We start from the raw sequence: 69,148 nt of genomic DNA, 5'->3' as shown, positions 1-69,148 counted from the left end.
GGTGGTTCACAATTTAGCGGAACCACCTGTAACATCGGGGCCCAGTACGGGCCACATGTTCTCCTGCAATGATTTTGCAAATTTTTTTGCAGATAAAATCGCTCAGATTCGGGAAGAAGTAGACTCCACTGTGGGAGCAGGGCCGGGGCGGGAGAGTGCTAGAGTCCTGTCTGGTCAAGTTGTGTGGGATCAATTCCAATCTGTTACCTCCAAGGATGTGGACAGGCTGCTTGGACGAGTGAAGCCAACCACCTGTCTCCTGGATCCTTGCCCATCCTGGCTTATAAAAGCTAGCCGGGAAGGACTGGGCGATGGGCTTCGTGGGGTGGTGAATGCTTCCCTCCGTGAGGGAGCCTTCCCAGACACGCTGAAAGAGGCGGTTATTAAACCGCTTCTTAAAAAACCATCTCTAGATGCGGCCACGATGGCCAATTATCGCCCAGTCTCAAACCTTCCATTCTTGGGCAAGGTGATTGAGCGAGTGGTTGCTGAACAACTCCAGGCACGCCTGGAAGAAGCGGACCATTTGGATCCCTTCCAGTCGGGATTCAGGCCTCATCATGGGACTGAAACTGCCTTGGTCGCACTGGTTGATGATCTCCGGCGGGCTAGGGACAAAGGTGAGAGCTGTTTCCTAGTTCTGCTGGATCTCTCAGCGGCGTTTGATACCATCGACCATGACATCCTTCTGGACCATCTAGAGGGGTTGGGAGCTGGGGGCACTGTTTTACAGTGGTTCCGCTCCTTCCTCCTGGGCCGTGTTCAGAAAGTGGTGGTGGGGGATGAGTGTTCAGACCCCTGGGCTCTCACTTGTGGGGTGCCTCAGGGTTCTGTCCTCTCCCCCATGCTTTTCAACATCTACATGCAGCCGCTGGGAGGGATCATCAGGAGGTTTGGGCTGGGTGTTCATCAGTATGCAGATGATACCCAGCTCTACCTCTCTTTTAAATCAGAACCAGTGAAGGCGGTAAAGGTCCTGTTTGAGTGTCTGGAGGCGGTTGGAGGATGGATGGCGGCTAACAGATTGAGGTTGAATCCTGACAAGACAGAAGTACTGTTTTTGGGGGACAGGAGGCGGGCAGGTGTGGAGGATTCCCTGGTCCTGAATGGGGTAACTGTGCCCCTGAAGGACCAGGTGCGCAGCCTGGGAGTCATTTTGGACTCACAGCTGTCCATGGAGGCACAGGTCAAATCTGTATCCAGGGCAGCTGTTTACCAGCTCCATCTGGTACGTAGGCTGAGACCCTATCTGCCTGCAGACTGTTTCGCCAGAGTGGTACATGCTCTGGTTATCTCCCGCTTGGACTACTGCAATGCACTCTACGTGGGGCTACCTTTGAAGGTGACCCGGAAACTACAACTAATCCAGAATGCGGCAGCTAGACTGGTGACTGGGAGCGGCCGCCGAGACCATATAACACCGGTCTTGAAAGACCTACATTGGCTCCCAGTACGTTTCCGAGCACAATTCAAAGTGTTGGTGCTGATCTTTAAAGCCCTAAATGGCCTCGGTCCAGTATACCTGAAGGAGCGTCTCCTCCCCCATCGGTCTGCCCGGACACTGAGGTCCAGCTCCGAGGGCCTTCTGGCGGTTCCCTCACTACGAGAGGCCAAGTTGCAGGGAACCAGGCAGAGGGCCTTCTCGGTGGTGGCACCTGCCCTGTGGAATGCCCTCCCATCGGATGTCAAGGCGATGGACAACTACCTGACATTCAGAAAACATCTGAAGGCAGCCCTGTTCAGGGAAGTTTTTAATATGTGACATTTATTGTATTTTTCATCTCTGTTGGAAGCCGCCCAGAGTGGCTGGGGAAACCCAGCCAGATGGGCGGGGTACAAATAATAAATTATTATTATTATTATTATTATCTATCATTGCCCACTCCTCCCCTGGGAAAATACTGCTGAGTCATTCATTTCTTACCTTTCTGGTGTGAAATCTTCCCTTGAGGACATGGGATGCAGTCATAGCAGCAAAATGACTTCCCCTCCTTCACTTTCTTGCTAGAGCCAGGATTGCAGCTTTCACTGCACACTGAAATAGGCCTCACCTAATTCATGAAGGATACAGTACAAGAAATATTTTGTGCTGAATCCATAAATCAAAAAGAACAGAGTGAGAATGAAGAGCTTGGAATCCTTATACTGGGGCCTTTTTAAATGTTACTATAGTGATGTTTTCCCACATTTTTCTACACCATCATATTGGTAATGGTTGACTTGTTTCTTGTTTTCTTTTAAATTATCCACTGTTGTTATTTTTTCCACAACAAGGCAGAATTGATTGAAATTCCTCAGTCAATATTATCAAAAAGGCAGAACCTTTGGAAGATAATTTAATATAGTATTTTATATATTTCTGTGGGTTTTTTTAAATCTTCTCAGTTAACACACTCTCTTTTAGAGCAGTCATTCATTGTCCACTAAAAATCATTTTACATATCAGAACACAGTGTCACTGCTCATTCAAACCTGGAAGTCAATCTAAATTCCATACAATTATATTATACCTGGTTAAACCAGTTATGCCATGTCACAGCATCTTCATTGATATTGAATAGTTGGTTGGAAGAACCCTGGGGATGCACTGTGCCAACCTTCATCCCCTGAAAGGATTGGTTGGAGGAAATAATCCAGTTGATAATATCAAATCCAGCAACAAGCACCCCATTCTTGTCAAAAGAAATCATGTCCCCAGCACTGTTGTTAAATGAAATGCTTCTCAGAAAATGATGCAGCTAGAATGGAAAGAAAATAAAAGGCAAGAGTTTAGAACATTGTTTAGTGGGATCATTCAGACTAAATTCAATACCATCAGTTCAATGATGGCATGGGTGGGTTTTGAGTGGAGGAAGACAGATCAACAAAATTGCATCAGCCCTCACAGATAAAGGCAGAAAAAACTAGTTTCCATTTCATGGTAAGAGGAAGGGAGATGTAAATGCCAAGATGAAAAAGGTTCTTTGGGGTCTTTCTTAACACACAGGATATAATACAAGGTCTGATAAAATATCAACCCATTACCTGCCACAAATCTTGAGTCTGAACTGTCCATCTTCCTCTATCCACCATTACCCTCTTTTTAAGTCGAGATGAAGACACAGTTTGTAGAGCATGTGCCATGACATAGACAGCATTATAGATACTGTAGCTGTGGCCAGTCATGCCCATTTCAAAATAAGTTCCAGGAAGGCTCTCCAGCTTTTCATCCCCTATGCAAATGTTCCCTTGCACCTCGTCAACAGTGGTATTTTGGAATATACAGTCAAAGGCCTGTTCCCAGAAGTGCCTGATAAAACCGTCACCTTTCATGCTGGAAGGGCTTCTGCTCTCAAGGAAAGTTTTAAATCCTGATAGATTATTGGAGTGAAATGTGAAGGACAGAGCACCATGCAGCATTTGTGTCTCCCAAGTCCTCTGATAGACAAATGAGACAAGCTCCATCTGGGCTGTCATTATCCATACTTTGCCTTTAGGTTTTTTAGACACATCTAGATTTGACAAATATGGCAACCATCTCAAAAAAACTAAAGTGTAGGATTCTCCAGAAACCACAAATACATTTGTTGCAGTGTACATGATTTTATCATGTACTCTTGCCCCATCTTCCATCATGCTTCCCATTTCAGTGACAAAGGATAACATGGGGCATCTCTCTATGAAGGCAAAACAGATGCCTCTCTGGGACAACATTGGAAGCACACTTTGCAGAAATCTTTCTCCACTGTCATTATCCATCACAATTATCCCAATCCATGTCCACCTGAAATGCAGAAGCAAAGAGAGAATCCCTTCATACTGAAGGGCTTCCTCAGGGACCAGCTGGTAGAACAAAAGGCCTGAGGCTTTGTCATGCCTCACTGGTGCAGGACCATATATTAGCTAAAGAGAGATATGGAATGTAGGGGTGTGTGATGATAATAGTAACAACAATATTGACAAATATGAATGTCCAAAGTTCAGCACATACACTATTCAAGCAGAAATTACAACAACCTGGCAAGCAAGTGAATGTTGTTATTTTCATTCTACAAAGAGGGGCCTTATACTGATCAAATGGTGGCTAGCGTGTTCACCTTGCAGAAGGAAGCTGGGGAGAACTGGCTGAGGGAACAACTGCACTGCGGAGTCCTTGTCTCACACCTTTAACCAAAAACTTGTTTTAAACACAATACAACACAATTGTCAATATAAATTAAGTTTGTTTGCTTATTGCCCATTCATTTCTTGGTTCTATTTAAGGTGCTCAAGCTAATATTTAAAGCCATAAGTGACTTAGACCCTAAATATTATAAAGACTGCTTCCTTCCCTACAGCCCCACTTAGGTATTAAGTTTGGCAGTGTGGTCCATCTTGCTTGTTCTACCATCTCAAAAACCTGGGACTGGTGGCATGGGAAAGGACATTCTCTTTGGTAGCCCCTAAGTTGTGGGGCTCCCTCCCCACAGAGGTGCACCTGGCTAATTCAGTATGTAGTTTACACTGAGAGCTGAAGACACATCATTTACACATGATATGTGTATTTTCACGACCTAGCTTCTTCCCATTACATACCAGATAGGTGGCATCATTGTTATCTGTTTGGCACCTACTGGAAACTTTCCATTTTCAATCAGTCCTTTAAGTGGAGATGTTTATCCCTATCTTTATCCATGTTGGGTTTTAAATTGTTTTTATGCATGTAATTATTTTAGTTTCCTTCTTATATGTGGAACTTACATACATGATTTAATTGTTGAATATTTTTATTGTTAGATGACTTTGAGATGTTTCATAGGAAAAGATTAATAAGTGGAAATAAATAAATAGATAGTAATAAACATAATACTTAAATAATGTATAAGTACTTTGAACAGCACACATTTCTCACCATTAGGAAATGCATATTTTAAATAATTGAATAATGGATGATTGTCAGAGAGGTTGAAGGAAGTCTAAGAGAGAAAGGGAGGCTTTGGCCGTACGCCGAAAGGTCGTCATTGCTCTCCCCCGCGGCGGCGTAACGGGGGCGGCTATCTCTGCTTGAACATATGTTCTCCAGAGCCGGCCCATCCCCCCCCCCACACTGGATAACCCTGATGCTCCCTAGGTCCCCGGCTGGGGACTAGGGAGGGAGAACGCCCAATGCCTGAGCCAAGGTCTACCCACATTTGAAATTTAATAAAGTTGTGGCCAAGTTAATCCCATAGCATGTTGTCTAGAGTCATTATTCCACATGACGGGGGGGACCACTCGGGATCTGGGGACTCTGCCTGTCCACGCAAAGCAGGTATGAAAGATGTTCAAAACTGCATGTTTCACACACACACATTACCTGTGGAATTTTATATTGATCCAAGATTGTTGCCACATGAAGAGAGACTGGAGAGTCCAACCCACCAATAACAGCTATCAGGTCATCCTGATTGCCACATTTGTAGTTGGGGGAAAATCTGTTTGGTGTGGATAACAGGAGCATTGTGGCATGATAGGTCCACTTTCCATTGAAATAGCTGTCATAGATGTGGAAGCCCAAGGTAACATTGGGTAAGAGGTGGAGGTTTTCATTGATCTCCTTGACTGCGAATGCCAAGGCTAGAATGTGTTGGTAATGCTTCGGCACTACACTAGAACAAGAATTACGTTCTGTTAAGCTTTTAAAAAATACCACAACTATGTTACATGTAAGCTTCTTTAAATATTGTTATGTGTTTCAGTATTTACACAACTTCTTTCTTCATGGCACACTCTTCCACTGTCTCCAGAGATGCAGATGTCAACACAATACATTCCTTGATGTAATCTTTGGCATAACATGGTCTACACAAAGGTGAAGCTACCAAAGTGATAATCTTCAGGAAATGATATTGCCTATACCTATGTGTGCAGAGATGACAGAACTAAACAGCATCAGAGTTCATCTTAAGAACTTCATACTAGCTTTTATTGTACAGTTTTATGTTTTATAGCTGTAACCTACTTTGATGTATATTTTAATGACACAGTGGTATATAAACATTTTTATAACTAAAAAAAACCCCCCAAAATGGCACAGCCTGACATTTCTTCGAAATGACATTTCTTGGTAATGACCTTCAAAATTTAAAGTGTTATATAAAAACATATAATCTAAACACAAAAAGAGGTGCTATTTAGTATTTAACTCTAACAAATATACATTTATTCCAGTTATATTCTTATTTTAAATTAAATGCCTTTGGTACAGAGTGCCTTATGAAGATCTTCTGAACAAATCAGAAATGTAGAAAACAATGCAATCACACCAAACAAGGAGAAAATGAGCTTTTTTTTGTTTGCTTGCTTATCATCAGGAATCAGATTTGAAGGAAGATAGTGGCGACTCTCAGGTGAACAATTTCTACATAATACTTTCTTAGTCACATCTGAAAACAAGCAACTGTTCCTTGATATTTTGAAAGATGGCAATTAGGGTACCAAAATTATGAATGAATAAATAAAGATGAGTAAAGTAACACCTGCTGTATTTTTAAAGAAGGAGGGGAGCAGAAATTGGGCTTTAACCCGAGATTTTGCCATCTGTGAGATGGAATCAGAAACATTCATGAAGTATAGGGTGATCAATGACTTTTTATAGTGATAGATATATAATCTTTTTCTGGGAATCATGAGAGGATGTTCCATAAGTATAGCAGGTTAAGAAAAGCAGTTCTGAATGAGACCACAGGTCCATCTTTTCCAGTACCCTGTGCTCACAGGGGCCAGATTGATTCCTACTGTTCTATTGTGCTCACCTCCTACTTATGGTCTTCCAACTGAAATGGTAGTATAATTGGGAATTAGCTTTTAAATAATATACCAGGTGTGCAAGACCATCAGATTCACCTGCATAGATAGCAGGAGACAGAGATAAAAGCTTTGCTGGTTACAGGTGCCTGGTTGAAATAAGACACAAAACATCCCTAGCATATCTAATTAGATCCATAGAGTGTGTGTTTTCTCTCTCTAGAAAACAAGGAGCTTCCTCCCTGCCCCTGGAACAACCTTCCTCAGACCTGAAGCTTTTTCCACAGTCCTAACCCATAAGTCATCATAATGAAATGCAGATCTAAAACTGATTTAAAAAATGAAGGGAAATCCCTTACATAAGTTCTTCAACCAATGCTGGTGGGGGTTCTTCAGTGAAGGATAATTCTTTGGAGACGATGAAATTGTGAGAAGCTATGCCACCAAGAATGAGCTCCCCTGACTGGTGATACTTGTGAAGCGGAGGGTGTGGATCATGAACATAACACTTCACAATGTGAGCCTTGCATATGTGAGGAAGCCGTGCCAGCAGCAATATCACAAAGGTCACCATCCTGATTTTAACGAGAAACCTTCACTAGACTTGCTTTATTATGTTTCTACTGACAACTCCATCATTTCAATGGCTGATCTGAATACTCGTCTGTGTGCAATACATCATAAACCTCAAGCATAAATACTGTTATTCCTGAACAGGACTTTTTTTCAGCCAGAACTCACCATATGGGCGCTGTTGCCATTATAAAAGAACAAGGGAGGTGTTCAGGGTGAGTTCCAGCACCTCTTTTTTAGAATAATAGCAGTGGTCCCAAGACATATTTTTTAACATGGCACATAGATAACATCCTTTGCAGTCTCCAGCACTAATAATTGCAAGTGGTTTTACATGTGTCAGAGTTAATTACAGTCTACTTTACAATAACAAAGGAAAATAATTACAAAGTCAAGGTTGAAGTTTTACCTGTGGAATTACAGAAGATTTCAGAAAATCATGTTTGTCACACCTGGGCAGAAGTTTTCCTTTGTTCAGTTTTCTGCCAAGGATTTCTGATCTTATGAGCAGCTCACAGGATAGTTTTCCATTAGGGTTTGTTTTTTGTTTACTTCCTGAATGGCCGAATGGATTTATCTGCCTTTTAAAAAACTTTTCAAAATACTTTAAAGAATGGGTATTTAGACACACACACACACACACACACACACACACATGTAAATGCTATTTTTGTCTATTTTCCTATCATTTTAATGCAGAAACCAGAGAGCACAGACCCATGGACTGTATGTCCATGGATAAAAAATGAAATGGGCCCCAGAAATATGGAACAATGATCTACATCAGCAAAAGAAAGTGTGTGTGTGTGTGTGTGTGTGTGTGTGTGTGTATCTATCAATATCTATATCTATATCTATTTCACTTAGTTGGATAATGTGGGATACTATGTGACCAGTAGGCAGCAAGAAGGCATGGACAAATATATTAGCAAGGAGGGTAGGGCAAAAATAAAGGGAACATCAAAATGAGCTAGTTGAGAAAAGAGACAACAACACATGGTGTGAGATGAGACCTTACTGTGAGGGTAGGGGTGGAGGAGAAATTTTAATATTAGCCTACCTAATTTGCAGTTCTCAAAGCAATATGTGATCTGAAATTTTGTCATCCTTGGTTAATTTTCATGAAATATAGTTCTCCAACAAAATAACATTTGCAAACGTGCATATGGACCTGGTGTTTACCTCTATGGATGTTGGTGATCTGACACTAAGTAAAGGCGAAACGAAAGAAGTGCCATGGTCAGATCACTTCCTGGTGCAATTTGACTCCTCCGTGACCCTTCCCCTCTCCAGGGAGGTGGGGCCAATTTGGATGGTCCACCCCTGCCACTTAATGGATCCAAATGGTTTCCAGAGAGTGGTAGGGGATGCTTTATCCCATGTTGATGGCCTTTCAGCTGATTCCTCGGTTGCCCACTGCAATGTGGATTTAACCAGGGCTATTGACTGTTTGGCTCCAAAGCGCCCTCTCCGATTGCATGGAGCCCGGACAGCCCCATGGTTTTCCAAGGATCTGAGGGCACTGAAACAATCACTGACATGGCTAGAGCACTGGTGGCAGATAACTCATTCTGTAGCTGACCGGACACAAGTTAGAGCTCAGTGTCGAGCCTACCAAGTGTCGGTAGTGACGGCGAAGAAGACTTTCTTCACCGCCTCTATTGCATCTGCAGAAAACAGCAGCAGGAGACTTTTTCAGGTGGTTCACAGTTTAGCGGAACTACCTGCTACATCAGGGCCCAGTACAGGCCTCATGATCTCCTGCAATGATTTTGCAAAGTTTTTTGCAGATAAAGTCGCTCAGATTCGGGAAGAGGTAGACTCTACTGTGGGAGCAGGGCCGGGGCGGGAGAGTGCTAGAGTCCTGTTTAGTCAAGTTGCGTGGGATCAATTCCAATCTGTTACCTCCGAGGATGTGGACAGGCATGCTTGGACGAGTGAAACCAACCACCTGTCTCCTTGATCCTTGCCCATCCTGGCTTATAAAAGCTAGCCAGGAAGGGCTGGGCGATGGGCTTCACAGGGTGGTGAATGCTTCTCTCTGTGAGGGAGCCTTCCAAGACCCGCTGAAAGAGGCAGTTATCAAACTGCTTCTTAAAAAACCATCTTTAGCTGCTGTCAATATGGCCAACTATCGCCCAGTCTCAAAGCTTCCATTCTTGGGCAAGGGGATTGAGCAAGTGGTTGCTGAACAACTCCAGGCATGCCTGGAAGAAGCAGATCATTTGGATCCCTTCCAGTTGGGATTCAGGCCTCATCATGGGACTGAAACTGCCTTGGTCGCACTGGTTGATGATCTCCGGCGAGCTAGGGACAAAGGTGAGAGCTGTTTCCTAGTTCTGCTGGATCTCTCAGCGGATTTTGACACCATCGACCATAACATCCTTCTGGACCATCTAGAGGGGTTGGGAGCTGGGGGCACTGTTTTACAGTGGTTCCGCTCCTTCCTCCTGGGTCGTGTTCAGAAAGTGGGGGGGGGGATGAGTGTTCAGACCCCTGGGCTCTCACTTGTGGGGTGCCTCAAGGTTCTCCCCCCATGCTTTTCAACATCTACATGCAGCCACTGGGAGAGATCATCAGGGGGTTTGGGCTGGGTGTTCATCAGTATGCGGATGATACCCAGCTCTACCTCTCTTTCAAATCGGAACCAGTGAAGGCGGTGAAGGTCCTGTGTGAGTGTCTGGAGGCGGTTGGAGGATGGATGGCGGCTAACAGATTGAGGTTGAATCCTGACAAGACAGAAGTACTGTTTTTGGGGGACAGGAGGTGGGCGGATGTGGGGGACTCCCTGGTCCTGAATGGGGTAACTGTGCCCCTGAAGGACCAGGTGTGCAGCCTGGGAGTCATTCTGGACTCACAGCTGTCCATGGAGGCACAGGTCAATTCTGCGTCCAGGGCAGCTGTTTATCAGTTCCACCTGGTACGCAGGCTGAGACCCTACCTGCCCTCGGACTGTCTCGCCAGAGTGGTACATGCTCTGGTTATCTCTTGCTTGGACTACTGCAATGCACTCTACGTGGGGCTACCTTTGAAGGTGACCTGGAAACTACAACTAATCTAGAATGCGGCAGCTAGACTGGTGACTGGGAGCAGCCGCCGAGACCCTATAACACTGGTCTTGAAAGACCTACACCGGCTCCCAGTATGTTCCCAAGCACAATTCAAAGTGTTGGTGTTGACCTTTAAAGCCCTAAACGGCCTCAGTCTAGTATACCTGAAGAAGCATCTCCACCTCCACCGTTCTGCCCAGACACTGAAGTCTAGCGCCGAGGGTCTTCTGGTGGTTCCCTTGCTGTGAGAAGCCAAGTTACAGGGAACCAGGCAGAGGGCCTTCTCGGTAGTGGCACCTGCCCTGTGGAATGCCCTCCCACCAGATGTCAAAGTGAAGGAACAGGTTACCCAAACTTGATTGTTCGGTCACCCGAACTGGGCCCCAGAGTTCCCAAATTCCTTCTTCAAGGGTCCATTAGCTAAAATCCATTAGCTTGAGCTATATAACACAACCCCGGCTGTATAAACGAAGCTTTCTCCTTTATCAGTACAGGAAGGCTGAATGGATGGCTTTGGCAGTTCCAACTGGAGATGGGATGGCAGATCTGGGTCTTATCCTGTAGGCTGTAAATATCCTGACCACGCTGACGCACAGACCTTGCAAGACAAGCCTGTCAGCTCTCGGGCCCGGGGATGGTGCCAGAAGTACTCCTATAGTTGGGTGACCTTCTTACCCCAATATAAGAGTACTGGAACAGGAATCTCTGTTCATGCTCAAGGATGTCAACTTACATGTACAAACCCACGAGGCTGGATTCCTGGGGAGGGGAAAAGGGGAACTTGAAGGGGATATAAGCTGTATGTAACTGCTCTTTAAGTGTGCTTGCTGTGAATGATCACACAGTGCCTTTCTGCTCTCTGGAGCACAGAAATAAACTCTTTCTCTGAACGAACCCTCGGTGTCTATTTACTCCTTCCTCCCCTCCCTCCCAGGAGCAACACAGACCCCACCAACGGGAAAGGTCTGAAAGGCTATAAAAGAGAAAAATAACTACCAAACTTTTAGAAAACATCTGAAGACAGCCCTGTTTAGGGAAGCTTTTAATGTTTAATAGGTTATTGTATTTTAGTGTTCTGTTGGAAGCCGCCCAGAGTGGCTGGGGAAACCCAGCCAAATGGGCGGGGTATAAATAATTATTGTTATTATTATTATTATTATTATTATTATTATTATTATTATTAATAATAACAGAAGTGTGTATTAAAATGCATTTATTCATGAAAAATGCACACAGAAATACAATGTATTAGGGAACATTGCAAGGAGTGCTCTGGTCCATGGGGTCACGAAGAGTCGGACACGACTAAACAACTAAACAACAACAACAATAATGTAGGAGCTGCAAGGCAAGCTCAAATAACAGTTCTGTGGTTTTTTTACACATTCAAATATATAACACACAGACTATAGTAAAAACGCAGGTAGGTAAATGCTTCAGTAACCCCTTCTTGTTAGCTGTTCCCTCTTGTTCAGCTCAGGCCTCAACAGAAGAATGTGCATATGTATATTAAAAATGCTATTCTCTGTGTATTTTAAAAATCAAAATAATGTGAAAACAGGACAGAACGAATGCATGGAGTGTATTTCCATCCATAAAAAATGAAAAAAGACCCCAGGAATACAAAACCATGGTCTTCAGCATGAAAAGAAACAGACCTTTCGAATGCTATTTAGTCGGAAAATGTGGGATACTGACCTCCAGGAAAAAAGATGGCTGGCTTGTTCTCGATTGCCAACTCTTCATCGGCAGATTATTATGAGGTGATTAATGATAGCAAAGATGTAAGTTTTGCTTATTATGGTCTTCCTTGAAGATAGGGAGATCAAGAGATTAACCTCAAATATTCCGGGGGGAAAACTTTTCTTCTCAGTGGAAACAAGAAGTTTTGAGATGTGGGGAACATCTTAGTGCAAGCAACCACCTTCATGCTACACACAGGAATTATAAAACTATGACGAAGGGCTATGTAGGAGAACAGTTCCAAATATCCAGCACACAAACTATAGCCAAACATGCAGATACTTAAATGCTTCAATAACCTCTTTTTATTAGTTGTTCCCTCTTGTTCAGCTCAGGCCTCAACAGAAGAATGTAACATTTTGGGGAAAATATGCAACCCAACAAACCAGCACTGGAGGCTAAAATAGAAAAACTCTCCACAGCAACCATGTATTTTCCCTTCGAGCTCAGATAGGCTGGAATAAATGACACCCAAACACTGCAGAAGACCAACATGCTGAAAGTGATGAACTTGGCTTCATTGAAACTGTCAGGTAACTTCCTGGCAAGGAAAGCTACAGTGAAACTGATAGTGGCCAGCAAGCCCATGTAGCCCAAGACACAATAAAACATAGGTACAGATCCTTCGTTACATTCTAGTACAATTTCTTCAGTAAGTGATTTTGTGTCAACGTCTGGGAAAGGGGGAGTAGTAGCCAGCCACACAGTACAAATGGCTGCTTGAATAAAGGAGCAGGAGAAAACAATGGTGCTGGCCAACTTCTTCCCCACCCACTTCTGCATCCTTGATCCTGGTTTGTTGGCCATGAAAGCCAGAACCACAGTGATGGTTTTTGCCAGCACACATGAAACAGCCAATGAGAAGATGATGCCAAAAGCAATCTGTCGAAGACACACCACCTTCTTAGGCTGTCCAATGAATAGCAAAACGCAAAGGAAGCAGAGCAGAAGGGAGGTGAGGAGAGTGTAGGTGAGGTCCCTGTTATTTGCTTTGACAATGGGAGTGTTGTGGTGCTTCATAAATGTCCCTAGCACCAGAGCTGTGGTCAAAGCAAAGGAAAGAGCGCAACAGGCCAAGCCTATTCCCAAAGGTTCTTCATAAGACAAGAAGATGTCAATCTTGTGAAGACAGAAATCCTGTTCTTTGTTTGGATAGCTTTGCTCCATGCATTTGTAGCAATCATTCATATCTGAAATGAAAAGTTATTGACTTTCTCTCACAAAATCTGAACAGTACATATTGCCGAGTAAGAGAGGATGCAAGAATTGGGGGTGAAGTGAGACACCCATGGGAGCAGCTACCTAATATTTTGTGACAAACTCCCTCTCAGTATTGGCTCATGTAGACCAATCTGTCATTGCCCACTCCTCCCCTGGGAATATACTACTGACTCTTCTTTTTTAGGGGAGCCAAGGTGTGGCTATGGTGCCCCCACTGAATTGGGAGTGGTACTGTACCATAAGCAATATAAACAGTATTTTCAATAACAATTATTCGGAACAGTATAAAAGATGGTTTTTATAATTCATTTCTTACCTTTCTGGTCTGAAATCTTCCCTTGAGGACATGGAATGCAGTCATAGCATCAAAATGACTTCCCCTCCTTCACTTTCTTGCTAGAGCCAGGATTGCAGCTTTCACTGCACACAGAAATGGGCCTTACCTAAGACATGAAGGATACAGTATAGCAATAATCAGTACAATAAGAAATATTTTGTGCTGAATGCATAAATCAAAAAGAAAAGAGTGAGAATGAGGACCTTGGAAGCCTTATACTGGGCCCTTTTTAAATGTTACTATAGTGATGTTTTCCCACATTTTTCTACATCATCATATTAGTAATGGTTGACTTGTTTCCTGTTTTCTTTTAAATTATCCACTGTTGTTATTTTTTCATAACAAGGCAGAATTGATTGAAATTCCTCATTCAATAATATCAAAAGAGCGGAACCTTTGGAAGATAATTTAATACAGTACAGTGGTACCTCGGGTTACATATGCTTCAGGTAACATACAGTTCAGGTTACAGACTTCCCTAACCCAGAAATAGTGCTTCAGGTTAAGAACCTTGCTTCAGGATGAGAACAGAAATCGTGCTCCAGCGGCGCGGCAGCAGCAGGAGGCCCCATTAGCTAAAGTGCTTCAGATTAAGAACAGTTTCAAGTTAAGTACGGACCTCTGGAACGAATTAACTACTTAACCCGAGGTACCACTGTATTTTATATATTTCTGTGGGTTTTTTTTAACATTCTCAGTTAACACACTCTCTTTTAGAGCAGTCATTCATTGTCCACTAAAAATCATTTTAGATATCAGAACACAGTGTCAGTGCTCATTCAAACCTGGAAGTCAATCTAAATTCCATACAATTATATTCTACCTGGTTAAACCAGTTATGCCATGTCACAGCATCTTCATTGATATTGAATAGTTGGTCAGAAGAACCCTGGGGATGCACTGTCCCAACCTTCATCCCCTGAAAGGATTGGTTGGAGAAAATAATCCAGTTGATAATATCAAATCCAGCAACAAGCACCCCATTCTTGTCAAAAGAAATCATGTCCCCAGCACTGTTGTTAAATGAAATGCTTCTCAAAAAATGATGCAGCTAGAATGGAAAGAAAATAAAAGGCAAGAGTTTAGAACATTGTTTAGTGGGATCATTCAGACTAAATTCAATACCATCAGTTCAATGATGGCATGGGTGGGTTTTGAGTGGAGGAAGACAGATCAACAAAATTGCATCAGCCCTCACAGATAAAGGCAGAAAAAACTAGTTTCCATTTCATGGTAAGAGGAAGGGAGATGTAAATGCCAAGATGAAAAAGGTTCTTTGGGGTCTTTCTTAACACACAGGATATAATACAAGGTTTGATAAAATATCAACCCATTACCTGCCACAAATCTTGAGTCTGAACTGTCCATCTTCCTCTATCCACCATTGCCCTCTTTTTAAGTCGAGATGAAGACACAGTTTGTAGAGCATGTGCCATGACATAGACAGCATTATAGATACTGTAGCTGTGGCCAGTCATGCCCATTTCAAAATAAGTTCCAGGAAGGCTCTCCAGCCTTTCATCACCTGTGCAAATGTTCCCTTGCACCTCATCAACAGTGGTATTTTGGAATATACAGTCAAAGGCCTGTTCCCAGAAGTGCCTGATAAAACCATCACCTTTCGTTCTGGAAGGGCTTCTGTTGTCAATGAAAGTTTTAAATCCTGATAGATTATTGGAGTGAAATGTGAAGGACAGAGCACCATGCAGCATTTGTGTCTCCCAAGTCCTCTGATAGACAAATGAGACAAGCTCCATCTGGGCTGTCATTATCCATACTTTGCCTTTAGGTTTTTTAGACACATCTAGATTTGACAAATATGGCAACCATCTCAAAAAAACTAAAGTGTAGGATTCTCCAGAAGCCACCAATACATTTGTTTGAGAGTCCATGATTTTATCATGTATTGTTGCGCCATCTTCCATCATGCTTCCCATTTCAGTGACAAAGGATAAGATGGGTAATCTCTCTATGAAGGCAAAACAGATGCCATTCTGGGAGAACACTGGAAGCACACTTTGCAGAAATCTTTCTCCACTGTCATTATCCATCACAATTATCCCAATCCACGTCCACCTGAAATGCAGAAGCAAAGAGAGAATCCCTTCATACTGAAGGGCTTCCTCAGGGACCAGCTGGTAGAACAAAAGGCCTGAGGCTTTGTCATGCCTCACTGGAGCAGGACCATATATTAACTAAAGAGAGATATGGAATGGAGGGATGTGTGATGATAATAGTAACAACAATATTGAGAAATATGAATGTCCAAAGTTCAGCATATACACTATTCAAGCAGAAATTACAACAACCTGGAAAGCAAGTGAATGTTGTTATTTTCATGCTGCAAAAAGGGGCCTTATACTAATCAAATGGTGGCTAGCTTATGTTCACCTTGCAGAAGGATGCTGGGGAGAACTGGCTGAGGGACCATCCTTGTCTCCCAACTTTAACCACAAACTTGTTTTAAACACAATACAACACAATTGTCAATATAAATTAAGTTTGTTTGCTTATTGCCCATTCATTTCTTGGTTCTATTTAAGGTGCTCAAGCTGATATTTAAAGCCATAAATGTCTTAGACCCCAAATATTATAAAAACTGCCTCCTTCCCTACAGACCCACTTGGGTATTAAGATTGGCAGTGTGGTCCATCTTGCTTGTTCTACCATCTCAAAAACCTGGGACTGGTGGCATGGGAAAGGACATTCTCTTTGGCAGCCCCTAAGTTGTGGGTCTCCCTCCCCACAGAGGTGCACCTGACAAATTCAGTATGTAGTTTACACTGAGAGCTGAAGACACATCATTTTACCCTGGCTTTTGACACCTGATATCTGTATTTTCACGACCTAGCTTCTTCCCATTACATATCAGATAGGTGGCATCACTGTTATCTGTTTGGCACCTACTGGAAATTTTCCATTTTCAATCAGTCTTTTAAGTGGAGATGTTTTTCCCTATCTTTATCCATGTTGGGTTTTAAATTGTTTTTATGCATGTAATGATTTTAGTTTCCTTTTTATATGTGGAACTTGTATACATGATTTGATTGTTGAATATTTTTATTGTTAGATGACTTTGAGATGTTTCATAGGAAACGATTAATAAGTGGAAATAAATAAATAGATAGTAATAAACACAATACCTAAATAATGTATAAGTACTTTAAACAGCACACATTTCTCACCACCTAGCCTTACCTGTATTCAAGTTACTCAAGTATGGAGCTTCTTGCTCAGTTCAATGAAAATCAGGATCTACATACTTTTGAAAATGTGTCACCTTCCTACATGTGGTCCAGTCTAGAATAAGAACATACATATATGGCTCCCCTCCTATCCTGGCACAATAATGTGTATAACAGATGGCAAAAAGGAGAATGAATTAAAACACTGAATTTCACTCATCCAAATTTAGCCAGATGATGGAGATCTGTTCTTCTGTTTAATCTGCACAAGTACCCAGAAGAATATTTTCATGAATCTCAGCTCAGCCTTTTATGGATTCCCATTTATGAACAACCAAACAAAAAATGAAGAAACCCTAATGGCTGTTTCTCCTGATCTGGACATGAAAGGTACAGAAAAGATCACGTCTACATCATTACCTTCATTTTACACATTTATGTCAGTAAACAATGAAATGGAATCTGGAAGGATAAAGCAGGTATGAAAGATGTTCAAAACTGCATGTTTCACACACACACATTACCTGTGGAATTTTATATTGATCCAAGATTGTTGCCACATGAAGAGAGACTGGAGAGTCCAACCCGCCAATAACTGCTATCAGGTCATCCTGATTGCCACATTTGTAGTTGGGGGAAAATCTGTTTGGTGTGGATAACAGGAGCATTGTGGCATGATAGGTCCACTTTCCATTGAAATAGCTGTCATAGATGTGGAAGCCCAAGGTAACATTGGGTAAGAGGTGGAGGTTTTCATTGATCTCCTTGACTGCGAATGCCAAGGCTAGAATGTGTTGGTAATGCTTCGGCACTACACTAGAACAAGAATTACATTCTGTTAACCTTTTAAAAAATACCACAACTATGTTACGTGTAAGCTTCTTTAAATGTTGTTATTTATTTTAGTATTTACACAACTTCTTTCTTCATGGCACACTCTTCCACTGTCTCCAGAGATGCAGATGTCAACACAATACATTCCTTGATGTAATCTTTGGCATAACATGGTCTACACAAAGGTGAAGCTACCAAAGTGATAATCTTCAGGAAATGATATTGCCTATACCTATATGTGCAGAGATGACAGAACTAAACAGCATCAGTGTTCATCTTCAGAACTGTATGCTAGCCTTTATTGTACAGTTTTATGTTTTATAGCTGTAACCTACTTTGATGTATATTTTTATGACACAGTGGTATATAAACATTTTTATAACTAAATAAAAAAAAAACCATGGCACAGCCTGACTTTTCTTCGAAATGACATTTTCTTAGTAATGACCTTCAAAATTTAAAGTGTTATATAAAAACATATAATCTAAACACAATAAGAGGTGCTATTTAGTACTTAACTCTAACAAATATACAGTGGTACCTCGGGTTACATATGCTTCAGGTTACATACGCTTCAGGTTACAGACTCCGCTAATCCAGAAATATTACCTCGGATTAGGAACTTTGCTTCAGGATGAGAACAGAAATCATGCAGCAGCGCGGCGGCAGCAGCAGGAGGCCCCAATAGCTAAAGTGGTGCTTCAGGTTAACAACAGTTTCAGGTTAAGAACAGACCTCCAGAACGAATTAAGTACTTAACCCGAGGTACCACTGTACATTTATTCCACTTATATTCTTATTCTAAATTAAATGTCTTTGGTACAGCTGATATAAATATATTCTGAACAAATCACAGATGTAGAAAAGAATGAAATCACCTCAAACAAGGAGAAAACAAGCTTTTTTTGTTTGCTTGCTTATCATCAGGAATCAAATTTGAAGGAAGATAGTGGCGACTCTCAGGTGAACAATTTCTACATAATACTTTCTTAGTCACATCTGAAAACAAGCAACTCTTCCTTGATATTTTGAAAGATGGCCGTTAGGGTACCAAAATTATGAATGAATAAATAAAGTTGAGTAAGGTAACACCTGCTGTATTTTAAAGAAGGAGGGGAGCAGAAATTGGGCTTTAACCCGAGTTTTTGCCATCTGTGAGATGGAATCAGAAACATTCATGAAGTATAGTGTGATCAATGACTTCTTATAATGATAGATATATAACCAGTAGCTGGGAATCATGAGCAGGATGTTCCATAAGTACAGCAGGTTAAGAAAAGCAGTTCTGAATCAGACCACAGGTCCATCTTTTCCAGTACCCTGTGCTCACAGGGGCCAGATTGATTCCTACTGTTCTATTGTGCTCATCTCCTACTTGTGGTCTTCCAATTGAAATGGTAGTATAATTGGGAATTAGCTTTTAAATAATATACCAGGTGTGCAAGACCATCAGATTCACCTGCATAGATAGCAGGAGACAGAGATAAAAGCTTTGCTGGTTACAGGTGCCTGGTTGAAATAAGACACAAAACATCCCTAGCATATCTAATTAGATCCATAGAGTGTGTGTTTTCTCTCTCTAGAAAACAAGGAGCTTCCTCCCTGCCCCTGGAACAACCTTCCTCAGACCTGAAGCTTTTTCCACAGTCCTAACCCATAAGTCATCATAATGAAATGCAGATCTAAGACTGATTTAAAAAATGAAGGGAAATCCCTTACATAAGTTCTTCAACCAATGCTGGTGGGGGTTCTTCAGTGAAGGATAATTCTTTGGAGACGATGAAGTTGTGTGAAGCTATGCCACCAAGAATGAGCTCCCCTGACTGGTGATACTTGTGAAGCGGAGGGTGTGGATCATGGACATGACACTTCACAATGTGAGCCTTGCATATGTGAGGAAGTTGTGCCAGCAGCAACATCACAAAGGTCACCATCCTGATTGTAGGGACAAACTTCACTAGACTTACTTTATCATGTTTTCACTGACAACTCCATCATTTCAATGGCTGATCTGAATACTTGTCTGTCTGCAGTACACCATAAACCTCAAGAATAAATACTGTTATTCCTGAACAGGACTTTTTTTCAGCCAGAACTCACCATATGGGCGCTGTTGCCATTATAAAAGAACAAGGGAGGTGTTCAGGGTAGGTTCCGGCACCTCTTTTTTAGTAAAATAGACTGGTCCCGAGACATATTTTTTAACATGGCACATATATAACATCCTTTGCAGTCTCTAGCACTAATAATTGCAGGTGGTTTAACATGTGTTAGAGTTAATTACAGTCTATTTTATAATAACAAAGGAAAATAATTACAAAGTCATGGTTGAAGTTTTCCCTGTGGAATTACAGAAGATTTCAGAAAATCATGTTTGTCACACCTGGGCAGAAGTTTTCCCTTGTTCAGTTTTCTGCCAAGGATTTCTGATCTTATGAGCAGCTCACAGGATAGTTTTCCATTAGGGTTTGTTTTTTGTTTACTTCCTGAATGGCCGAATGGATTTATCTGCCTTTCAAAATACTTTAAAGAATGGGTATTTGGACACACACACACACACACACACACACACATGTAAATGCTATTTTTGTCTATTTTCCTATCATTTTAATGCAGAAACCCGAGAGAACAGACCCATGGACTGTATGTCATCAACAATAAAAAATGAAATGGGCCCCAGAAATACAGAACAATGATCTACAGCAGCAAAAGAAAGTGTGTGTGTGTGTGTGTGTGTGTGTGTGTGTGTGTGTCTGTGTGTGTGTGTGTGTGTGTGTTTCTATCTATATCTATATCTATATCTATATCTATATCTATATCTATATCTATATCTATATCTATATCTATATCTATATCTATATCTATCTATCTCACTTTGTTGGATAATGTGGGATACTATGTGTACCAGCAGGCAGCAAGAAGGGTTGGACAAATATATTAGCAAGGAGGGGAGGGCAAGAATAAAGGGAACATCAACATGAGCTAGTTGAGAAAAGAGACAACAACACATGGTGTCAGCCCTGACTGTGAGGGTAGGGGTGGAAGAGAAATTTTAATATTAGCCTACATAATTTGCAGTTCTCAAAGCAATATGTGAACTAAAATTTTGTAATCCTTGGAAATTTTCAGGAAATATAGTTATCCGGTAGCAAAGGTTCAGTGAGGACAATTAATCACTTTAACGGGGAATTGTGTAGTCTCCAGTCTTGTATTCAAGGCTGTGGGACTCATTGGCAGTGTGGGTAGCACCTTTGAGGTCAACCCCTCGAGTTGTGGGGCCCTGGAAAGGGGTGAAGCAAGAAGGCCTTAATCCTCACCTGAGAGATAGAGACTTAAGGGAATGGGGAGATGAAACACAACCTAACACCCTTGTCAAACTGGGTACATCCACAATTTGTTACAAGTAGGGTTTTTTTAAATAAACTTTATTGAAAATATTAAAATGATTACCAAGCAAAAAGTGTTGTCTTCCAAGACAAATACTTGTGCAGATGATAAGTTTTCTATGCAATCATCCAAATGGCATCAAAACAAACTGGGGAAATCATTTGCATTACAAATTTAGTTCATGAGTAGTTAACATTCCACACAATTGTCATCTACTGCAGACCTGTTAAATTCAATCAAACAAAAGTAGCCCAGTTTGAGCAAACATGTGCATTGCCTATTTCCTTGCGTGATCACAATATGTTTTATAGTTATAATCCAGAGGGTGATGTTCTGCCATTCATGTATAAACGAACTTCCAAGAGGCGTTGTATATCCGCAGCTAAACCAAATTATAAACATATGAACAGAAGAGTAGCTAAAGGGGAACCAGAGGGCAAAATGAAATACGTTGCAAGTCAGTTTGCTTTTAAACAAAATTTTGTTTCATTCCTCTCCCCTAGAGATCATTCTCTTTTCTTCTAACTAGGCAGCACTTGTAAAACAATAAGGAAGCTCTATGTAGGAGCTGCAAGGGAAGCTCGCATAACAGTTCTGTGGTTTTTTTACACATTCAAATATCCAGCACACAGACTATAGCAAAACACGCAGGTAGGTAAATGTTTCAGCTCTACCTCTCTTTTAAATCAGAACCAGTGAAGGCGGTGAAGGTCCTGTGTGAGTGTCTGGAAGCGGTTGGAGGATGGATGGCGGCTAACAGATTGAGGTTGAATCCTGACAAGACAGAAGTACTGTTTTTGGGGGACAGGAGGCGGGCAGGTGTGGAGGATTCCCTGGTCCTGAATGAGGTAACTGTGCCCCTGAAGGACCAGGTGCGCAGCCTGGGAGTCATTTTGGACTCACAACTGTCCATGGAGGCACAGGTCAAATCTGTATCCAGGGCAGCTGTTTACCAGCTCCATCTGGTACGTAGGCTGAGACCCTATCTGCCTGCAGACTGTCTCGCCAGAGTGGTACATGCTCTGGTTATCTCCTGCTTGGACTACTGCAATGCGCTCTACGTGGGGCTACCTTTGAAGGTGACCCGGAAACTACAACTAATCCAGAATGCGGCAGCTAGACTGGTGACTGGGAGCGGCCGCCGAGACCATATAACACCGGTCTTGAAAGACCTACATTGGCTCCCAGTACATTTCCGAGCACAATTCAAAGTGTTGGTGCTGACCTTTAAAGCTCTAAATGGCCTCGGTCCAGTATACCTGAAGGAGCGTCTCCTGCCCCATTGTTCTGCCCGGACACTGAGGTCCAGCTCCGAGGGCCTTCTGGCGGTTCCCTCACTGCGAGAGGTCAAGTTACAGGGAACCAGGCAGAGGGCCTTCTCGGTAGTGGCGCCCACCCTGTGGAATGCCCTCCCATCAGATGTCAAAGCAATAAACAACTACCTGACATTCAGAAGACATCTGAAGGCAGTCCTGTTCAGGGAAGTTTTTAATATGTGACATTTTAGTGTATTTTTCATCCTTGTTGGAAGCCGCCCAGAGTGGCTGGGAAAACCCAGCCAGATGGGCGGGGTACAAATAATAAATTATTATTATTATTATTATTATTATTATTATTATTATTATTATTATTTCAGTAACCCCTTCTTGTTAGCTGTTCCCTCTTGTTCAGCTCAGGCCTCAACAAAAGAATGTAACATTTTGGGGAAAATATGCAACCCAGCAAACCAGCACTAGAGGCTAAAATAGAAAAACTCTCCACAGCAACCATGTATTTTCCCTTCGAGCTCAGATAGGCTGGAATAAATGACACCCAAACACTGCAGAAGACCAACATGCTGAAAGTGATGAACTTGGCTTCATTGAAACTGTCAGGTAACTTCCTGGCAAGGAAAGCTACAGTGAAACTGATAGTGGCCAGCAAGCCCATGTAGCCCAAGACACAATAAAACATAGGTACAGATCCTTCGTTACATTCTAGTACAATTTCTTCAGTAAGTGATTTTGTGTCAACGTCTGGGAAAGGGGGAGTAGTAGCCAGCCACACAGTACAAATGGCTGCTTGAATAAAGGAGCAGGAGAAAACAATGGTGCTGGCCAACTTCTTCCCCACCAACTTCTGCATCCTTGATCCTGGTTTGTTGGCCATGAAAGCCAGAACCACAGTGATGGTTTTTGCCAGCACACATGAAACAGCCAATGAGAAGATGATGCCAAAAGCAATCTGTCGAAGACACACCACCTTCTTAGGCTGTCCAATGAATAGCAAAACACAAAGGAAGCAGAGCAGAAGGGAGGTGAGGAGAGTGTAGGTGAGGTCCCTGTTATTTGCTTTGACAATGGGAGTGTTGTGGTGCTTCATAAATGTCCCTAGCACCAGAGCTGTGGTCAAAGCAAAGGAAAGAGCGCAACAGGCCAAGCCTATTCCCAAAGGTTCTTCATAAGACAAGAAGATGACAATCTTGTGAAGACAGAAATCCTGTTCTTTGTTTCGATAGCTTTGCTCCATGCATTTGTAGCAATCATTCATATCTGAAACGAAAAGTTATTGACATCCTCTCACAAAATCTGAACAATACATATTGTCGAGGAAGGAAGGATGCAAGAATTGGGGGTGAAGTGAGGCACCCATGGGAACAGCTACCTAATATTTTGTGACAAACTCCCTCTCAGTATTGGCTCATGTAGACCAGTCTGTCATTGCCCACTCCTCCCCTGGGAAAATACTACTGAGTCTTCTTTTTTAGGGGAGCCAAGGTGTGGCTATGGTGCCCCCATTTTTGTTGGGAGTGGTACTGTACCATAAGCAATATAAACAGTATATTCAATAACAACTCTTTGAAGCAATATAAATGATAGTTCTATATAATTCATTTCTTACCTTTCTGGTCTGAAATCTTCCCTTGAGGACATGGGATGCAATCATAGCAGCAAAATGACTTCCCCTCCTTCACTTTCTTGCTAGAGCCAGGACTGCAGCTTTCACTGCACACAGAAATGGGCCTTACCTAAGACATGAAGGATACAGTATAGCAATAATCAGTATAATAAGAAATATTTTGTGCTGAATCCATAAAACAAAAAGAACAGAGTGAGAATGAGGAGATTGGAATCCTTATATTGGGGCCTATTAAAATGTTACTATAGTGATGTTTTTCCACATTTTTCTACATCATAATGTTGGTAATGTTTGCCTTGTTTCCTGTCTATCATAAATTATGAATTGTTGTTATTTTCTGATTGGAAGGCAGAAGGTAACCAGGGTGTCTCTAACCTGATTGTCACTTGTGTGGGAAAGGAAAATGCAAGTTAGATGGGTAAAATACATGTGACTGGCTGAATCCATATATTTCTGGGTCTTTCCAATGTTGTCACAGTAGTATCAGGTGGGGCTATTGAAAAATGCACCTGCAACACATTCTGCAATAGTACTATATGAATGGGTTCAAAATAGAGAACTAACTATTGCATTCAGATGACACTGCATTATACATATATCTGCAATATAGTGTAAAAATTGTGTGTTTCTGAAGAAACATATACTTTCTTTCCTTTGAAAAAGTTCTTACATACCATGCTAAGAACTGATTAAAATTCCTCAGTCAATCATATCAAGAGGAAAGAACTTTTGGAAGATAATTTTATATGGCAATTTTATATATTTCTGTGGGGTTTTTTTAACCTTCTCAATTAACACACTCTCTTTTAGAGCAGTCATTCATTGTCCACTAAAAATCATCTCAGAACACATCTCAGAACACAGTGTCAATGCTCATTCAAACCTGGAGGTCAATCCAAATTGCATACAATTAGATTCTACCTGGTTAAACCAGGTATGCCATGTCACAGCATCTTCATTGATGTTGAATAGTTGGTCGGAAGAACCCTGGGGATCCACTGTCCCAACCTTCATTCCCTGAAAGGATTGGTTGGAGGAAATAATCCAGTTGATAATATCAAATCCAGCAACAAGCACCCCATTCTTGTCAAAAGAAATCATGTCCCCAGCACTGTTGTTAAATGAAATGCTTCTCAGAAAGCGATGCAGCTAGAATGGAAAGAAAAGGCAAGAGTGCTTTTTTGTTAATTTTTTTTATTGATTTCATATTTTCAAAACAAATTTCCAATATCAATAATAAACATTCCTTTTTCAATTCACCCCCTCCCTGTTGACTTTCCTCAGCTTCCATTTCTGGTTTATTACATCAGATGATACATTCTGCTGTTTGTATATAATACTATATTAGCACATTGTTATATTTCTTGTTTTTTGTAGATAAAGTTGTAAATGTTTATTTAAATCCTGCCAACGAGTCCCTTATTTTTTGTTTCTGCGAATATATTGTAAAAGTTTCCCATTCTTTTTCAAAGCCCCTATTGTCCTTTTCTTGCAATTTGTCCGTTAACTTTGCTAACTCTGTGTAATTCATCAGTTTTTCTTGCCATTGTTCTTTAGATGGTACTCCACTCTTCCAATTTTGTGCTATTAGAATTCTTGCTGCTGTTGTAGCATACATAAATAATGTTCTTTTTTCTTTCGGCGGCTCTTGTCCTAAAATACCTAACAGAAAAGCTTCTGGTTTTTTAACAAATGTTATTTTAAACATTTTTTTTTCAGTTCATTGTATATCATTTCCCATTTAAAAAAAATAATCTTGCAATCCCACCACATATGATAAAATGTACCTTCCCCTTCTTTACAGCTCCAACAGTTCTTTTGTTCTGTTTTATACATTTTTGCTAATTTTACTGGTGTGATATACCACCTGCACATCATTTTCATGTAATTCTCCTTCAACCGTATGTAATCCTTAAATTTCAAATTCACTTTCCAAAATCTTATCCAATTCTCAAACTGTATATTATGGCCTACATCCTGTGCCCATTACTGATCATTACTGAATCATTACTGATTTGACTTCTTCATATTTGGTTTCCCATTCCAACAATATATTATACACCTTCTTAATAGTTTGGAATTATCATCTATAATATCCTTTTGGAATTTATAAACCATATAAGTAAATCCTTTCTTATTGTCTTCTTAAAAAATTTCATTTAATTGTCTATGTTGCAACCAACATTGAAGGTTTTCTTTTATCTCGTCATAGTCTTTCAATTTTAACCTTCCTTGTTGTTCTATTAATAAGTCTCTGTATGTTAGCCATGTTTCTTTCATTGTTGATGTTTTAACTGATAGTGCTTCAATGGGTGATAACCACCACAGAGTTTTGGGTTCCAGTAATTCTTTGTATTTTTCCCATACTTTATTAATGATTTTCTTATTATATGATTATGGAATCCTTTGTGTACTTTAGCTTTCCCATACCACAGGTATGCATGCCAACCAAATCTGTTATCGTGTCCTTCCAACTCTATTGTCTCTCCCCCCCCCCCCAATTTTATCCAATCCCGAATCCAAGTAAGACATGCTGCTTCATAGTAAATTTTAAAATCTGGAGGGGGAAAGCCTCCTCTTTCTTTTAAATCTATAAGTATTTTATATTTTATCCTTGGCCTTTTCCCACTCCAGATAAATTTTGAAATATCTTTTTGCCATTTTTTGAAGCAGACATTATTACTTATTATTGGTACTGTCTGAAACAGGAACAACATTTTTGGTAGTACATTCATTTTAATTGCTACAATTCTTCCTAAAAGGGAAAGATTCATCCTATTCCATATTTCTAGATTCCTTTTTATTTCATTCCAGACTTTTTCATAATTATCTTTGTAAATACTGAGGTTCTTTGTCGTCAACCATATTTCTAAGTATTTTAGCTTTTTGTGGATTTCTATATCTATAGATTCTGCTAGCTCTTTCTTTACTCTTTCTTTAAGATTTTTAACTAATAATTTAGTTTTATTTTTGTTGAGTTTAAATCCTGCCACCTGTCCAAACTTCTAAAACATTTCTAATACTCTAGGGAGAGAATTCTTTGGATCCTCTAATGTAATAACCAAATCATCAGCAAAAGCTTTCAATTTGTGCTCTTTTTTATTATTCTGATTCCTGCCCCTCTCTGTCAGCCCTGATATTTCTGGATAAAACCTCCAAGACCAGAAGATATATCTGAATCTTGTTTTGGGATTAATTTTATAAATGCCTTTAAGAAAAGGCAAGAGTTTAGAACATTCTACAGTGGGATCATTCAGACTAAATTCAATACCATCAGTTCAATGATGGCATGGGTGGGTTTTGAGTGGAGGAACATATCAGTGTTCACAGATAAGGGCGGAAAATATGGAACTATTTTCCACCTGATGGTAAGAGGAAGGGAGATGTAAATATGAAGATCTTTGGGGTCTTTCTCAACACACAGGATATAATACAATGTTTGATGAAATATTAGCCCATTACCTGCCACAAGTCTTGAGTCTGAACTGTCCATCTTCCTCCATCCACCATTGCCCTCTTTTTAAGACTAGATGAAGATACAGTTTGTAGAGCATGTGCCATGACATAGACAGCATTATAGATACTGTAGCTGTGGCCAGTCATGCTCATTTCAAAATAAGTTCCAGGAAGGCTCTCCAGCTTTTCATTCCCTGTGCAAATGTTCCCTTGCACCTTGTCAACCAAGATATTTGGGAATACACAGTCAAAGGCCTGTTCCCAGAAGTGCCTGATAAAACTGTCTCCTTTTATGCTGGAAGGGCTTCTGCTCTCAAGGAAAGTTTTAAATCCTGATAGATTATTGGAGTGAAATGTGAAGGACAGAGCACCATGGAGTATCTGTGTATCCCAAGTCCTTTGATAGACCAATGAGACAAGCTCCATCTGGGCTGTCATTATCCATACTTTGCCTTTTGGTTTGTTGGAGTCATGTTGTAGGTGTGACAGATATGGCAACCATCTCAAATACATAACAGAGTAAGATTCTCCAGAAGCCACCAATACATTTGTTTGAGAGTCCATGATTTTATCATGTATTGTTGCCCCATCTTCCATCATGCTTCCCATTTCAGTGACGAAGGATAACATGGGGCATCTCTCTATGAAGGCAAAACAGATGCCTCTCTGGGACAACACTGGAAGCACACTTTGCAGAAATCTTTCTCCATTGTCATTATCCATCACAATTATCCCAATCCACGTCCACCTGAAATGCAGAAGCAAAGAGAGAATCCCTTCATACTGAAGGGCTTCCTCAGGGACCAGCTGGTAGAACAAAAGGCCTGGGACTTTGTCATGCATCACTGGAGCTGGGCCATATATTAGCTGAATGGAGAGATGTGGAATGGAGGGGGAGGTGATGATAATAATAGTAACAACAACATTTATTGCAAAGTTTCAAGTGTCCAGCATTCAGCACAAAATAATGCAAGCTGGCAAGCAAGTGAATATTCTTATTTCCATGCTATAAAGAGATTCTTATTTCCATGCTATAAAGAGAGTTCTGATACTGATCAAATTTTATGTCCACTTTGCATCAGGAAGCTGGGGAGAAATGGCTGAGGGAATAACTGCATTGGGGAGTACTTGTTTCCCTTTAATCACACAATGTTTTAAACCCAATGCAATACAAGCAGTCAGAAGAAAAGAATGTAAATATAATGTACGCATGTTTGCATGTTGTCATTTCTGAGCATTAAAGCCACAAATAAGTTATACAGTGGTACCTCGGGTTACATACGCTTCAGGTTACAGACTCCACTAACGCAGAAATAGGGCTTCAGGTTAAGAACTTTGCTTCAGGATGAGAACAGAAATCGTGCTGTGGCGGCGCGGCAGCAGCAGGAGGCCCCATTAGGTAAAGTGGTGCTTCAGGTTAAGAACAGTTTCAGGTTAAGAACGGACCTCTGGCACAAATTGAGTACTTAACCCAAGGTACCACTGTATCTCTAATACATGAAAGACTGCCTCCTTCCCTATAGTTTCCTCTTGAGTGTTAAGACTGACAAGAGGGCTCTGAAAAATTGGCAGAGGAGCAACCTCAGCAGCTCTGGGACTTATGGCCTGACAAAGTGCATTCTACCTGTATTCAAGTTATTCAAATTCTGAGCTTTTTGCTCAGTCCAGCTAAAATCAGGATCTACTTTTGAAAATTTGGGTACCTTCCTACAGGTGGTCCATTTTAGCTTCAGGACTCATGTAGCTCCACTGTCAGATTTATGTATAAGCTAATCAAGCTATAGCTTAGGGCCCTACTTTCTTGGGGCCCCCAAAACAATTTAAGGGGGAAAAACTGGATATACATTTTCAAAATATAAGATAAAAAACAAATAAAATAACAGTGTTTTGTTATGTGCAAATGGCTTTAGATACCTATTAGGTCCATAAGTTACCACACAGCATATATTCAACACAAAAACCAGCAACAATTTGTTGTTGACAAAGGACAGTTGGGCATATAAAGGGCCCCATTACCTTCAGAAGCTTAGGGCCTCATCAAGCCTAAATCCAGCCTTCTTATCTCACCACAGGAGTGTTTATAACAGATGACCAAATAAAATAGAGTTTGAATTAAAACCTTAAATTGCACTCTTATCCAAATTGGCCAGATGCTGTAGATCTATTCTTCTGTTTGAACTACATGAGTACCCAGAAGATTTTTTTCATGAATCTCAGCTCAGCTTTTTCTTTTTCTCATTTATGAACAAACCAACACAAAATGAACAAACCATAATGGCTGTTTCTCTTCATCTGGACATGACAGGCACAGAAAATATCATAGCTACCTCATTACCTTCATTTTACACAATTATGTCACTCAACAATGAAATGGAATCTGGGAGGATAAAGAAGGTATGAAATAAGTTCAAAATTTCATGCTACACACAAACCTTACCTGTGGAACTTTATATAGATCCAAGATTGTTGCCACATGAAGAGAGATTTGACAGTCCAGTCCACCAATAACTGATATCAAGTTATCCTGATTGCCACATTTGTAGTTGGGGGAAAATGTATTCAGTCCAGATAAATGTAGCATTGTGGCATGATAGGACCACTTTGCAGTGAAATGGCTGTCATAGATGTGGAATCCCAAGGTAACATTGGGTAAGAGGTGGAGGTTTTCATTTATCTCCTTTACTGCAAATGCCAAGGCTAGGATATGCTGGTAATGCTTCGGCACTACACTAGAACAAGAGGCATATTCTGCTAAGCTTTGCACAAATATCACAACTGTCTTATGCATAATCTCCTTTCAATATTATTATTCATTATAGGATTTACACAACTTCTGGAGGCATTCCTTAGCATAACATAGTCTACACAAAGCTGAAACTACCAAACAGAATTAGCCATCATCTTCAAGAAGTGAGGTGATAGTACTAAACAACATCAGTGATCATCATAAGAACATTTTATCTTGCTCTTATTGTATGGTTTTATGTTTATGGCTGTGAATCACTTGATATATATTTTTTCAATGACATAGTGGTATATATTCTGAGATTCTTGCATTGCTGGGGTTGGACTATGTGAGCCTTGGGGTCCCTTCCAACTCTAAAATTCTATGATTCTATGAATTTTTATATATAAATATTTAAATAATAAAACGTAACAGCCCACCCTTTCTTGGTTTGTTATTTCCTTTCCAAACAGCAAGAATCAAATGTGAAGAAAGGTGGCGGCGGCTCTCATCTGCTGAACAATTTCTACACAATAATTTCTTAGTTACATTTGAAGATAAGTAAGTGTTGCTTGATATTCTGAGGGATGGCTACTAGGGTACCAAAAATGATAAATGAATCAGAACTAACTCTGTTATCAGATGAATAAAGTAACATCCACTGTATCTATTTTTTAAAAAATCCCAGAAATGGGAAAGTGACTGAGAATGGAAAAAAAGTCTAGATAGCATTAGGAAGTGTCACAAAAATCAATATACCTGTTAAAAGGGGATGTCTTTAAAACAATGCATATAGACCAGGGGTCAGCAACCTTTTTCAGCTGGGGGTCGGTCCACCCTCCCTCAGACCATGTGGTGGGCCAGACTATACTAAAAAAAAAAAAAAAAATGAACGAATTCCTATGCCCCACAAATAACCCAGAGATGCATTTTAAATAAAAGCACACATTCTACTCATGTAAAAACATGCTGATTCCCGGACCATCTGCGGGCTGGATTGAGAAGGTGATTGGGCCACATCCAGCCCACGCACCTTAGTTTGCCTACCCCTGATATAGATGGAAAGATGGAAATGATGATATTGAAACTCACTGCTGTATCTACAAAACATAGTTCACAGAAAATGTGAAATGTGAAACAAAATGAACTACAAATTGAGCACGTCTTTTGCTGTCAGATGGCCCCATTAAAAGACACGTTGTGGGTATCACGGTTACAGAAACCTGCACCTCAGTGCTTGGAGATTTATTGCTGCTAGGAGTAAATTGGACTGGCCTGTAGGGACCTATTGTGAGTATCCAGTTCATCTGTACATTTGTGTGAGAGTCCTGCTGATGAGAAACACCTTTAGTAAATCGAAAAAAATATTAAAAGGATGCTGTTATGATCCAAAATACAGTATTTAGGCTGAAATAGAATTCACATGTACTTGTCAGTGAGACGCACTTGAGATTCTCAGTAGACATGGGTAGGGTTACACTACAAACAGAGTTGTGTTGTGAATTTCTAATTCTTCACAGGGTGGGAACTGAATGCACTTTTGTAACACTAAATACTCTTTGGAAGTTCCAAGAAGAATGAGTTTGATTATGCCCCAGTGCTATTTTTCTAGAAAAAGAGCTGCCAGAATGCACACCTCCCTTGTTCTCTTATACTGGCAATGATGCCCACTTGAGAGATGTCAGAACTGAGTTCTGGTGAGTTTCGGCTGGAAAAAAGCCCTGATTATTCCCAGATATGATTAAGAATGTATGAGTTGCATCCAGTTACATTATACTTAGGACAGACCCATTAAAATGAATGGGCACAGTTAATTAAGTCCAGTGATTTCAATGAGCGTACTCTGAGTATAACCAAATTGGCCACAACCCAATGTTTTGGAGGCGTATTTTGTGTTTTAATATTTGCTGTGCTACTGTGTCAAGAAAAAAAGAAAAGAAATTCATGAGTGAAGACAGGGATGAAGATGTATGATGACATAGAATAACTACAGGAAAAAATAGAATGAAAACTGTCATCAAAGTCAGTTGGAAAGAATGCAGGAGGACATGTTAGCAGAACACACTCTTTTTCAGCATTCAGTTGTGGATGGTAATTTTTAATACCTGCATTGATTACTTGTATCCAGGTACCAGGTAATGTCAGAATACCCTTCATGTGACACAGAAAGCAGGGGACAAAAGAACAAGAAACAGCAGGAGAAGGTACACCTCTTTTTCAGCAGCACCCTCAATTGCACCAACTTTTTCTTCTGTCCAATCCAATGAGTCACATCTCTGGATCAGGAACTCTCAAAGTGATTACTTGGGTATCACAAGGGAATGAAGGAAGGAAAATAGCAAGGGTACTACTACAGCTTGTCAATCAGCTACTTAACCACCATATAAGCCCAGACCAACTGGGAATCAGGTTACCTGAAGGAGTGCCTGCCCCCGAACAGACCTTTCAGACCACATAGGTCACATAGGTTACTTGTGGCACTGTATTATACAAAATCAGCCCTGAGTGCTCACTGGAAGTACAGATCATGAAGCTGAGGTTCCAATACTTTGGCCACCTCATGAGAAGAGAAGACTCCCTGGAAAAGACCCTAATGTTGGGAAAGATTGAGGGCACAAGGAGAAGGGGACAACAGAGGATGAGATGGTTGGACAGTGTTCTCGAAGCTACCAGCATGAGTTTGACCAAACTGTGGGAGGCAGTGGAAGACAGGAGTGCCTGGTGTGCTCTGGTCCATGGGGTCACGAAGAGTTGGACACGACTAAATGACTAAACAACAACAACAACAATCATACAAAAAAATCATCTGTCATACAAAAGGCACCATCTATTAGTTGCTTCGGATGTCTTGTTATCATTCTGCCTAGGCTCTTCCCAACCCACGAGATTGGATCCTGTTAGTTCAGAATTCATGTTTTTACCTCTTACTGGTTTTATAATGCAGTTTTACTGCCTTTACTATACTGTTTTGTGGAATTAAAAAAATAGCAGGGTGTTAGTTTTTTAAATAAAAAAATTAAATAATTTTTTAGAAATCCTTACGTAAGCTCATCAGATAATACTGGTGGAGGTTCTGTACTGAAGGTTAGTGAACTGGAGACAATGAAGCTCTGGGAAGCAATAACACCAACAATGAGGTCTCCTGACTGATGATACTTGTCAAATGGAGGGTGAGGAAAATGAACCCTGCATTGAATACTATGAGCCTTGCATGCCATGTGAGGAAGCAGAACCAGCACCACCAGCACTAATAGGACCATCCTAGAGTCCAAATACAAATCTTCATTTGATAAACTTTTTTATTCTACCCCCCCCCCTCATCTGTAGCTGAATATTAAGGCTGCAATCCTATACATACTTTCTTGGGAGTAGGTCTTATTGAACTCAATACGGCTTACCTCTGAGTAGGCATGTATAGGATTGCAGTATAAGAGTCTCTATGGTCACAATTTGATTTGAGCATTCATTCAGTGTACTGATAGGCTTAAAGACAGGAGTATAAATCTTCTTTGTTCCTTTTCTTATTTCTAAATGGTATTAGGTATATTTATATTTCACAGTATTTGCTATTCATTTAGCAAGTGGTCACTAAAACACCTCAGTTTTGTTTTGTTTTTTACAAGCAGCAAAATAATTACAGCTCTTTTGATAATTAAAGGAAAGACAATCACCAGATCCAGGTTTGAAGATTCCCTGTGGAATTGCAGAAGAAAACTTGTTTTTCACAGGTGAACATTTTCTCCCACCCAAGACAGGAATATTTCTATTTAGAATGATCCACAGAAAGAGAATGTCATCACAAATTACAGTACTGTGGTTTGTGACAGAGAACAGGAACATACTTGTTGCTGATGAAGCATGGGTTAGAAATTGAATAATAATCACTCTTGCTCAGTTATTGTTCCATTCCAACTCATTGTATGTATTTACATATTTTTAGCAGCTTCATGAAAAAAAAAAACATACAGTTTTATGTAAAATCTGAACCATTTAATTATAAAATATTTTTCAATACATTCATCCATAAAATGCACATTTTGTCTGTATCTTTTATGTCAAATATCTGTACTGCAGAAGGTAGGAGTAGCCAACTTTTATGCATTGCTGACTGACCAGACATGGCCAACAGCTAATGCCCATCCGGCTGGCAAGGCTCTGCCCTTCAGCAGGGCCTCCTACTGGCCCATTTGAAGACAGTATTTGGGTGGAGATTCCTAGATTCTGCCAGGTGGGGAATTTCCCTAAGGGCTAGCAAGACAATGTGGGCCCTAGCTGCTGTGCACTGTGGGCAGAGGTGAGGTGTGCAACTAGAGAAGCCCATTTTTTGTATAGAAGCTGTATCAAAAAATCTGGAGAATTGCATAATTATACTGAAAACTGTCCTGTGATCATCGAATGAAGGGTGGTATAGAAAATTAAGAAATAAAGTAAATAAATAATTGAACCAAGAGTTGAATTTCAATTCACTAGAAAGCTTGAGCATGTTGGCCAACTGTGAGAAGTGGACCAAATAATTTTGTCACCCCCTCTACTGTTCAAGGTTTCTAGCAACCCTCCCATTCCTTTACTCCCCATCACATATATCTGTTTGTAATAGCACAGAGCAGGAAAAAGCTCAAGAGGCATAGTAGCATTTTTAACATACTTTTAACAGAGCATAGCCCTCTCTTGCTTTGATTGTTGGCCACTCAGATTACCTGCTGATATTCCTGATGGTAGAGAGTAATTATTCTGCATTGTTTCCAAAACAATACATAATGAAGTTCTACTCAGAGCCCCAGATTTCAATGCCATAGAACATTTGGGTAAGCATTTTGCTACCAAATATCTTTAAGGCAGGTTCAATTAGCTGCCCTCCATTATTGTAGTATAACTTCATCAATGCCCCAATGGTTTTCTGTGTCTTTACTTTAACTGCATCCATATGACACTTCCAAGGGAGGGTTTCATCAAAGAGAACACCCAGGTATCTAAAAGAAAGAGTTTCTTTTATAGCCTGCTGATCCAGGAACCATCTTGTGAACTGCCCTGAGATCTTCGGATGAGATCTCCAAAAAGATTTTTGAGACAGAATCAGAGAATAAAGAAAACCACTAATCAAGGTTGGGAAAATTCTGATCCTAATTACTAAAGAGGGGGTGTTTATTATATCGGTAAAAACCATGGGAGCAAGAATGCAACATTGCTTCATTCCTTATAATGTTTTAAAAGCAGTCATCATTCTCCATTTAAACTTACTCCGACCCTCATTTCTGTGTTACTGTATACTTCTGGGATGGAAGTTTGCCGTTTTTAAATTACATAGTGTTTCAACAGCTATGAAAATATTCTATATTGAGAGAGAAATGTTCGCAAAACTTAGGGGTCATGGACACACACGTATGGATTGCAGACTATGATAACTAGCAGTGCACATTATTTGGGCACAACATTCAAGTCTTTCTTTTCATCAACTGTTCCCTGCTGTTCAGCTCAGGCTTCAACATAATTATGTAACACTTTGGAGAAAATATGCAAACCAGCAAACCAGCACTGGAAGCTAAGATAGCAAATATCTCTACAGCCACCATGTATTTTCCCTTGGAGCTCACATAGCTTGGAACAAAGGACAACCAAACACTACAAAACACTAGCAAACTGAATGTGATAAACTTGGCTTCGTTGAAACTGTCTGGCAACTTCCGAGCAAGGAAAGCAACGATGAAACTGAAAATAGCCTGAAAGCCCAAATAGCCCAAGACACAGTAGAACATAGCCACAGACCCCTCATTGCATTCCAGTACAATTTCTTCAGGCATGGAATTATTGTCAACATCAGGGAATGGTGGAGTGGTTGCCCACCATATAGAACAAATAACTGCTTGGATAAGGGAACAGGGAAAAACAATGAAAGTGTCCAGCTTTCTCCCCACCCACTTCCTCATCTGGGATCCTGGCTTGGTGGCCATGAAAGCTAGAACCACTGTGATGGTTTTTGCTAGGACACAGGAAACAGCCACTGAGAAGATCATGCCAAAAGCTGCTTGTCGGAGGAGACATGTCACCTTCTGAGGCTGTCCAATGAATAGCAATGCAGAAAGGAAGCAGAGGAGGAGGGAGAGGAGAAGAGTGTAGGTGAGCTGCCGGTTGTTGGCTTTGACAATGGGAGTGTTGTGATGCCTCAAAACCATTCCTAGCACCATAGCCGTAATCAAAGAAAAGGAAAGAGCCAAAGATGCTAAACTGATCCCCAAAGGTTCTTCATAAGACAAGAAGCTTATATCCTTCGGAACACAAGAATCCTTATATTTGTTTGGGTGGTTTTCATCTGTGCATTCATGACAGTCATTCATATCTGTGGGAGAATATCTTTTTAGCATGCCAGAACTTTTCTACATATTAGAATATACATATTAATTTTATTCAACTGCATTCTTAAACCACTTAATCTTTTAGAAGAAACACTATACATAAATAAATAAATAAATAGAAAAACAAATACGAAACCATTCTGAAAAGAAGAATGACAAAGAAACAGGTGAATGAAAAAGAAACAGGTGAAACTGTACTACAGAAGTAACAGGGTCCATATTTATAGGGTAAAATACCACATATTCTCTTCAAATTGCAGACTGAATTAAGAACAGAGTTATTGTCAGCGACACACAGGAGTCTGAGGGGGCAGAGCAGGCTGGTGAGGAAGAGGATCATCTGGGGAAGGAGACAGTGTTTTGTTGGGTCCTCTTCCACCTGTAAGGCAGCTGCCGGGGTGGAGGAAGAGGGGAGTCATAAGGAAGAGACCAGGCAGGCAGAGACAGAAAAAAAGGAGGCAGAGGAAGATCTTCAAGAAGGACTGTAGGAAATCCTGAAGTCATGTGTTCAGCATTCCCTCTGCCCTTCTCCGTGATAGGTCTGGAGGCCAGTTCCCTGCTTGTCAAATGCTCTCCCTAGGAAGACTCACCTGCCACATTTGTTACATATCTTTAAGCACCAGGCAAAAGCATTCCTCCTCTCCCATGCCTTTGCTAATTAAACAATATATGACCTTTTAAACTGTGGGGTTTTATTCTTTTCATTTGTTACTATGGAATGTATTATTGTGTTTTTATATTGTAAACTGTGCTGTGATCCTTGAATGAAGGGCAGTTTAGAAATTTAATGAAGAAGAAGAAAAAGAAAAAGAAGAAGAAAAAGAAGAAGAAGAAGAAGGCATAGGGGATGGGGTCACACAGTTGCATTAACTGTCTGAGACAGAGCACAGGTATGCTAGGGCTCCCGTCCACAACCACTCCCCTCTCTTTCAGGGAGGAGAGTCCTTGCCTAGACAGCTAGTTAGCAGGAAGTAGTGTGTATATCCTTTGCACCTTAGGAGCTGAGTGCTTTCCTAATAAAGAACTAAAATGTCATTAACTTGTCCTCATCAGTCTAGGATTGTTCAGGGTAGTTATGTTAACACCACTCCCTTAATATATTTTGATTCAATCAAATAACTATGATGAAGAGATGAAGATTAATTTTCATACCCAAAATTGTCAACTTTTTTTGCAGGCTAATCTTAACTTTGAAAAATGAAAAGGGCTCTTTGCTTAGGCTGTTTACAAGAAGAAGCTTGCAAAGAGCCCTGCTCAGTTTTATGCAAGCCCCTATACTGCAGCCAGACTCATAGAGCTTGAAGTCAGTGCTGACCAGCTGATAGGACCTGACATAAGCTTTCTCTTTTTGCTTGGACCAGCTGTGCTACAGAGTTCACCATACGGCATTCCATAGCACAGCTGATCCCAGATAGTTTGCTTTCACCACCAACCAGCTGCTTTTTGGCAACAGTGAGCCCCACTTTAAGGTTCCCAATTGTACACTGGCAACACCTTTTATTCTGCCCCTTATCTGACATCACATGTTGTATCAGGTATTGAGCAGGTTAATGTCATTTGGGGACAATGGCCTCAACATTACTTGCTTCAAAGAAGAATTCACACACTCCCACAGCCAAGACCTCAACTAGATGTGATGCTGCACATGTCATTTGAAATTGCAAGATTTCTTTCATTCATGTGAATGATCAGGATCATAATGTGCAAGATGAGTACAGTCAAACCTCGGTTGTCAAACGTAATCCGTTCTGGAAGACCCTTCAACTTCTGAAACATTGGGAGACTTCCGGAGGCGGCGCCACTGACAATGGCGAATTCCCTCTGATTCAGAGGGAGACAGCTCCACAGAAATCGGGTCCTACCGTTGCAGCGAAGCGGGGACCCTTTTGAAAACCGCAGGCGAAAGAAGCCTGCGACCGTGGGACTTGGCGGGCACCGTTTGCGCCCCCCCGTTTGGCAAAAGAACCCTACAAAGGGCTCCAGAGTGAGATGGGGGCTGGTGCGGTGCTGAGAGTCAATCGCTACTTCTGCGGAGCGAAGCTGCACAGCTGATGTCGGAGAGCGCTGTCCTTTTTCCTGTGACAATTCGGATTTTAAACAACAACCCGTGAGTAGGATAATTGAAACTTTTGGATCAAAAATATAGCTTTGAATTTGACCCGAAACGGGAAGGTGCAAACAGGAAGTCCGCCTCCCGTTCTTTGTATAAAGATCAAAGCAAAGACTTTACAAGCTAAAAAGCCGGGAAAATCGATAGCCTGAAATTTCCTGCACTTTTAACCATCAAATCCCCCTAGACAGCAGGAGGAAAGGAGGAAAAAACTTGACTTTCTAATCCTGCAGAGAGAGAGTTAAGAAAATAAGTCTCCACTGTCCCTAACCTGGGGACGGAACGACAGGAAAGAAACTGTCGGTGATGCCTACAAAATTGACAGATAGAACTGGAAAAGGAAAAAAAAAAATAATTCCAATGCTGCTTTCTGCCTGTTTGTCTTATATTGAAAGGAAACAAAATATCTGAAAATCGAAAGTAATTTCTTCCTTGTTGGATACATTTTAAAAATGGATGCCAAAAAGTAACTACACCCCCTAGAGGAAGCCAGCCAGTGTGTTCGTTGCAATCTATGAAGAGAACATAGTAACTGGGAAAATTAGACCGTGGGACCAGCTCCCTGACCTTGACAGAAATGATTAGAGAGGAAGTTTTATCTGCCCTTGGCAAAATATATGATGTGCTGCGACAGCTGGATGAGAAAGTGTCTCTGATGAATCAAAAGATGGATTCTATAGCAGCTGCAGTCAGCAAAGAGGAGCCAATGGGAAATGCAGTTACAGAAATTGCACAACAAACTATCCAGGAAACTGGTTTAACAGGGCAAGTGCAAGGGCAGAGAAAGATGGAAGAGGTTGTGAATGCACCTCAAAAGACACAGAGACTTAAAGTCCTACATGACCAAAAGCTGCAACACTGGGAGATTGAACTTGGAGGACACTGGCTAAATTTTGGAATTAAGAATATTCTTATCTCTGGTGGGACTGTGAAACAAGTGGAAGATCACTTTTGGAACAATTATTCTCTGGATTACAAACTAAATACTGGGGAGTGCAACACCGGGGAATGGGACAATTGGATAAAAGAAAATGAAGAATACTACTGTACGGAACTCCCCGGAGATTGGCTCCCCAAGGAGAAAGAGAAGAAAATGTGAAAGAACCCAACAGGGAACAAGGATGTATGCAACTACAAACAGGAACAAGAAAACTCGCAGAGGGGGCTTGGAAGTGACCTGAGAGCCTCAGATATTAGAACACCTGACTGATGGATAGGATATAATGACATAAGGACTGACATTACCTGGAACCAGGAAAAGGGACGTTGGATAAATTTAGAATGAGAAATGCTTTTTGTAATAAACCTATATTTATGGAATTAGTGTAATACTAATGAAACATTAAAAGATGTTGGAAAGGAAGTAATTGGCTTTAGCAGAAAGGTTAGAAGTTAAAATATGGTTTAAACTTTGAAATGTTAACGATTTGAAGACAAGATAAAATTAATGAAATTAATGCAAAAAATGAAGTGGTTTGAGTAATAAGGTGAAATAAGAACTTGTAAGAATGGTTTGATTATAAATGAAAATATGAAGTTATACTATACGGGGACATACAATTAAGGGTAAGATAAGAGGGTATGAATTTGCTGAACAAATTTTTAAATGGAATACAAAGAGGGAGGTGAGAGGAAGTCAGGAAAATAAGTAAAAGAATGGTGAGAAACTGAAAAGAGGGATTTTTCTTTTCTTCTTTTTTGTGTTGAATTTTTGGCTTTTGTATTTTTCTGGTGTTTATTTTTTGTTGTCTATGGTTTTGTAACCTTTTTCCTTGTTAAAATCGAATAAAATATTATTTTTTAAAAAAACAACTTCTGAAACATTTGACAACCGAGGATCCAAGGGCGGTCAAAAGTCAATGGAGAAAAAAGGTGGGGATTTTTTTTTCAGCGTTCGCAAGTTGAAACATATGATAACGGAGGCATCTGGGAACTGAGGTTTGACTGTATTATCCCTTTAATACCCTGCTATGATCTTAATAAGAACTCCCCCTAGTGTGGAAAGAGATTAAATACTGGTCCACATGGCTAGAAAGATTCCTCACCACTGTTTTATATGTATATTTTACAGCTGATGCACTCATTGAATGTTGGAGTATATTTCTTACCTTTCTTATTTGAAATCTTCCCTTCAGGACAGGGGATGCATTCATAGCAGCAGAACGGTTCCCCTTCCTTCACTTTCTTGCTAAAACCAGGATAGCAGCTCTCACTACATACAGAGCGAGGCTGAACCTAAACCATAAATGAAAGAGGATAATGACTATTTTGAGAATAATGATCTTGGACACTTGAAAGTACTGGGCCTTTACACTGTTTGTGAAGAAGTTTGGGGCTGTTACTCAATGTGTTCTACAACCATGCTAATATTGGACATGTTGGGAATGTTGTTAATAGTGCTGTGCCCTGAATTTGTATGTAACCTCAATGCTGAACTGAAGTAGGATCTCTTCAAAGCACCCTCAAGTGAAGCAGAGGCCTCTGAAATGATTCTGCATAGACCTTGTGTCTGCAAAAACTGAAACATTTGTTCTCAAACTTGCTACAATTTCTACCCCCTCCTCCCAAAAAAAGAGCAATTGTGGTGAGGGGGGATTCTGAAGAACACCTGACAGGTTCAGGGTGGGGAGATTCTTTGTGACTGACAGGTCTAATTCCTAATGAGTGGTAATACATTTATCATGGCTTTTTCAATCACTGAGCTTCCAAAAAAGGGCAGGGTCAGCCCATACATGAGGCAAAACAAGGCCACTGCTTCAGATGTCAGGATCCAAAGGGGCAGCAGACATGACCTCCAGGAAATGCATAGCACACTGCAGCTGCTGTGCACTATGCATTTGAATCCTAATTATATAAGTTTAGGAATATCAGAAAGGAAAACCAATCAATCATGCTCCGTTCTCTCAAATGGTAAAGGATGCCCCTTTAGGGGAAAATAAACTGTAGATATGCTTCTAAAATTAAGCATGGTCCATCCCCTCAGAGTCGAATGATATGCCTGCAAATAACAAAGACTTCTGTCAAAGATGAAAAAGACAGTTTTAAATAGTTCATCTATCCCACCCCGCCAAAGAAAACCTCACTTGGGACTGTGTTTTCATTTAGAGATATTGCTTTTCCACTTCCTAGTAAGAGCAGATCCACTGAAATCACTGAACATAATCAAGACTAACCAGACTATTGATATCAGTGAAGTGGCTTTGAGTATGACTGAGTTGAATAACATCCAATGACTGCAGTTCCACAAATTGCAAGAAGAAAGGAAAAGAGGTGCCTATGCAGGTAATCCTCCTCCATTCTCTTGCTAGTGAATATATTGATCAATACATAAACAGTACAGAAGTCTTTGGGGGGTTTTCTGCCTTAATAACTGTTTTTACAGATGAAATTCAGTATTTTTCAAGGGTGGACCACTATCAGATGAAATGAGCTTTGCATATCAGGTAAGAGCCCTTAATAAAATAGTGGTAGACCATCCAAACAGCCATTGCCTACCTGGTTAAATGATCTGGGCCAATTTATGACCTTCTCATTAATGGTAAACCTTTGACCCTGGGGAGCCAGGGGATCCATCATTCCAACTCTTACTCTATGATAAGAATGGTTGGAGGACTTGACCCAGTTGATAACATCAAACCCAGCTGTTAACTCCCCATTCTTGTCAAAAAAAATCTTGTCTCCAGCACTGTTGTTAAATGTGACACCACGTAGAAAGAGATGGAGCTAGATTGAAAAGGACAAGAAAGAAGTTTAGAAAAGCTTGTAATTTGATCTTGGAAACTGAAGAGTGGTAGATAAGTGCTCACTATTTTCGACCTAGAGTTTGCAGGAGGATGCACTACATGAATCAGCAAAATTACAATGATGTATATACTATGGGTGGGCACAGCCCATGTCCTGTATTTGCCCTTAGCTCAGTCCAGGGGACTCAATCAGTTTGGCCCATGCTATCATCATCACCATCATACCCGTATGGCTGGAAGATGAGCAGAAGGAAGGACATGTTGCATCTGCTACCCTCACTCTGTGAGCATAAGGTAAAGGTAAAGGTACCCCTGCCCGTACGGGCCAGTCTTGACAGACTCTGGGGTTGGTGCGCCCATCTCACTCAAGAGGCCGGGGGCCAGCGCTGTCCGGAGACACTTCCGGGTCACGTGGCCAGCGTGACAAAGCTGCATCTGGCAAGCCAGCGCAGCACACGGAAACGCCGTTTACCTTCCTGCCAGTAAGCGGTCCCTATTTATCTACTTGCACCCGGGGGTGCTTTCGAACTGCTAGGTTGGCAGGCACTGGGACCGAGCAGCAGGAGCGCACCCCGGCGCGGGGATGCGAACTGCCGACCTTTCGATCAGCAAGCCCTAGGCACTGAGGCTTTTACCCACAGCGCCACCCGCGTCCCTATTCTGTGAGCATAGTGGGATCAATTTTGTGGGGTGCTTCTTCCAAAGTGACTTTTCTGCAGGGAAGCCTCTTGCATCCTGCATCATGCATGATAAATCCCATTGCTGTTGCATTGAGGCATTGATCCCAGGGGCTGCTGCTTCACAAGTGGCTTTCCTGCAGGGATGTCAGATGCACAGACCCCTCTGAATAGGCCTGATATGGCTCCAGACTCAGCCGACTCCAGCAAGTTTATGGAACAAATCTCTGTGTTGAGCTCCACCTAAAACCGGCATTGAAAGCAGTGCTTTTTTCTGGGGAGATGCAGGGGGACGCATACCCTCTAAATGTTTTGTGAATCTAAGCTGGCCTCATTGAGGGGCAGTATTTCAATATGAGTAAGAAAATGAGAGTACCCCTAAACATTTTTTTTAAAAAAGCACTGACTGAAAGTATATACTAGAGATGAGGGAAACTGCAGCCTTTCAGATGTTATACTCCATTTCCCATTATCCTTAACCATTGCCCATACTGGCAGACAGTGAAGGGAGTGGGACTTCAATTGTGTCTGGAGCGTAACAGGTTCCCCATACTGTATATGGTGTTAAAAGTTAGTAAGGTGATAGAGGAAAAACCACAGTTGATGAATATTTTGAGCGGAAGAGTCCAGAGATGAAATCATTTTTGAAGAACAGAAGAATCAACTCTACCCCTCTTCAGATATGATTGACCTAAGAGACAACATAAGGAGAGCACAGCTGCTGAGAGGCAAGGCCAGCACACCCATGAGTTTAGGTGAGGAGATTGCCTCAGGCATCAGGATCCACAGGGCCAACAGATTCAGCCTCCAAGGAAGAGCTTTCCAAACTTTAATGCTGGTGACACACTTTTTATACATGTATCATTTCAGGACACGGTAATTCAGTTTTACTAGCAAACCAGAGGTTTAACTAACCCCTTATAAGAGATAAGGACACATACATAAATTGTAAAAGTGAAATGTATGGGGACACCACATATCTCTTGATCTGCCCCAGGGAGGAGCACAAGGAGCGTTTGTATGACACACCTACATACAGCAGCCAACACATTAATGTGTTGCAACACATAGTTTGGATCGCTGCTGCCGCTTTGCCGTGCGTTTGTGGGGAGGGCTCTTCCCCCTGCTAGCCCATTCTCCATCTTGGGCTTGGGGACGGGCCCATACTCCACCTCAGCGTGAAGGACTCCAAGGAGGCCCGGGACACTGCTGCTGCCGCTTTGCCGGTGAGTCTTGGGGAGGACCGCTCCCCCTGCAAGCCCATTCTCCACCTTGGGCCTGGGGGCGGGCCCCAGACTCCACCTCAGCATATAAGGCTCCACGGAGGCCTCGGAACATCGCTGCTGCCACTCTGCCGTGCGTTTGTGGGGAAGGCTCTTCCCCCTGCAGGCCCACTCTCCACCAGGCCAGGGGGCGGGGCCCACGCTCACCACCGACGCAGCCTCGGGGACACTGGTGCTGCTGCAGCGGTTGTTGGAAGTGTTTTTATATGTTTTAAACTGTTTTTATTTTTTTTTGCTTTGTTGTACCACCATAAGCGGTGGTTTTTATCCATGTACTTTTATTTTGTTTTGATTTATTGTGGGTTGGGGTGGGGTGGTTGGGGAGTGGGGTGGGGATTGGTTTTGTTTTTATGTAATTGTTTTTGTTTGTTTGCTTTTATATTCTGTAAATGGAGGCAAGTATGAGGCTTGGGATTCCTACTGTGGAGGGGCGAGGGAGGTATGGCGGTGGGGGCAGATGTCATAGGCGAAGGGGATCGAGATACGGATATGCTCGTACCCCTTCCAATCTGCGCCCCATCCCGAGAGACGAGGGTAGGGTGAGCAAGGATTACTCACCTCCATCACTGGTGTTGTGCAATGCCAGGTCTATAGGCAACAAAACCGCCACCCTGCGAGATTTCTTCACCTCGCAGGGGGTTGACCTGGCATGTGTGACTGAGACCTGGGTGCGCGAAGGGGATACTGTTACCCTACGAGAGATGGCGCCCCCGGGTTTCTCCGTCCTTCACCAGTCGCGGACTGTGGGCCGGGGGGGAGGGGTGGCATTATTAATCCGGGAAGATTGTTCTTTCAGGGCTCTACCATTGCCATCGATCCCCGGCATTGAATGTGTTGGCCTAGTGTGGGGCTCCGAGGTGAGCTTGGCTGTCTGGCTGGTGTACCGGCCACCTAGCGCACCAGCAGCCACCCTGTCAGGCCTGCTGGAGGCGGTGGCCGGCTGGGCCTTGGAGTTCCCTAACCTATTGGTATTGGGGGACTTCAACATCCATGCTGATGCCACTCCCTCCTCACAGGCTCTGGACCTGGTGTCTTCCATGGCGACACTAGGGCTCTCCCAGTTTGTTTCGGGCCCCACACATCAAGCAGGCCACACGCTGGATTTGATCTTTGGCGTCGGTATAGATGTGATCATGTTTCCTTCGATGAAGGTGCCATGGTCTGATCACTATGCTCTGAAAGCCAGGATTGACGTTCCACCCCTACCCTGCTTGGGTGGCGAGCCAATTTGGGCTCGCCCGCAGAGGCTGATGGACCCTGATAGATTCCGTCAAGCCTTGCGGGACCTTTCTCCCCCTGGCGACTCATTGACTGAGCGTGTTGAGGCCTGGAATACCCAGCTCCTGGCAGCCATCAATGAGATCGCACCTAAGCGCCCTCTGCGACCCCGCAGAAACCGGGCTCCCTGGTTTACCGAGGAGCTCCGGAAAATGAAGCGGGACCTCAGACGGCTAGAGCGAGTATGGCGGGGTGCCCGTGACGGAGCCTCAAGAACATCTTATAGGGTTTTTATGAAAACCTATGAGATGGCAGTGAAGGCCGCTAAAAAGTCCTACTTCTCGGCCTCCATTGCATCCGCTAGCTCTCGCCCGGCATAATTATTTAGTATAATTCGGTCTTTAACGTCCCTCGAAGGACAGCCAAATTTAAATAACAATTTGACACACAGCTGTGAGGCATTTGCGAGCTTTTTTGCGGAGAAGGTCTTGTTGCTCCGCCATGACCTCCCTGCCAATTTGGATACAATAAAGGAACTGGAGGCCCCTCGACTGTCCTCGGGTTCAGTATTGGACCACTTTGACTGGATATCCCCAGCTGATGTAGACAGATTCCTCCGAGCTGGAAAGCCCACCACCTGTCCTCTCGACCCGTGCCCGTCCTGGCTGATTAGAGCGTGTCCAGAAGAGGTGCGGGCCCCCCTGGGGGATATCATCAATCTGTCCCTTGGCACCGGGACATTCCCAGGGGAACTGAAGGAGGCAGTGGTGCGCCCGCTCTTAAAGAAAACATCATTAGATCCCTTAGATCTATCCAATTACCGCCCGGTTTCGAATCTTCCATTCCTGGGTAAGGTGATTGAGAGAGCGGTTGCTGAACAGCTTGGTAGGTTTCTGGATGAAACATCAGCTCTGGATCCATTCCAGTCCGGCTTCCGCGCTGGTCATGGGACCGAGACGGCTCTGGTCGCCCTAACAGATGATCTCCGCAGGCAGCTGGATCGAGGCGGGTCGGGGCTGCTGATTCTTCTAGACCTGTCAGCAGCCTTCGACATGGTCGATCACGAACTCCTGGACCACCGCCTTGCCGACGTGGGGATCCAGGGCACAGTCCTTCAATGGCTGCGCTCGTTTCTCTCTGGTCGGGGACAGAGGGTGGCGCTTGGGGGGGAATTGTCATCCCGCCACTCCTTGGTGTGTGGTGTGCCTCAGGGTGCAATACTCTCCCCGATGCTTTTTAACATCTTTATGCGCCCCCTCGCCCAGCTTGTCCGGAGTTTTGGGCTGGGCTGCCATCAGTATGCTGATGACACCCAACTCTATTTGTTGATGGACGGCCACCCGGACTCGGCCCCAGACACACTGATCAGATGCTTGGAGGCTGTGGCTGGATGGTTACGTGGGAGCCGGCTGAAGTTAAATCCTTCGAAGACAGAGGTCCTCTGGCTGGGACGGGACGACATGGGACTGAGGGGGCAACTCCCATCTCTTGCGGGGGTGCAATTAGTGCCAGCACCGTCCGTTAAGAGTTTGGGTGTAATCTTCGATACCTCCCTCTCCATGGAGGCGCAGATTGCAGCTACAACAAAGGCGGCATTTTTTCATCTCCGCCAAGCTAAGCAGTTGGCTCCTTACCTCTCTCGCCCTGACCTAGCCACTGTGATCCACGCGACGGTCACCTCCAGACTGGATTATTGTAACTCGCTCTACGTGGGGCTGCCCTTGAGACTGACCCAGAAACTCCAGCGGGTGCAGAATGCCGCAGCGAGACTCCTTACGGGGTCTTCGCTTAGAGATCACATTCATCCGGTGCTATACCAGCTGCACTGGCTCCCGGTGGAGTACAGGATCAGGTTTAAGGTGCTGGTTTTAACCTTCAAAGCCCTATACGGCCTAGGGCCCTCGTACCTACGGGACCGCCTCTCCTGGTATGCCCCACAGAGGAACTTACGATCTTCAAATAAAAACACCTTGAGGGTCCCAGGCCTCAGAGAGGTTAGGCTGGCCTCAACTAGAGCCAGGGCTTTTTCGGCTGCGGCTCCAACCTGGTGGAACGCTCTGTCACAAGAGACAAGGGCCCTGCAGGACTTGACATCTTTCCGCAGGGCCTGCAAGACAGAGCTGTTCCACCTGGCATTTGGTCAGGGCGCAGCCTGACCCCCTCCTCTGGCAATCTTTACAAAGCTTTAGTTTATGGTTGCCATCAATTTTGATTTTAATTCATTTTTATAATGTTTTATAATGTCACACTGTTTTAATGTTGTTAGCCGCCCTGAGCCCGGCTTCGGCTGGGGAGGGCGGGATATAAATAAAATTTATTATTATTATTATTATTATTAAAGCTCTGCTGCAAGGAATCCAACACCTGCTACTGCTGCCAAGGTGGTAGCAGCAGCTGCACCATGTTCCTTGCAGGCTAGATTCAATTTTTTTGAGTCAAAGCAGCAAAGGCAGTTATGGACATTTCTCTCCCCCTCTCTAATCCCCAGCACATGGGTACAAAATCAATTCTAGTTGCTTATCCATTTCTCCAGAACATATTTCAAATTGTTTTGGGGGTGAGGCACTGCAGAAGGTAAGGAAATCCCCCTCCCTGCGAAAATCCCCTTCCCTGCTCATCCTCCAATAGCAGATCCTGCCAACTAGATCAGCAGTGCTTGGGGGCCCAACTGTCGCCTTCCCCAAACACTGGTGGGTCTCACATTCAGAACACTGAAGAAAGCTTGCAGCTGTTTCATGGCCATTTCCTTGAACAATTGATCTGTTTTTAAAATGATGTGGCCATGTTAGAATTCATAATGCTATCGAATGGAATATTATTCCTCACAACAATATTCAAAAGAGTTTGCTTAAAAGAGGAAAAGAATAATATTAAGATTCTTTATTGTTGTGGACTCGTGAAATAGTGGTTTTATTTTTTTATTTGTTGTTGATTTGCTAATTATAAAATCTAATCAAATATGTTAGATTATGTCAAAGATATTATTTCCAAAAGTGTGTTTTGGTTTTATACAAACTATTTTTAAAAAAAGTTTAGCCTGGGAGTTGATGCCACAATTACTCATAAATTGATCCCAATCCATTCAGTTTTACATTATGATAGCAAACTTGGGTTTACAAGTTGGAGATGGCAATTAGAGAAACACATTCTGTGGTATCATTTCCAGTCAGTGTCAAGAGGAATGAAGGTGAAAGTGTGAGCACAAAGAGTGAGTCACAAGGTGATGTTCAGTCTCTTACCTGCCAGCACTGTTGAGTCTGAAGCTTCATTCGTCTTCTATATCTGACTCTGGATGTAGACATAGCATGTAAAGCATGGGCCACAGCGTAGACAGCATTGTAGATGCTATAGCTGTGGCTTGTCATTCTCATTTCAAAAAAAGGTCCAGGAAGGCTCTCCAGCTTCTCCTTCCCAGTGCAAATATCTCCCTCCACCTTGCCCCCACCTGTAGGGAATTCACAAACAAAAGCCTGCTGCCAGAAGTCCTTGATAAAGCCATCTCCTGTTACGCTGGAAGGGTTTCTGTCCTTAACAGCCTCGGAAAATCCTGGGAGGTCATTGGAGTGAATTGTAAATAACAGAGAACCATGGATTAGTTCTGTATCCCATGTCTTCTGATAGACAAATGAAGTGAGCTCCACCTGGGCTGTTGCTATCCATACTTTGGGTTTATTTGCCACATGTTCTAATTCTGATAGATAGTCAAACCATCTATAAATTGTCAAAGAATAAGATTCACCATGGATCACTATTACATTGGCATTGCTGTCCATGATTCTGTCGCGTATTTTTGCCCCCCGGACAAACATTTCCAAAATTTCTGTGACTAACGTTGGTCTGGGAATTCTTTCTATGTAGGCCAAACAGATACCACTCTGGGCAAAAAGTGGAACCACACTTTGTACAAATTGTTCTCCATTGTCAGTTTCCATAACACTGACCCCAATCCACATCCACCTGAAATGTAGAAGCAAAGAGAGAATTCCCTCATACTGGAGAGCTTCCTTAGGGACCATCTGGTAGAAGGAAGCACTTGACACTTTACTATTCATCACTGGAGCAGAGCCATATATAAGCTAAACAATGTTTGGGCAGAGAAGAGAAAGAATTTGAATGACATTGTTTTAACAATACAGTTTTGAATGTTCAAAGCATGACCACATGTTCCTATATGAATCAATTATTTATCACCTATGAATATGCTTGCCCTTAACATTTACTGAGGCATTACTACAAAGTCAAACTGCTGCACCTGCCTCCCATCTGCAGAACTTCCTCCATGAAAGATCCACTTCTTAACTTTTTTTTTGGTTCTTGGTTCTTGTAAGCTGCTCCTAATAATGTGATTTATTTTACTCCAATTGTTCTCATGTGTCACTACTTCCTTTTCATCCAGGTCTAGCTTTTTTTATTCATAAATCATTAATAATGTATCCTTAGCTTAGATCTGATATTTAATAAAGCTATATGGTCCATTTAATCACTAGAAATGCCCACATTTCCATTTCCAAACAAAATCCTACTCAGAGGGAAAGAAAATCCTCACTCAGAGGGAAAGAAGGAAAGAAAGAAAGAAAGAAAGAAAGAAAGAAAGAAAGAAAGAAAGAAAGAAAGAAAGATACCACCTGTGGAATATTATACATATCCAAAACTACTGCCACATGAAGCGAAGTTTGGGAGTCCAGTCCCCCAATGGCTGCTATCAGATTTTTCTCAGTATCACATATGTAGTTGGGGACAAACTTGCTCAAGGCAGATATAAGAAGCATTGTGGCATGGTACGTCCACTTGGCATTGAAATAGCTGTCATAAATAAGGAGCCCCAAAGTGGTATTGGGTAAGATCTGAGGGTTTTCATTTATCTCCTTTACAGCAAATGCCCAGGCCAGAATGTGCTGGTAATGCTTAGGCACCACGCTACAAAGAAAGTGGTATTTTGAATGAGAAACATAGGCCACACTTTGTAAAATTATCACCACACAACTTCCATGAGTATCATGCTTTACTTTATTGATACAAAAACATTTCTTGACAAAATCCACATCATGGAGCTTTCTAGGCATGATTAGAGAGCTAAACAACATCAGATGATCATATTCATAAATTGAAATAACCTGCACTTGCTTAAGTTCGGTAGTTGTTGAAAGTAGGATGTACTTAAGCAATGGATAAGGATCAAAACCATTTGAAGATATTATTTCATACAGTCATATACATGTATGCTAATGCTTATAACATTCTTATTATACACTAAATAACCATTTATCAAAAAGAATTGTAATTTTAATGTTAAATATTTTATGTCCTTACTTTATCTCATCATATGATGGTGGTGGTGGTTCTTCATGGAAGGATATTGGACTGGAGATGATGAAGCTGTGAGAGGCAATGCCACCAATGATGAGGTCTCCTTCCTGATGATAACTGTGAAGTGGAATGTGTGAGTTGTGGACATTGCATTTAACAATCTGTGGCTTGCATATTGCATGAGGAAGTCCTGTCATCAGCAAGACTAATAATAAAATCATTCTTGATACAAACCTTCTATTTACACAGAAATGCCCTAATTTCATATAAACTGACTAAAATGGCCTGACTTACTTGGCCATTTAGTCACCTAATGTGTGTGAACTGTGGAGTGCAAATGAAAAGTATTGTTGGGTTGATCCTTGCTTTTTCTAGTCCCTAATTCCAGCTCTGACAACTGAAAGGTATATTTGTACCATCATTCACAAATGTCTGATTGGTTTTAATACTAATCACTGTAACATAACAAAGGTTTTTGACAAGCATATGAAATAATTACACTTTTGAAAACCTCTATTCAGATGTGACAAACATGTTTTCTCTAGAGAATTTCCAGTTTTGAATGGTGATTACCTTCCCTTTGGACAAACATATTTGCCACATCTGAACAGATGTTTTTAATTCTACTTAGTTGAATAAGGGGGGAAATTTAGGACAGCAAGGGAAGGAAATCAAAAATTCAAGGCTTTGTTCTGGAGTCAGACAGGAAATAAAAGTGTTTGGTCATAGAAATTATTTACTGGTATCTATGAGCTAGATAATATAAATATGTGGGAGGAAAAATATATATGTGCCTCTAGGGATAAACAGATTTGTCAGTTTTGGTTAATCTCTGTTTTTTAGTTTTACCATTTTTAATTCAGTTCTGCACATTTCTGAAGCATTTTTTTTAAAATCCTCATGAAAATTCAACAGCATTGTAGTGCAAATTTATCCTAATGAACAAGTTCTAAATACACTTTTGACTAATATAAACATTTTGCAAACACTTCTCCTGTAAGGCTTGGGTCTCTCCCACACACACGAGATGACTCCAGCAGTTAATTAATTAGGATCTATTGGTTCAACAATAAGCCACTCCACTAATTTCAGTCTTCCTCCGATGCCACAGTTGCCAGGATTGATCTCCGCTCCCTTCTCCCTCAACAGGAAAACCCCCACCTCCTCTTCCTGTAATTTTTGTGCTTCTTGGCTTATCTCATGATTCTACGCGCTCAGGGTGATTGCACACTCTCTATTTCTATGTCTGTGTCACTATCTGGGCCTTGCAGCTGAATTCCTGCTCTCTGTGTCTCTCTGTCTCTCTCTGTGTGTGTACAAAGGTTGAATTCCTGTGGCTAACTGCTTCTCCCCCCTCTTCCTCTGTGCCTGCTCTTTTGCTGCTTCTCAGAAAGTCCAGTTCTCTGACATCCCCCTCATTTATTTCATTTTTGTTCATATTGTTTGGTTACTGATACAGAAGGGGGGCATGTTTTCTTCACCCCTTCTGCCAGTCACCAGAGAGTCCGTGGCGATGACCTCAAGGGCGCCTGGCCCTATATGGACCCCTCAGCCCCCACACCGTTGCACAAGCACCACACTTAACCCCAAGCGCCATAAAAAAAAAGTGCCTTCTTCCCTTCCCTATGCTAGTTCGTTATTACGGGCGAAATAAGCCCGAACGCCTTATGCCTCCCTCCCGCTCAATTGTTTCCATTGGTAGACTGTGTGAAGTAGTATTTTGTATCTCATGAATGGGAGCGTTCTACCCAATCAGAACAATGCATTCGCCCCTGCAGAGCTAGCTCAGCTCGAGCTGTTGCACGCCTCATTTAACCTTTGACAAGCTGCTGACGGCTCCCCGCTGGGAGAACAATGAAATCAAAACTTGTAAACCTGTCAAAATCTCACTACAATGTATCCAGTTATTTCCATGACACCTCCACTGTCCTCCATAATCCCTCAAGAGAGGTATCACGTACACTCAGGAAGACCCTAATCCCGTCAAATCACTCTGCAAGCCTTTCCTCCGGGCAGTGCCAGGTGGCAGACTATGCATACCTGGACTATTGTCCTCTCACCACCGGTACTCAGGATGTACTTATCTGTGCATATCTCCAGCTCTGCATATTCCCCCCTCCCTCCTCCATATGTTAATCCTGTGTAACCCAGCCCTTTCTTAATGTATTCATGATGCAACCGTGATGTATTGATGATGATTTTGCACTGTATTCTGGGACATGGAGGGAAGTTTTAAAAGTTCATGTCACCCCATCCTCGGGGTTCAATCTTGCCTTGAACCTGTTGCGCAACAAACGTGGATCTTCTGCATCTTGCTCCTGTCTCCGGCTGCGCTCATTTTCTCTGCAGGGACCCACAGACTTAGTCCAACAAGCTGGGTGGCAGAGCAGTCTTGCACCCAGATTTTACAGTGACAGTTGGTAAAAATAAAATAATTATTTTTTATGGTCTCAGAAATTCAGAAAGAGCAAATCACATGCCCTTGTACAAGGAAAGAAAGCACAAGCCATGTCAAATCACTCCCCCAACAGTTGAGCACATTTTCATTTTCTAAAAATGTGTGGTCAGTAAGCCAAGAGCCAAAAGGCAGGTGCTTTGAACAGAGATGAAAAAGCATCCAAAAGTGGTTAGAAAGTGGTTAGGGAAGCCCCAAACTTCAAGTGAATGTTACAAAGTGAGCCCCAAATGAGATCCTAACCCTATCAAAAGGCCTCATAACTGAGAAGGCAGTTTTTAGGTCTCACTGTCTAGAACAAGCCAACCAACAGTAAATTACACATAGTAGATGGAGTTAACTGTTTACTAGAAAAAACAGGTTCTGCACAGGAGTGCTAGGCCTAATAAACACAGCAACTCTTCTTTGGTAGACCTTGGCTCTGTGAAGGAGTGGAGACTGAAGCTCCCTGCCTCCCCACAGCTGTCTAAGGCCCTCCTCTCTCTTTTTTTTCAAGCAATCAGAGATTGTGCCTGCATACCTGTCTTTGTTCCACCCTTTTCATGCTTCTTTTGGTTCTGGGAGACAAAGGTGGAGAGGAGTTATCACAGCAGGGAGAGGGAGGCACCTATGCCTCTTTTCTGCCTCCTATCCTACTGACTGCTTTCTGCCTCAAACTCCTCCTTGTCAGGTCTGTAGGCTCTTCCACACATGACAAGCTCTCTGGTTATTTTCTTACTTAGATTTATTAGCAATTAGCAAGCTTTGTACACGGAGCTTCGCTACATTACTCATCACTCTCACTACCAGTTGCCGAAACTAATCTCTTCGGACCGAAACATGATCTCCACCCTTTCCTCTTTCTTTTCCCCATGAGTCGCTTTTCCATTAAGCGACTCCAGTGTCTGCTTCTGGGAGACTCAACCCCCTCCCCCTCTGCAATATCTTCTCCTCTGTCTGTGTCATTATCAGAACTGGTAAATTGTCTTTCTGTGTGCTGTGACTCCTTCCCCCACCCCTTGGAATTCCTCACTGCCTGCCAGCTCTGTCCTTTCTTCCTCCCCTTCTGAATCCTCTCTGTCAAAAGAGGAACGTCTCTGACACTCCTACTCACTAAATTCTGTTATCAATAATAATAATAATAATAATAATAATAATAATAATAAAATTTATTTATATCCCGCCCTCCCCAGCCGAAGCTGGGCTCAGGGCGGCTAACAACAATCAAAATAATCCAACGATTCTAAAAACATTTCATTATAAAAATTAATTAAAATCAAATTGATGGCAACTGTGGTGGGATAATGAGCTGCTTGTGCTTTGAAACTCGATCCCTCAGAGCTCACTCAGTGCAGTGAAACCCTGCCTTGAGAGGAGCCCTTGAGCATGGCTCCCTCAGTCGCTGGTAGAATCTGACAGTGGGCGTTTGCGGAAGCGTTTCCAACATAAAAGCTGTTTCACAGACATGCGCCTCCTGGATTCCCTGCGTGACAGTTTCCGGCGGGGGGTGGGAGTTCTTAAGGGCTGTTCTGATACCTCCTCGCTGTTCCCACTGGAAGTATCCCAGAGCCTCCCCTCCGACTCCCTTTCCTTTGGAGCTCTCGCACTCCCCCTACTGGTTCCCTCTTCTGCTGAAGAAGAGGCTCTCCTATTCTCTTGAAGCCTTCTCACCACCTGTCCTTCCGATGGCAGTTCCCTGACATCCACCTCCCCCCCAGGGCCCCCTTCACCCCCTCCCGCCTCTTTTCTTACTGGCGGCGAGGACGGAAATCCCTGGAAGGAACTCCCCTCATCCTCCGAGGATTCAAACACTTCTAACCACGGCCTACCGCCTCTTTCCCCCTCTTCCTCTTCTTCGTCGGAATCTGTTTCCACCTCCACTTCCGACTCTGGGAACCCTTCAAATTCCCCTTCCTCATCTGTGGTCCCGAAGTGTTCCCTCCTGAACCTTGCCACTGGTTGTGGTTTACTTGGGAAACGCCGATGAAACGTTTCTATTAAAATCTCGTCTTTGACTTCCTCTGCCGGTACCCATGCGTTTTCTGACTCTTCCTCCCCCTCCCATTCTACCAAGTATTCCACCTGATTCCCCTTCCACCTGGAATCAATGATCCCTGCCACATCCATGTTGCGTTCTCTCTCTTCTATGACGGGTGTCCGGGTGACCTCCCTCTCATGTTCCCCCCACTCACACCCCTCTCTGTATGGCGACAGTAATGACCTGTGAAATACTGGATGCAATTTCATGTGACTGGGCAATCGGAGTTTGAATGCTACTGGGTTCACCTGCTGTATGACCTCAAAGGGTCCCAACCGTTTGGGTCTCAATTTCTTACACCCTCCCTTGAACGGCAGTCCTTGGGTGGATAGCCACACCCGGTTACCCACCCTTATGGTTTCGCCTTCCCTCCTATTTCTGTCAGCTTGCTTCTTATATTCTTCTTTGGCTTTCTCTAAGTTGATTTGGAGCTGACGGTGGATCGCTTCCATCTCTTCAACAAAATTTTCCGCTGCAGGTACACTCCACCTTCCCCCGCCCTCTCCTGGAAACGCCCGAGGATGACACCCATAATTGGCTAGAAAGGGACTCATCCCTGTGGACGCGTTCTCCGCGTTGTTGTAGGCAAATTCTGCCAGAGGTAACCAGTCCACCCAATCCGTTTCTCTGTCCTTTACATAACACCTCAGATATTGTTGCAAAACCCCGTTTGCCCTTTCTGCTTGCCCATTTGTTTCTGGGTGTCTGGCGGTGGAAAAACTTACCTCCACATGCAACATGCTCATTAGTTTCCTCCAGAACCTAGAAGTAAATTGTTTTCCTCTGTCGCTCAAAACCCTCAAGGGGGCGCCATGCAACCTAAAAATGTGCTCCACAAACAACCTTGCGGTTTCTTCCGCTGTCACTGCATGTGAACAAGCTATAAAGTGGCACATCTTAGTTAGTAGATCTACCACCACCATGACCGCGGTTTTCCCTTTGGATCTCGGTAGATCGGTCATGAAGTCTATGGATACCATCTCCCATGGCCTTTCTGGGGTGGGTAAGGGTTCTAATAACCCCGCTGGCGCCAACCTCTCTCCCTTTGCTCTTTGGCACCTGTCGCATCCCCTGACATACTCCCGCACGTCCTCCCGCACCTTGGGCCACCAAAACTCCCTGGTAACCAACCACATGGTTTTGTGCTGCCCGAAGTGCCCCGCCGTGGGGCTGTCATGCAACTGCTTAAGCACCCGCCCTCTTAGTTCCCCACCTGGTATGTAGAGCGCCCCTTTGTAATATAGTTTTCCGTTCTTTTCCTCAAACCCCCCTGCGTTCTCACCTGTCTCCCTGAGTTCCCTAAGTTTCTCTTGGGCATATTCATCGTTTTCAATACCCTCTACCAGTTCTCTTTGCCCCACCAATGCCGCCCCACAAACCCAGTGGTCCTCTGAGATGATATGTCTTTCTTCCGCCCCTCCTTCCCCCTCCAAGTACTCAGGTTTTCTGGAGAGAGCGTCCGCCCTGACATTCTCAGCCCCTGGCACGTAGCGAATCTCAAAATTGAACTTGGAGAACTCTTGCGCCCATCTTACTTGTCTCTGGTTCAACACTCGGGCTGTCCTCCAGTATTCTAGATTTTTGTGGTCTGTCCGCACTTGAACCTTGTGTTGCGCTCCAATCAACAGGTGTCTCCATCTCTTGAACGCTTCGTGGACAGCGAGTAATTCTCTGTCGTACACTGTATAATTCCTCTCAGACTTGTTCAATTTCCTCGAGAAGAAGGCACACGGCCTCCATTCCGACGTATTCGCTCCTGGCTGCAGAAGCACGGCCCCCACCGCTCTGTCAGACGCGTCGGTTTCCACCCTCATCGGCTGCTGCAGATCCACGTGTAAGAGTTGTTCTTCCGAAGCAAACGCCCTCTTTAAACTTTCGAAAGCTCGCTGCGCTTCTTCCGTCCAGACAAATTTCTTCTTACTGCTGAGACAATCCGTGATGGGGGCTGTTAAATGGGCGAAGTTCTTGATGAACTTCCGATAGAAGTTTCCGAACCCCAAAAACCTCTGCACATCTTTCTTAGTTTTCGGTGGCCTCCATTCCAGCACCGCTTGCACCTTGCTAGGATCCATGGCCAGCCCCTTGTCCGACAACCGGTACCCAAGGAATTCCACCTCCCTGGTGTGGAACTGACACTTCTCCAGTTTCACCCACAGCTGGTTTTCTTGCAGTTTGCTCAGTACTTCTCGCACATCTCGCACATGCTGCTCTTCATCCTCCGAGTACACCAGTACATCGTCCAAGAACGCAGCGCAGTTCTTGTACAGCAATGGTCCTAGTACGTGATTCATGAATGATTGAAATACTGCGGAACCCGCCTGGAGGCCGAAGGGCATAACGCAGTACTCAAATGCCCCCAAGGGGGTGAACATAGTGGTTTTCCACTCATCTCCCTTTCTCATACGTATCAGGTTATACGCCCCCCTCAGGTCCAGCTTGGTAAAAATCTTCCCTTTTCTCACCCGGGTCAGAATGTCATCGATTCTGGGCATAGGGAAGCTCACGGGTTCGGACACTGCGTTTAGGGCCCTGAAATCCACAATTAATCTCGGTTTGTCCGAGTTTTTTTTGTCTACAAAGAACACTGGACTACCCCCCACCGCTCGTGACTCCCTGATGAACCCACGCTTGAGGTTTTTGTCAATAAACTCCCTTAGCTCCTGCATTTCTCTGTCAGACATTGCATACACCTTGCCCACTGGCAATTGCGCCCCTGGAAGTAAGTTGATTTGGCAGTCAAAGGGTCTGTGCGGGGGTAGTTTATCTGCTTCCCTTTCGCTGAAGACGTCGGCAAAATCTGCATATTGTCGTGGTACCCTACCTTGTTCCATTGCTTCTATCTTTGCTAACGTGGCCTGAGTCCCCACTTGGCCCCCTCTTTCTGTGCAGTGTCCCATACAATGTGCTGACCCAAAGGAAACCACTCTCTGGTGCCATCCCACAAGCGGATCATGCAGCGCTAGCCAGCTCATCCCCAAAATGATGGGCGCTCCTCCCAACGTGGCTATATTAAACGCTATCCGTTCAGTGTGTCTTGCCACCCTCATTGTCATGGGGACAGTTTGCTGGTCTACTTCTCCCCCCAACAGCGCCCTCCCATCAATCGTGGTCACCTGCAGGGGATTTTTTAAAGGAATGGTTTGTATCTGATGGGCGGCTGCAAACTCCTTACTCATAAAGTTGCAGGAGCTGCCTGAATCTAGTAACGCCTTCACTTTTAGTGGGTGTCCGTTTGCCAGCTCCAGCAATACCTCTATTACAAGAGCTGGTCTTGGGGGTTCTGGCGTGGGCACATTTACTGTTCCTTGGCCTGGCTGCTGTGCCCCGTCGGTGGCAGCCAGGCGTTGGCTTTTACTTGCTCCTTAGCTCCTTCTCCCTCCTCCCCAACAGCTCCCGCCATTCCTTGCCATTCCTTTCTTTGCGGACAAACTCTGGCAAAATGACCTGGCTGTTGGCAGAGAAAACATTTCTTGGCGCCTTTTCCCTCCTTCTTCCGCCCTTCACTGGGGTTTGAAATTGCGCGCGCGCGCGCTGTTCCGATTTCCATCGGCTCTGCTGGCAGAGAAGGCTGCTCTGGCATCTCTGGAATGCGGAAATCCCTCCAACGCTCCCCTTTCCCTTCCCGCTTCTCCAAGGCTCTGGCCTCCTGGCGTGAGCCTATGGCCAGCGCTGATTTAGTCAGAAGGTCCATAGACTCCGCCCTGGGCCCCCGGGAAAGTTCGTCTTTCACTGCCGAAGATAGTCCTTCTTCGAACAGCATTTGTATCGGTTCCGCTGACAAATCCCATCCTAATTTATGGATCAACATGGTGAACTCAGTCCAGTACTCACGGACAGATCGGTTCCCTTGTTTACACGCCATTAACTGCCTGCGCGCCACTCCCTGCTCAATCTCGCTGGAAAACATCAGATCCATGGCGCGAAAAAACTTCCTTGTGTCCCTTAGGGCTTCATTATTGGCTGCCATTAGTGGTCTCACCCAATCTCTGGCCGGGCCTTCGAGATGCCCAATCACAAAAGCAACCCTCGAATCCTCATCAGGAAAATCATCAAACTGCAGATTGAGGGCATATTGCATCTCAGTCCTGAAGGCTTGATAATTCCTGGGATCACCCCCAAACTTCTGCACCAGTCCTGGCACTTTCCTCGAGAGCTGGGCGGCTTTCCCCTTTTCGGCATCATGAGCCCTCCTCTCCTCCAACCTCGCCGTTTGCAGAGCTAACTGTACCTCCAACATCCTGTACCTTTCTTCCAGGCTAGGACCGGCTGCAGCTGCTCCCCCATCTCCGGCTCCGGCTGGGTTGCTCATGATGCCTCTCTTTGCACAAGCTGCTTTCAGGCACTGTCAGATTGCTGTGGTGGGATAATGAGCTGCTTGTGCTTTGAAACTCGATCCCTCAGAGCTCACTCAGTGCAGTGAAACCCTGCCTTGAGAGGAGCCCTTGAGCATGGCTCCCTCAGTCGCTGGTAGAATCTGACAGTGGGCGTTTGCGGAAGCGTTTCCAACATAAAAGCTGTTTCACAGACATGCGCCTCCTGGATTCCCTGCGTGACAGTTTCCGGCGGGGGGTGGGAGTTCTTAAGGGCTGTTCTGATACCTCCTCGCTGTTCCCACTGGAAGTATCCCAGAGCCTCCCCTCCGACTCCCTTTCCTTTGGAGCTCTCGCACTCCCCCTACTGGTTCCCTCTTCTGCTGAAGAAGAGGCTCTCCTATTCTCTTGAAGCCTTCTCACCACCTGTCCTTCCGATGGCAGTTCCCTGACAGCAACCAATAAGCAAAATTCTGTGCAGATTGCCAGAGGAGGGGGGTCAGGCTGCGCCCTGACCAAAGGCCTGGTGGAACAGCTCTGTCTTGCAGGCCCTGCGGAAAGATGTCAAGTCCCGCAGGGCCCTAGTCTCTTGTGACAGAGAGTTCCACCAGATTGGAGCCGCGGCCGAAAAGGCCCTGGCTCTGGTTGAGGCCAGCCTAACCTCTCTGTGGCCTGGGATCTTCAAGATGTTTTTATTTACAGACTGTAAGTTCCTCTGTGGGACATACCAGGAGAGGCGGTCCTGTAGGTACGAGGGTCCTAAGCCGTATAGGGCTTTAAAGGTTAAAACCAGCACCTTAAACCTGATCCTGTACTCCACCGGGAGCCAGTGCAGCTGGTATAGTACTGGATGAATGTGATCTCGCAGCGAAGACCCCATAAGGAGTCTCGCCACGGCATTCTGCACCCGCTGGAGTTTCTGGGTCAGTCTCAAGGGTAGCCCCACGTAGAGCGAGTTACAATAATCCAGTCTGGAGGTGACCGTCGCATGGATCACAGTGGCTAGGTCAGGGCGAGAGAGATAAGGAGCCAACTGCTTAGCTTGGCGGAGATGAAAAAATGCTGCCTTTGTTATAGCTGTAATCTGTGCCTCCATAGAGAGGGAGGTATCGAAGATTACACCCAAACTCTTAACGGACGATGCTGGCACTAATTGCACCCCCGCAAGAGATGGGAGTTGCCCCCTCATTCCCATATCGCCCCGTCCCAGCCAGAGGACCTCTGTCTTCGAAGGATTTAACTTCAACCGGCTCCCACGTAACCATACAGCCACAGCTTCCAGACATCTGGTCAGTGTCTCTGGGGCCGAGTCAGGATGGCCATCCATCAATAGATAGAGTTGGGTGTCATCGGCATACTGATGGCAACCCAGCCCAAAACTCCAGACAAGCTGGGCGAGGGGGCGCATAAAGATGTTAAAAAGCATCGGGGAGAGAATCGCACCCTGAGGCACTCCACACACCAAGGAGTGGCGCGATGACAATTCTCCCCCCCCAAGCGCCACCCTCTGTCCCCGACCAGAGAGAAACGAGCACAGCCATTGAAGGACTGTGCCCTGAATCCCCACGTCGGCAAGGTGGTGGTCCAGGAGTTCATGATCGACCATGTCGAAGGCTGCTGACAGGTCTAGAAGAATCAGCAGCCCCGACCTGCCTCGATCCAGCTGCCTGCAGAGATCATCTGTTAGGGCGACCAGAGCCGTCTCAGTCCCATGACCAGCGCGGAAGCCGGACTGGAATGGATCCAGAGCTATTCAGCTTCCAATGCCTCCCCCCCCCAGTCTTCTACTTCTCCCTCTACTGTCTGTCAAAAGAGGAACAAAAGCGCATACCTAGAACAAACTCAGTTGATCTCTAAGGTGCTACTAGACAATTTTTAATTTTTAAAAAATGTTTTAATTTTTTGAAAATTATTTTGACCTCATCAGACCAAGACGGCTACCTGCCTGAATCTTTCTTCATATCAATTGTTGCCTACTGCTCAGCTCAAGCTTCAACAGAATTCCATAACACTCTGGAGAAAATACAGAACCCAGCATGACAGCACTGGAAGACAAGATGGAAAATATCTGCACAGCCACTACGTACAGTATTTTCCCTTGGAGCTCATATAGCTTAGAACAAAGGACAACCAAATACTACCAAACACTGATAAGCTGAATGTGGTAAATTTGGCTTCCTTGAAACTTTCTGGCAACTTCTGAGCAAGGGAAGTAACTGTGAAACTGATAATGGCCTGAAAGGCCAAATAGTCCAAGGCATGGCAGAACATAGCCACAGACCCCTCATTGAATTGCAGTACAATTTCTTCAGCCATGAAATCCTTGTCAGTATCAGGGAATGGTGGAGTGGTTGCCCACCATATTGAACAAATAACTGCTTGGATAAGGGAACAGAGAAGAATAATGAACGTGGCCAGCTTTCACCCCACCCACTTCCTCATCTGAGATCCTGGCTTGGTGGAAGTGTGCATGCACATGAAAGCTCATACCAATAACAAACTTAGCTGGTCTCTAAGGTGCTACTGGAAGGATTTTTTTATTATTATTATTTTGGTGGCCATGAAAGCTAGAACCACTGTGATGGTTTTGGCTAGGACATGGGAAACAGCCACTGATAAGATGGTGCCAAAAAAGCTTGTTGGAGAAGATATGCTACCCACTGAGGGTGGCCAATGAATAGCAATGCACAAAGACAATTACTATTTCTCTGTAATTTGGAAGTATTCCCACCTAGGGACACCTCTATGATGTATGGTATTTTCTTTTTAATGACCTCATACATGTTAGTGATGGCCTCATAGAAAATCAACTGCAGGTATCCTTCCGAAATTAGGTAGGATTCATCCCATAAGTAGGGTGTGATACACTTGAGAATTTAATACAATTCTTCTAAAATTATAAAAATTGTAAGCTGTTCATTTTAAACAAATGAACAAACTCACAGAGCTTTTTATTTGTAACTTGACAAAGTTTATGCACACTGGAGAGATAGTAAGCTTTCTGTGTAAATATTCAAAATTCTGAATTAATAGCTGCTGAATTTTCATACATATAGATACTGTATTTCTACATAGGACTTTGTGTACATCTTCCTCCAACATCTGATTAGATCATACACAATTAATGCCTCATTGGCATGTCCCATTCCACTTCTGACCCTAACTGAAGCATATTCGGCTTTACAGAATAGTACCAATTTGACATGGGAGGATTCAGAACTAACTAAACCCAAATCCAGACATGATAGAATACCACTCTAAGGTTCCTCAATAGGCTGTTTTTATGGGCAGATGGGGTTACATCAAGTGACAAACAAAAACAAATCACTTTGTAGGTGCAGCTCAAGCTGTTCCTGCAGAAGAAGATTCTTCACATTGCTAGCCGGAATTGATGGATAGCAGCAGGCTTCAGTAAGTTCCTACAAGCAAGCTCATTTTAGCCAAGTCACACTCTTCTTGAATTCTTATTATTTTCTTTAAAATATTATGAATGTCTGTATAATTTAAAATACTACCAGACCACAGACTATAATAAAATGCATACCATCATATTTTCATTTAAACCTACTCTGATCCTCATTTCTGTGTTGCTGTATAGTTTTTGAATGTGTCTGACTTAAAAATACTTTCTGTACATACGTAAGTCTGTATCACTTCTGTATATACTTCTGTATACCTTCTGTATATACTTTTTAAAAAGTTGATTCTGAGTTTCACATGTATTTCAAACTAGTAGTGATTGGATAATTTTGAGCAAAATGTACATTGAACAGCTCCAGAAAGGGAAACATATCAGAAAGGTGTGTGCATGTGTGCACAAATGCATCCAGACCACAGACTGTAACAAAAAGCATGTATCTTATCTTCTTACTAGCTGTCCCCTGTTGTTCAGCTCAGGCCTCAACAAAATGATATAACATTTGGGTGCAAAGATGCACACAAGCAACCCAGCACTGGAAGCTAAAATAGAAAAAACCTCCACAGCTACCATGTATTTGCCCTTCGAGCTCAGATAAGCTGGAATAAAGGAAAGCCACACACTGCAAAAGACCAACATGCTGAAAGTGATGAACTTGGCTTCATTGAAACTGTCTGGTAACCTCCTAGCAAAGAAAGCCACAACGAAACTAACAATAGCCAAGAAGCCAAGATAGCCCAAGACACAAGAAAACAAAATGACAGATCCCTCATTACATTCTAATATAATTTCTGTAGTCACTGAGTGCATGTCCACATCTGGGAATGGGGCAGAGGTTGCCAGCCACACACTGCAAATGCCTGCTTGCATGAGGGAACAGGATGCAACAATGGAGTTGGCCAGGCTTTTCCCCACCCATTTCCTCATCCTGCTTCCTGGATTTGTGGCCATAAATGCCAGAACCACCATGATAGTTTTTGCCAGCACAGAAGAAACAGCCACTGAGAAGATGGTGCTGAATGCAGTTTGTCGGAGAAGACATGTCACCGGTTCAGGATGGCCAATGAAAAGCAAGGCAGAAATGAAACAAAGCAGAAGGGAAATCAGGAGAATGTATGTGAGGTTCCGGTTGTTGGCTTTGACGATGGGAGTGTTGTGGTGCTTCAGAATTATTCCCAGCACCAGAGCTGTTATCAATGCAAAGGAAAGTGCAAAGAGACTTAAGATGATCCCTAGGCGTTCTTTATAAGATAAGAATGTTCTAGCTTTGTGTATGCAAAAATCATGCTTGATGTTTGGATAGGTTGTGTCTATGCAGTCATAACAGTCATGCATATCTGAAAAGCAAAGGTAATTTATTGTTATTAAATTTACATACTGCCTTTCACCCAAAGATCACAGGGTGGGGTACATTAAAACACAAAATATATAACATACCGGTAATTCATTCAAAGGGCCATAGATTGTTTAAGCAGAGAAAAGCCTGACTGAAGAGGAATGTTTTCACTTGGCACCTAAAGACATGTAATGACGGCACTGTGGGAAAACCAGTCTCTATAACCAAAATGCTTAAGTCTAATCAACCTGTAATATAGAATAGGCTGTCCTGCTATCCTTAGCTATATCCTGCTAGGCTTAGCTTATTGTGATAATTGCTATAAGGAAGGCAAACAAACCCACAACAGGCTAAAATTGTTTCAAGGCAGATTCTTTCCTCGCCAAGTACATGATGACCATTTTCAACCAAGATACCATATTTATGGTGTGGGAGGAAGGGTTGCTGTTCTGCTAACCACGCTTTTGAGTGCCATCAGCTTAAATACTCTGGAGGTGGACCAGAGTGAAGACTTCTTCACTATGGTCTGCTTCTCCACCTCTGCCCCCATGAAAAGGCATCATTGCCCAATTCAGATTCAATATTGTTGGGCAATCCTGCACATTCTTATGGCTGGCTGTGGGGGGTTTCCAATGGCCAGAGACAAGAAAACTATTTTCAAAGTTGGGCAGGATTTTCTGGGCCACAACCCCTGCTCATCCAGAATACTTCTGAGTCGCCATTACCTTCAAAACCTTTTTATTTCAGGCTTCTGGTTCCTGTATTATGGCATGTATTATGGCCATGGCAATGACTCTCTCAGCACTGAATAGAGGCACAGGCTGAAAAAAGGAGATGGAAGGGGTTAAACCCCCTATAAATTTCTGGTGTATGGGAGATACTGGTGACCTGCCTGTGCCTCAATGTCTCGCTGTGGGGCAGGCAGGGGACATTGGTTGCTATGCACTTTGCCTGATCTGAAACCCCCCAAATCGCAAGGAGGTTCTCATTATAATTGGGTTTTATAATGGTGAATAATCAGCTGCATTGAACTGAGGTTTGAAATTGGGGGAATATTCTATCTTCTGTGGGAGGTGGATGGAGCAGAGGGTGGCTCTTTGTTATATTTTATGGAAGCTTTTACATATATGGTTCAGCAGCCCTCTCCTAATATTGAATTTTAAGATATAGAAGTATAGATGGTTTTATGTACAATGTATCATTGGGATTTAAAAGAAGATGTGATGGGAAAGTTTGTTTGCTGAGCAGGTTGAGTCACTGAGTGTTCCCCCCCACCCCGCCACCAAACAGTTAACTAGAAATCAGACATTATAAGTTCATCTTAGGTTGGGTAGTTCACAAGTCTCTGTGGCTTTGCATAAGTTTGTATATTTTCCTCAGAAAATTGATAAAGAATGCATAATCATTTTGGTAATTATTGTGTGTATATTAGTTGCCAACGTGTTGCATGAGTTGTACTACAGCAAACAGTTAACTAGCAACAGCTCCTGATTGGCCAGATTTCCAAGGGAGGCTGTTTGAGTGGAGTGAGAGACTGTGTGAAAGATTCATGGGGTCTGTGAGTTGGATTCTGTTAGGAGAGTTCGTTCTTCTGACAGGTGGTAGAGCTGAGGAAAGCCAAGAATTCTCAGTATATGCTCTAAGCTTCTGAATCGCAGAACACTGTTAAAATAGACAAGACACAGTCCCACACGGTGTCTACAGGAAAAAGGGTCTTCAGAGGGAGTACTCTGACACGAAAGGGCAGTAGTGATTCCAAGGCCAAGGAGGATTTGGGGCTTTGTAAGGAAACCTAGCAGTTTGAAAGCTTGTCAAAGTGCAAGTAGATAAATAGGTACCACTCTGGGGAAGGTAAACGGCATTTCCGTGCGCTGCTCTGGTTTTGCCAGAAGCGGCTTAGTCATGCTGGCCACATGACCCGGAAAAACTGTGGACAAACATCAGCTCCCTCAGCCAGTAAAGCAAGATGAGTGCTGCAACCCCAGAGTCGTTCGCAACTGGACTTAACTGTCAGGGGTCCTTTACCTTTCTTTTAAGGAAACAGTACAGTGGAAATTCCTGAAGTTTTTGTGGAGAAGTCTGATCTATGAAAGATGTGCAAAAGAAAGTAACCATAAGCTTGAACAGCATACAGCCTATAACTTGAAACAGAATACATTGTAATAGAAAGCAACTCACTGTTTGTTACAATTCTGTGGAAGAAGAAGAACCAAAACTCCTTGTTTACATCTGTTATAATAAAGTTTGTTTGCAACCTGTTTTCCCAAAAGAAAACCCCACTGTCGCTCATGATTCATTCTCCATTGGGGATTTCACCTGAGAGAAAGGGAAACAGAGAGGGCTGGCACAGCAGCGCCAGGGAGAGAGAGTGCGCTGGCGCCATTGCAGAAGATGTAAAGCTGCATGTGGCTTGAAAGGAGTAAGGAGGAGAGAGACAGAAAGAGCTTGGTTGTTTTGTTTGGAAGGATGTCACTGTGAGTTAAAGCTTACTCCCTCTAAAAAGACTGGAAGGCTGTAAGAGATCATGGAGATATAACTTTTTAAAAAATAAATAAAAAGCAAAATGCTATAGTAGCTTTGGATGTTGGAAGAGGAATGGCACTGCCTTTCCCCTCCCTTCTCAGCCAGAGGAAGAAATGGCACATCTCTGCAACCTGTTGATTCTGGATGCCTGTGGAAGGGAGGAATCTACTGTTTTCGATTTAGAACTGCTTCAGTATTATGGAAAGGAGCTGAGTCTGAGAAATAAGAGGGTTTAACCTTGAAGTTGCAGCTCATCACCAACAAGGATGGAATACAACAATAGTAGGAGATAGCCCCAAGTACCGCAGGAAAAAGGAAAACATAAGAAAGACATATAGGGCCAAGAGACTAACAACTGACTTTTGGATGTGGCGCACGCAGAATGAAAAGGGGAAAGCTATGGTTCTCCAATTGAAACCTTTTTTCTTTTCTTTTTTGAAGTTAAATAATATAATAAAACAAATAGAAACCATTAAGAATGCAGCTGTTAATTATGTGATAATTTTGAAAAATGGAATGTAATAGAAATAAATAAGAATATGAAACACTGTAATATTAGATCATAATGATCTACCATGAATGGTGTGTGGGAAAGCTCTTAACAAAATTGTATTACTTTGAAATTAATTTGTTTAATTGGGTTTATATTGGGGGGTTGGGAATGGCAAAACGTTTCATTTCAAACATTGAAGAATAACTTATCAGACGTATTCCTGTTTTCAGATGACTGCCCCTTAGTGCGATACTTCTGCTAATCTGATATGGCAAACCTCTGAAGTATAAGTCTTACCCTTCTGAGTTGAAATCTTCCTTTCTGGACATGGAATGCACTCATAGCAGCAAAATGGCTCTCCCTCCTTCACTTTCTTGCTGTAACCAGGATAACAACTCTCAGTGCATACGGATAAAGGTTGTGCCTAAGCCAGAAATAAAAAGGACCAAAAAAAATGGGCTTGGGAGCCTTAAGATTTGTGGGACTTGTTTCTTAGACAATAAGGAAGCCACTATATTATGAGAAATTATAAATAGCTGGAGCATATATATTTATTTCATAAAATTTATAAACTACTGGATTGTAAAATACCTCAAAGCTGTTTACAAAAGATTATTGCATGTGTGGGTGCAATATAATTGTTACTTGACTCTGAAAGGAAGAGTACAATTGAGAGAAATTACCTACATCTTGCAATTTATCAAAATTCAATAGCGAATAAGGCACAGCAGAGTTTTATGGTCCCATATGTAAAATAAGGATTTTTACAATGCAATGGTTTCATTATGCTAGTGTAAAGAACAACTTTCAAGGGTCTTGCTTAACAAAGATAGTAACCATTGACTGGATAAAGAAAAGCTTCTGCCTTCAAATAACTGTAAAACGTAAATGTGTTTATGCTAGTTTGTATACAATTAATTGTTTATTTTATTTATCTGCATATATATATATATAATTTTAATTCTACTTCATTTTTATTTAGTAATCATATTATAAAGAAATTAATATTGCATGTCAGAATAGCGACCTAGAGCTTACCGAAGTATTAAATAACTGACAGTTCTTACCTGGTTAAACAAGCTGTTCCACCTTATGACCTTGTCATTGATGGTTAACACTTTGTCTGGAGGAGCCTGAGGATCAAGCCTACCAACCTTTACTTTATGAAAGGATTGGTTGGAGGAAACGATCAAGTTTATAACATCAAATGCAGCTATCATTTTTCTACTTTCATCAAAAGAAATCTTGTCCCCATCACTGTTATTAAACGAAACACTTCGGAGAAAGTGATGGAGCTAGAAAAAAGGAAATAATAAAGAAATAAATAGTTGCATTAATATAGTAGTGTATAAAATGTTGAACCTAAAAAAGGACACCTTAGAAATATACAGTTGAACCTCTGGATGCGAACGGGATCCGTTCCGGAGCCCTGTTCGCATCCTGAAGCGACTGCAAACTGCGCCTGCGTGCCTGCGCATGTGCGGGTTGTGATTAACCGCTTCCGCGCATGTGTGTGACGTTATTTTGAACGTCTGCGCATGTGCGAGCGGCAAAACCTAGAAGTAACACATTTTGTTACTGCTGGGTCACCGCGGAGCACAACCCAAAAACACTCAACCCGAAGCTACTTCAACCCTAGATATGACTGTATTTTAAAGAAGAGCTGCATTTTTCTGACTATATGTTGCCTTTGTGGGTGAGGTCAAACTGTTGGGAGCTTCCAGGACCCGCTGTGGCTGTAGAGACTGATATGGA

General features: G+C 42.8%; 2 protein-coding genes across 2 annotated transcripts; both read right to left on the bottom strand.

Moving 5' to 3' along the window:
- Positions 1-22,706: 22,706 nt before the first annotated feature.
- LOC307201528 (vomeronasal type-2 receptor 26-like) lies at positions 22,707-28,271 on the bottom strand (the record flags this gene model as incomplete). The annotated part of the gene is made up of 4 exons (XM_079950801.1): positions 22,707-23,605; positions 23,955-24,081; positions 24,894-25,121; positions 27,435-28,271. The coding sequence occupies 4 exons, from the start codon at positions 28,269-28,271 to the stop codon at positions 22,707-22,709; spliced, it is 2,091 nt and encodes a 696-aa protein (XP_079806927.1).
- Positions 28,272-35,585: 7,314 nt separating this feature from the next.
- Positions 35,586-36,512, bottom strand: LOC307201527 (vomeronasal type-2 receptor 26-like; the record flags this gene model as incomplete). Its single annotated transcript, XM_079950800.1, has 1 exon — positions 35,586-36,512. The coding sequence occupies one exon, from the start codon at positions 36,510-36,512 to the stop codon at positions 35,586-35,588; it is 927 nt and encodes a 308-aa protein (XP_079806926.1).
- Positions 36,513-69,148: the final 32,636 nt, after the last annotated feature.

This window comes from Podarcis cretensis, assembly GCF_951804945.1.
Source record: "Podarcis cretensis genome assembly, chromosome: 13".
Taxonomy (NCBI): domain Eukaryota; kingdom Metazoa; phylum Chordata; class Lepidosauria; order Squamata; family Lacertidae; genus Podarcis; species Podarcis cretensis.
This window is presented reverse-complemented; position numbering and strand designations above follow the sequence as displayed.